This window comes from Phyllostomus hastatus, unplaced genomic scaffold, assembly GCF_019186645.2.
Source record: "Phyllostomus hastatus isolate PE091 unplaced genomic scaffold, TTU_PhHast_1.1 phas_contig_40, whole genome shotgun sequence".
NCBI classification, from domain to species: domain Eukaryota; kingdom Metazoa; phylum Chordata; class Mammalia; order Chiroptera; family Phyllostomidae; genus Phyllostomus; species Phyllostomus hastatus.
The window spans coordinates 1749216-1819697 of record NW_025333872.1 but is presented as its reverse complement, the minus strand read 5'-3'; the positions used below and the strand labels follow the sequence as shown (position 1 = coordinate 1819697).

Here is a 70482-nt window from a genome sequence, read left to right as displayed (position 1 = left end):
CTCCCTCAACCCAAGGAGCTGCCGTTGGGCCTGTTTTTGAACTTTGCATGAATAGAACCATAGGCCACATAGTCTTTTGTGTCTGGCTCCTTTTGGCCGACCGGGTGGGGTCGTGTTACTCCTCCACATGGTCTGTGTAGTCGCAGTTCATTCATTCTCACTGTTGTGGACAGGGGTGTCCAACCTGCAGCCCTTGGACCCTGCATGCGGTTCAGGATGGCTTTGGGTGAGGCCCAACTCAAAATCATAAATTTACTTAAAACTTTATGAGACATTTTTGTGATTATGTGCCATAATGTGTTTACTGTGTGGCCCAGACAACGCTTCTTCCAGTAGGCCAGATGCCCCCGTGAGGGGTGTGGTTGTCTATGTGCCTAGCCCCACCACCCGTCATTGCAGCCTGGGTCTTGCCAGCCCAGCACCCTCAGGGCTCCGGGCCGCCTGTGCGCTGGGGATGTGGCAGGTCCTCACGGCAGCCTGGCCTGGCTGGGCAGGATTCTCTGTGGACAGTGGCACGGTGAGGAGTGCTGGGGGCGAACTGACCCCAAGCTCTCTACCCTCCTGGGTGCCTAAGTGTTGCCTGGTAGATGTTTGCTGAGAGAATGAATGACCACCCTCCTAAGATCCCTTAAACTAGGCGTCTAGGTGGCCTTCTTCCCTTCCTCCCAGCTGCCAAGCGCACCAGCTCCTGGCACATGTGTCTCTTTCTGAGACTGCAGACCACCTCCCAGACTCCTGACCTCCCTCCCGCCTTCCCTCCGGATGGATGAACTGCTCTCCCCTTACTAACCACCTGCCCCGGGGCCCAGGAAGGAAGCATCGGCACTGCTGCTACCTATCACCTGTTGCAGGTGTTCCACCGCCTCCTTCCTGGACGCTCCCCTAAGTCTAACCCCCACCCTCCCACTGGACTTTGCTGCTTTGCTGGTTCTGATAAGGTTGGGGGAGAGGGGAAAGATGGCAAAAATATACATCAACGCCTTTGCAAGGCATTTTTCAATGCAAGAAGCACTTCCTAATATACTAATTGAATGTGGATGGTTATTATCATCCTGTTCTAAATATTTTACACTTTTAACTCATTTAACCCTCAGAACCACCTCTACAGTAGGTACTATTATTATCCCCACTTTATAAAGAGGGAAGTTGGGAAGTTAAGGAGCTTGTCCAAAGTAGAGTTGCCAGATAAAATACAGAATGAGCAGTTAAATTTGAATTTCAGATAAACAATGAATTTTTTAAAGTAAGTCCCAAATGTTGCATCTGAAATTCAAATGGGCATCCTGTATTTTTGATTTGCTAAATCTGGCAACCCTAGTCCAAGGTCACCAAGCAAGTAATGGTGGAGTCAGGATTCAAACCCCCATTTGCCACTGTCCTACACTGCATCCGATCTGCACCAAGGCCCTGGCGGCCAGCCGACAGGAGAAGCAGATGGATTTGAGACTATTTAGTAAATCAAACCAGCAAGGCTGGGAAACAGATTCGATATGGAGGCTAAAAGAAGCCCAGTTTCTGGCTCTGGGAGATAAGATTTAGAGAGGAGGCCTCAGCTGGAAGGAGGCAGAGACTCCAGAGGCCAAGGTCAAGTCCCACGGGGTGTGCAGGGCCCCTGGGGGCCAGTGTCCACACCCTCTAATCCCTATTCTCCACCAAGCCACCCAGGGGCACGGCCCAGCCCTGGCTCAATCCCTGTCACCTCAGTCCTTCCAGCTGCCCAACAGCCCCCACCTCCAGCCTTAAAACCCACAAACCACCTCCTGACTGCCTGGGCCTGGCAGGGTCTGCCCTCTGCCCCCACCCTCCAGCCCCACCCCCTGCCCCACCCGGCGGGCTAATCGTTTTATTTAGATTCGATGTAGCTCAAGACTTCCCAACTGTAAAAATTTCAAAAAGAATATGATGGTGTCTGAGGCAGCAACTGCAGATAGATGCTTTTATTTTGCACCAAATAACACATTTAATTACTTCTTCTTCGGGGGGAAGCCTGTTTGGCAGATAGCAGTGCTAATAATAGCACTTCGCACCGAGAGCCCCACTCAGAGGAGGGGCCATGAAAGGGTCCCGTTTCTGTCCCTGACAACTTGAAAGCTCCCCAAACACGTGGGCCTCCTTCCTCGAGAGCACAGGGAGTTGGGAAGAAAATGCTGTGGCTTTTCGCTTTTAACTCACTGTTTTGATCTTTTCCAGCCATCAGAGTGGAGGACCCCTGGAAACACTGGGGTGGGGGTTGCTGTCACCCCGTCTTCACCCCCTCCCCCCTCTCCCAAGGGGCAGAGCCAGAAGGAGCCCCCCTAGATCATGCCTGCAAGAGCTGAGATGCTGGTTTATTGTGTTTTTTTTAATCTTAGTTTTCAATCACAGGTTATACCCCACACTGTTTTGTATTAGTTTCAGATGTGCAAAGAGCACAGAACAGCAAATCAAGAGAATCTGTTTTGCCAGTTTGGGCAAATTATACTCCACGACTGGGCCTCAGTCTGGCTCTGGGGGTCCGGCCTCGTGTTCCTGGCCCGTAAAACAGGCCCAGGGTACTCACAGCGCTGGGGTGTCGTGAAGGTTCAGTGAGTCCACTCGCACGAAGGGGCTTGGCACGGGGCCAGCATGGACATCCCCAGTAAATTTAGCCACAACCACCACAACAACAGTTAATGCTATTTTCTGAACCGTGAGGGGTTTCCGCCGGCTCACGGGCTGAAGAGGACCGTGTGAGAGGAGACTCAGGGCGAGACCGCAGCCTATTTTGAGACAGCACACCGGGCAAACAAGCTCAAATGTAAATTTACAAAACACTCCGCAAGCTGAGCAAAATGGGCCTGTGGGCCGCACACAGCTCTGCGACCACCTGTTTCAATGTGGCTGAGCTTTAGGGTCCCTCTGCCGTCACAATCCCTGGGATTGAACCCAGCCTCAGCCACTCCGGTGTGGAGCAGGAAGGGGCCGCACAGTCCATCGCGTGTGGCCCACTCCCTCACCCGTTTTACAGATGAAGAAACCGAGGCCCCGAGAGGGGAAGTGCCTTGCGAGTTGTATCTGCTCTGGGACTCTAAACCCAGCTGCCACCTGTGCAGGGCACCTGCCCACACATCTCCTGGCCTGCTGCTGTGTGCTCTTGGGGTGGGGAAGTCGAGGCACCTCTCCAGGCTCCATACGGCTTGGATTGCCTGGCAGAACAGTGTGGGGGAACAAGCCAGAGAGGCCTGGATCTAAATTCTGGTTATATGACCTGGGCCAGTCCTGTCGGGCCCCTGAGCCCCAACCATCGGCACCCTGCCAACCGCCGTCATCACAGCCGACGCTCTCCAGGGCTTGCTTGTGGAGACCCTGTTTGTTTTAAGTAGCTTTCTTGGACCAACTTATTTGGTCCTAACAACAACCCTGGAAGGTGAGTCTCCAATTTCAGATGAGGCAACAGAGGCCCAGGGAGGCCAAGTAGCTTGCCCAAGGCCATTTACCTCTTAGGGCTGTCACTGGGAAGGATTCAAGGCCCATTGTGTACCCCAGGGCCCGGCGTGTAGTGGGCTGGGTGTTCAGTGAGCATGTGTGCTCACCCTCCCCCAATAATTTAGTACCTTCCAGGGGTCTCCACCACAGCCAAGACTCCTAGGAAGCAGGAGACCTTTTACACACCATATGTCTCTAGAATTAATAAAGTGCTGTAACCAAAGATTGGAAAAGAGATTAGGGGACTCAGTTCCTGAAGTAGAACTATTAAAAAGAGAAGGAAGCCACTCAGCTCTGCAGAGGAGGAGTGGGAATGAGGCCCAGGCCTCCTCTTAGCTGCTGGGCAAACACCAGGCGAGGGAGCGTCCCTAACCAGCTCAATGTGTCTGCTGTTGGCCATAAAGACACAGCTTATTGGCGCTATGGCGACGGGAGAACGGAGGAGTAACAAAACAACCTCTCTGGAGGGGGATAAGAAGGCAGGTTTATTTCCTCAGCAAAGAGGGATGCTCACGCAGGAATGCCGATCCCGACGACAGGAGACAAGGCCCACCCCACCGGGCCTCGGGGCTGCGACCCTCTGCCAACTTCCGGTCACAGTTGGGGCGATGAATCAGACTCAGCACGGCTTTTGCTCTTCACCCTTGGCCTTCTGGAGACATGTCTAGCTCCCCCCCGCCAACAGCGCAGGCCTAAACAGGCTTCCTGACCTTTGCTGTTCTCCGTCCCCACCGATCCAGGCGGAACTGTCCCCGCCTTCCTTTGTCTCTCCTGATGTTGGGGTTGACTACCTGGGTTCAAATCTCAGCTCAGCCAGTGCTGGTTGTGTGACCTTGGGCAAGTCACTTTAGCTCTCTGGGCTTCAGTGTCATCACCTGTGAAATGGGTATAATAACAGAAGCCTCCTCATGGGATAGGTGTGGGGATTCAACGAGGCTTGTTAAGTGCTTAGCCCAATGTGTGACACTAAACTAGCCCTCAATAAATGTTCGTTGTTATTATTATCAAGAGCAGTTCAGCCCTTACAACATTGTATTATGATCTCATGATCTTGTCTTTCCAACTAGACCATGGTCTCTGGACTCCTTGTATCCTCGTAATAGCCTCATGATGTAGTTATTATTGTCCCATTTTAAAGATGATGACACTGAAGCTCAGAGCAATTAATCAACCGCTTGCCCCAAAGCCACACAGTTGGGACCAGATGGGGCAGAGGTCAAAATGGACATTGCAGCCCTTTCACTTTGCTCCCAGGACCCCAGCCCAGACGCCCTCCGGGGCCCCCCGGTGTGCTGGCCTATTAGGCAGTAAATAGAGATGCCACTCCAGAGCCCAGGCAGGAAAGAGTTAGGGAAAAGGAGTCTCAGCAACAGGGGCACAGGTGCCAGAAGTGGGTCTGCAGGCCCCTGAACGTGGGTGTCTGAGGCTGAGGTGATCTGAGCTGCAGAGGGTGAGAGGTCAGAGAATCTTAAGGTTAGCAGGTCTGGTTCATCCAAGCAGGTCTATGACCCTCCCCCCACCGCCCTGCCCAGATGCTTCAGATTCCAGTGGACATCTGATGCACCTGGGGAGCTAATTTTAAAATTCAGATCCCTGGACCACCACATCAGAGCTCATCATTCTGTTTACAGGTGTGAAAACTAAGGCCCAGAGGCCAGGTGGTTCGCCCAGGGCCACCTAGTGGAGCCAGAATGTGACTCCAGGGCCCAAGCTCTGAACCTCTGGGCTAGGCCCTGCCTCAGGCATCTGCAGGCGCAGGGGCAGGCATCTGGAGAGGCTACAACCAAGACCTTAGTGGGGCAAGAATGGCAGCAGGTGGCTGAACTGGGCCAGAAGGGGGAGGACAGCAGGCACAGAGGCAGGGGGTCCAGGCAGGGCTCTGTTTCCACTGGGGCCTGGAGACTCAGAAGCCAGGGAGGCAGACGCAACTGTGTGGGCTGGCTGGACCAAGCTGCAAGACAAGTGCCCAGCGGTCAAGGATACTGGCTCTGGGGTTAGGAGGACTGTGACACCGCCTCTCTGATCCTACATTAAAACCAGATGCGAACCCTCCCTATCACACAGTTTTGTTGCAAGGATTGAGCCAGCAAATGCACGCGTCCTAGCATCAGGGAAGGCCTGGCTGCATGGTGGCCTAGCCTTCCGTAGATCCAGCGTGGGGAGGCTAGGACCCTTCTGGTGGGGGCTGGATGCACAGCCCAGACACCTGGCAGTCCACTCCTCCTGCCCCACCCTGGGGCACCTGGAAGCCAGCGTGACTCACCTTCCTCTCTGGGAACAGAGCAGAAAGGAGGCCAATCCTGGCTCCAGTTTCCGGTCCCCGCCCTGGACAGCCATCTGCTCAGGGCTGGATGGACCTGCCAGCCTCAGGGGGCAGGTAATTTATAACCAGCCCTGCTGTGGGTCTATACAAAGCCAGAGGGGCCTCATCCCCCAAAGCCTCAGCCTCTCAGCAGCAGCAGGACTGGGGATCACAAATGGAAATGAGTTCCAGCTGAATTCTTTCCTTCCCAATGGACAGTTAACCAAAGGGATGCGTGGGTGAGGCCTGCTTCTTTTACCTCCATCTGTCAAAGACGGAGTCTCCCATCTACACCCTGTTAATCTGCACACTGTACTGACCGGCAGAAGGGCTCTGCAGCCTGGGCCCAAACTCTGGTGCTCAGCAGCTCTGCAAGCTTGGACAATTTGCTTACCCTCTCTGTGTCTGTCTCCTCATCTATGAACTGGAGATAGTAGTAGAAGCCACCTCCTGGTGCTGTTGTAAGGGTTACAGAATAATACACATAAAGATTCCGGACAATCCCAGGCCCATGTTAAATGCTCAACTGTCATTGTCAGCTTCTCCTAACGGGCCCATCTGGCATCACTGTGGGCACTGGGGGGCCTGGATACAAAAACTGAGGCAGACGGGCCTCAAGGCCTCCCTGGGGGTCGGGGAGGCATTTGCTGAATAACAGGCCAGGATAGTGGGAGAAGGCCTCAAGTGGCAAGGGGGAGGAGAAGAGGGTGTCCCCAAGGAGCAGCAGCAGAAGCCAGGAGGTCCTCTGGGCGAGGGGTGGAGTCTGGGCTGAGGCTGCTTGGACTGACTCCCGCCTTTCCCCCTTCATTCTTCACCTTCTTCCCTCCCTGGTCCACTCCTGAAGGAGAGACAAAGTGGACAAGAGCCTTAGCTGTTGTCGGGCATCCCCATCACAGGACTAGCTTCAAGACACCAGCCATTCCTTCAGGGTCTCTGCCCCTAGATGGGTTGGTCCGGGAGCTCTGTCAGGAGAGCACAGTCCCTGCTGCAGGGGAAGGCCACTGCTGAGCGGGACAGGAAGCTCTGTTGACCAGGAGTAACCCAGATGGGGCCACAACAGGAAGACGTCTTGTCCTAACGGAACGTAAAGCTGAGGTTCCCACACGTGGTATCTCCCGGCGCAGACGTCCAGCTCTCAGAAGAAACGGTCACTGTTCTGCCCCCTCAGTCTGGAGCTCCCTGAGGACAGGGCGTGTCTCCCTAAGATTGGGGCTCCTGGAGGGCAGGGCCGTGTCTTCGTTCTGGGTAGGACTTCATTAATCTTTTGTAACAAGACTTTGGCCTCACGGGTGCTCTAGGGATGGAATGATGAATGTTACATTTACAGTGGCCCCCCCTTATCTGTGGGGGTATGTTCCAGGCCCCCTAGTGAATGTTTTAAACTAAGGATAGACCCAACTTTATACAGATGCTCCTCGACTCATAATAGGGTTACGTCCCGGTAAATCTGTCATTGAGTTGAAAATGCATTTAATACACCTACCCCACCAACCATCACAGATCAGCCTAGCCTACCTCAAACGTGTGCAGGGCAGAACTGCCTCAGAACGCTGCCGACACAGTGCACCACGGGGTGCCACAGGGCTGTCCTGGGGCTGGTGCTGCCCAGCACCGAGAGACAGTGTCCCGCAGCAGGCTGCTGGCCTGGAACAAGGTCAAAATTCAGAATTTGAAGTGTGCTTTCTGCTGAATGCATGTTGCTTTTGCACAGTCATAAAGCTGTAATATTGTTGAGGTGAACCATCATAATTTGGGGACAGTCTCTCTTTCTCCATAGTAATTTTTTCCCTATATATTTATGTATTTATGATGAAGTTTCATTTATAAATTAGGCACAGTAAGAGATTAACAATAAATCTTAATGTAACAGAACAATAAAATAAAATAGAATAATTAAACAAAGTTGTGTGAACATGATCTCTCTCTCTCTGTCCCTGTGATAACCCAGAAGGCTGCTAAGTGACCAGAGAGCCGGTGTCGGGTACACGGCGGATACACGGGACAAAAGGATGGTCCACGTCCCCAGCATGAAATCTCACCCTGCTACTCTGAATGTCACCCAATTTAAAACTTACGGAGTGTGTACTTCTGGAATTTCACATTGAATATTTTCAGACCGTAATGACCGAGGGTAACTGAAACCGCAGAAGGCAAAACTGCCGATGAGCGGGAACTGCTGCACTCACTCAGAAATGCCTTTCACACCCCTGGGTACACGGGCATCAGGCTCGAGAACTGAAGGTCCTGGCAGGAAGTGGGAAGACCCGGTGAGAGACACAGAGTCCATGTACTAATGGTGGGGGCTGATGCAGGTCAGGTCCTGTCCCCAGCACCAGATGGCAGTTTTTACAGACCTGTCCCTGGCCTCAGGGGTGGGGAGGTGTGTGGAAGGCTCCTGGCACCCAGCCCTCTTTGGAGCCCCAGAGGGAAGCTTCTGTGCTGTGGGAGCCAGAAGGACCATCTCTGCTTGAGTCTGAGTTGCTGCCCAACTGGTGTTTGTTGGAACAATCACAGACATGCCAGCCAGTTATCCGCCCAACCTAGACGGCTCACCCCCACCAGCCTCCATCCTTCCAGATCCTCCAAGGTCGGCCCATGTTTCCAACCAGCACAGCTGCAGATTCTCTCAACCTTCTCTGACCCTCTGCTGCACTCACGTGTGGCCCTGACTCCAGTCCTCAACCTTGGCATTGACTGGACTCACCAGGGGAGTTTCCGAAAACACAAAAGCCCAGGCTCCACTAGCAGGGGTTCTGACTTGATTGGTAGGGCGGCAGCACATTGATTCCGTGTAATTCCCCAGGCCATGCTAACAGCCGCCAAGGTTAGGAATGGAGGGACCAAGGGACCAGGCCGTGGTCTCCTCCAGAAGGAGGAGCTATTGTTTTTGCTACATCCCAGTGCCTACCACCACGTCTGCCTCATAGTAGGTGCTCCATAAATGTTTGCTAACACTTGCACATTCAGCGATTGCATGACAGGTGGGCCAATCCTGCAGGTACTTAAAGGTGAAGAGGACCAGAGTCGCTCTTTCTCTCCAGCAGGTGAGGCAATGATTAATAGCTTATCTTTTGCTCAGTTGGGTGTGGTCCTGCAAAAAGAAAGGTTGCTGGTTCGATTCCCAGTCAGGGCATGTGCCTGGGCTATGGGTCCAGACCTGGTCAGGGCATGTGCAAGAGGCAACTGGTCGATGATCCTTTCTCACATCAATGTTTCCCTCTCTCTCTTTCATTCTCTCTCTCCCCCTTCCTCTCTCTCTAAAATAAATTTAAAAACAAAAACAAAAAACAAGAGATGGTGTAGGACCCTGGGGCTGGCAACACTGGGGCACTGTTAGCAACCCAAGCCTGGAGGGGCGTGGCGGGGGACGAGGTCACAGGAGCCTGGAGGCAGAGCTGTGCTGTAGGAGAGACGCCGAGACAGGCCCTGTGAGCACTGGGCAAGCAGCCACTGCATCCCAAAAGACCTGCTTCACCTCCCTCTCCCCTCTCTGTCACCTAGCAGTGCCTTTCCCTGGGCAATGCCAGCCAGGAGAGGTCACGGGAGCCTCCCTGGGGCAGAAGAGGACGGCAGTGGATTTGGAGGAGCAGACGGAAGATATGCAGCACCCTAACACATGGTCAACACTGATGAGCTACTATTACAGTCGGCCCTCCGTATCCTCTGGTTCGACATCTTCAGATTCTACTAACCACAGATTAGTTAATCCCTGAACAGTACAGTATAACTATTTACATAACATTTACATTGTATTAAGCATTATAAGTAATCTAGAGATGGTTCAACTGTAGGGGAGGATGTGTGTAGGTTATATGTAGTACTGTGCCATTGTATATGAGGGACTTGAGCATCCGTGGGGGGCCTGGGTGACTGTGCTATTATCGCTGTTCACGAGTCTCCGGTAAACTACCTGGTGACATCTGACCCTGATACTTCAGTACTATGAGCACACATCGTCGGGTCTCCCCAGTGTAGCAGACGGCCCAGGGAACAGGCCAGGTCCCCGGCTGCCCCATCCACACACGGCGTGTGCCCCGCAAATGACAGCACATTACCATGTTTAGCCACGGGCTGCAGCATGTTAGACAAGCCATCAAAACGGCCTTGTGATAGCAAGCTTCATTAAAATGGAAGTGCAGTGCTCTAGCACGCAGATGGGGCCACTTTATTACTTTTTAATTTGTTTACAGAAAGCCCATGTTTGGCACACACCGTCTTCACAAATAGTAACGAACGGGTCTGCTTGCTGCCTCGGAGGCTGTGGTGTCCCTGGACGAACAGGCCAGAGTGGTGTTTGAACACTGCGCTTCACTACTCTTCATAGACTCCGACGCACTCCTCAAAATGTGCAAGGGGCTGGAGGGAGGGGGACCCGAAGTGTAGTGTGTGCGTGTGCGATGTGTGTTCACATGCGCACCTTTGGGCAACTCGAGCCCTCTCTGGACTGGCTGTCTATGTCTGCACAGCAAGTGACCTGGGCCCGGTGGTCCTCACAGCCTTCGTAGCTTTCCTACCCCTTGGCTTCGTGATTCCCCTGCCGCCCTGGAAGCCCTAACCTCCCTGAACCACCAGCTCCCCAACTCCCAAGGGAAGCCCTGTTTGCTAAAATGAAACAAAACTTAAAATTACCAAATGCCTTTGGAAAATGGGTCAAATTGAATGAAGTCTGCTTGATAGACTGTAACTATTCAAGTGGCTGTTCAAATACTTATATGGTAGCCCCCAAAGTAACAGTGTTCATAAATCCACCAGGACCCTCAAAGGCCACTTCCACTCATTATTAGTTATGTGATGTTGAGGAAACTTCCGTAACCTCTCTGTGCTCAGTTTTCTCACCTGTAAAGGGGTAATAATACAATTGCCATGGGGCTGTTGGGGAGATTAGAGGAATCAATTCCTGCAAACATACCAGCAAGTGCTCAGTAATTGTTAGCTACTGTCATTATTATGTGTGATGGTGGTGTTTCCATTAAACAGAAAGGACTTAGGACAACGTATTACACAAAGTGCCCATTTAGCAGAATCTATCCTGTCCTGACCACGCCCCAGCGGTGCCCTGGCCCCTGAGCCACCCGACGCCGGGCAGCGCAGCACATCCTCGCAGCACTCATCCAGACCCGGACCCCTGTGTTTGGCTCTCCGCTCATCGCCGGTCTCTCCCCGGCTCCGTGCGGGCTCCACGGGGACACAGCCGTTCTCTTCACAGCTCTCTCCCCGGCCCCTAGAGTGACATCGGGCTGTTTTCCATAACTTCCTGTCCAGTGAATGGACATCTGCATCCAAAGAGCATGCGGTGTTGACTGTCCGTGAGGATGAACTCTGGGAACCGTAGGTCAAGGCCGGGCCTGCGTGGACGCCACGTGCAGGCACTGCACGTTTTATGCGCACATCTAGCCTCTGAAGTCGCAGCTCGCATTGACTGTCTGTTACAGTGCTTTGACTTCAGGATAAAGCAAGATCAGACAAGAACATAAAAAGGGAATAAAACGACATCCCATTCCTGGGGGTGACGTCCCAGACTCAGCACCCTTAGGCCAGCTGTCTCCTGGGCCTCCCCTCCAGTGGCCTGGAATGAGCGACTCCTTGTCCTGGAAACGCACTTCCTGGGGCTCCCTGAGGGCGGTGCATGCTTTTGGGTGCTTTTGGGTCCTTGTAAACTGGAAAGCCCTGTAAAGCCAAGGGCTTTCCAGTTTACAAGGTTCACTTGGAGCCCTCATCTCGCCTTGTGAGAGAGAAAACCCCCGGTCCCTTCCGGTATCATGACCCTATTTATAGATGCAGCAGCCAGGGGCAGAGGCAGTTGCAGGCGGCTCACAGCCTAGCCTGGCTCTTTCCAATAATACCTTGAGGCCTTCACAGAAAGGAATATTAATTACCCTGCTGACTAAAGCAAGGAAGGGGGTTTGTGCATTTCAAATACATTTTCAACTACAAAGGGAATGAAACTAAAAGCAATGGATTAACCAGAATATTCTATCAACCAGGAACACACATACACACACATCCCACCCCCAACACTAGCTGGAAGCATACCTTAAACACCATCTTTTGTTAAGTATAATTTATTGTTATGCTATTACAGATGTCCCATTTTCCCCCTTGGTCCCCGTATGACCGGTACCTCAGTTCCCTCCAGCAATCCACCCCTCTTAGTCCATGTCCATGGGTCATGCATATAAGTCTTTGGCTTCTCCATTTCCCATACTATTCTTAACCTCCCCCTGACTATTTTGTACCTACCAATTATGCTTCTTATTTCCTGTATCTCTTCTTCCATTCTCCCCCCCCACTCTACTCCCCACTAATAACCCTCCATGTGATCTCCATTTCTGTGATTCTGCTAGTGTTCTAGTTATTTGCTTAGTTTTTTTTTTTGTTTCTTTAGGTTCAGTTGTTGATAGCTATGTGTTTGTTGTCATTTTACTGTTCATATTTTTATCACCTTTTTTAAAAAGATCTTATTTATTTATGTTTAGAAAGAGGGCAAAGGAGGAAGAAGAAGAAAGAAACATCAATGTGTGGTTGCCTCTTGTGTGCCCCCTAATGGGGACCTAGCCCAAAACCCAGGCATGTGCACTGACTAGGAATCAAACCAGCGATCCTTTGGTTCCCAGGCTGGTACTCAATTCACTGAGCCACACCAGTCAGGGCTGATTATCTTCTTTTTCTTAGATAAGTCCCTTTAACATTTCATATAATAAGGGCTTGGTGATGATGAACTCCTTTAACTTTATCTTATCCAGGAAGCACTTTATCTGCCCTTCCATTCTAAATCATAGCTTTACTAGATAGAGTAATCTTAGATGTAAGTCCTTGCCTTTCAAGACTTGGAATACTTCTTTCCAGTCCCTTCTTGCCTGTAAGGTCTCTTTTGAGAAATCAGCTGATGGTCTAATGGGAACCATTGTAGGTAACTGTCTCATTTTCTCTTGCTGCTTTTTTTTAAAGATTTTATTTATTTATTTTTAGAGAGGGAAGGGAGGTAGAAAGAGAGAGAGAGAGAGACATCAATGTGCGGTTGCTGGGGGCCGTGGCTGGCAACACAGGCATGTGCCCTGACTGGGAATCGAACCTGCAATGCTTTGGTTCACAGCCCGCACTCAATCCACTGAGCTACGCCAGCCAGGGCCCAATATTCAACTTTTATATACAGAAAACCTGAAGCCCAGAGAGGTTAGGTGACTTGTCAGAGATCACACAGCAAGTTAGCAGGAGAATCTAACCCACTCAGTTCAATGAACATCATATCACAGCTGCCACATGACTCCAGTTATATTCTTTCCACTAGAAGCCAGAGAGGAAGCTGGAGGCCAGATCGTGGTGGACCAGCTTGTTAGCTAGTCGGGGGCAGGTAGAGGAGGATTAAAACCAGTTTCTTCTATCACCCCAGCCACAGCCTGGGTCTATTTTCTGCCTAAGTGCAGCTGCTGCTGTGGGGTAGTCACTTAAGGGTTTTAGCCCTTGGTTCTCCTCAGGAGAGGAAAAGGAAAGGACGGACACCTACTGATCCTTTTATTTGAAGGCCAATGATTCACTTTCACCTCTCTGAAACTTCCAAATAAGCCTCTCTCTTCCAGTAATTCTAGGAGAATGAAAATTGACTCCCACCTACCTGCTTCTCCTACCACTGCTTCTTCTACCATTCAAGCTAAATTGATTAGGGAGAGGCCAGAAACAGCTTCTTTGTGTGCCTGTGGCCTCCTCCTCCTCCTTCTCTTTTCCCAGGTCTGGGGGATATTGATAATCCCCATCAGTGATGTCACAGGACCAGGCGGGAAGGAGGCCACTGTCCTGCAGGGGGACATGAAGACAGGTCTGCCGTGAGGTGGCCAGGAAGGGGGAGAGCAGAGGAAGGGGTCCAGGAGCCCCTCTGAGGGTCTGCATTGGAGGCTTTCAGGTGAGGCGACAGCAGCTTATTACGGCTAATTTCCTTCCCTTCCCAGAACTGCAAGTCCACAGGGCTTTCACACAGCGTATTTGTGTATCTGGCACTCTCAACTCACCTCCCCTTGGGGACCATAAGAGACGCTGAGAGAAGCAACAACATGGTCCTCCACAATTTCAAAGACAGTTCCAGAGTTAATAATGAATTAAGAGCTGGGGGCAGGCGGAGGAGGACTCTGCCAGTCAAGACAGACCCCTCCAGGAACATCTGGGTGTCAGGAGAAATCGTGGGAGTGCTGGGGTCTGAGATGCTGAGGTAGCTTCACCAATGTCACATGCCCATTGGACCCTGTATACACTTGTGCTACGGAAGCCAGTGGGTTCCTGTCCCCCGGGATGGCTGTGTGGGGGAGGGGAGACTTGAACAGTATTCTCTCCCACTTGTCCCTCTCTCCCTCCTGGTGGAGGGTGGGGGCACTGGCGCAGGCTCCAGCCCCGCTTGGAGCACCTGATGACCCCACACCCTCAGAGAAAGGACAGGACAGCTGTTGCTGAGAGAACTGGGAAATTCCTCTTCCTGGCTGACTTGACTAAACCCACTCACCTCTGGGAAGGTGTGAGACCCGCAGCCTAGAAACTGACCATTGCCGGCTGGAAACCCAACAGCCCCAAATGCCTGTGTAAGGTATTCAGTGCCCTCGGTCCTAGGAAGACTGTATCCCAGACTGGGAGCTCCCTGAAGGTCGGGGGCTCTGCCACGAGACTAGCAGCTCAAGCAGTTCTTGTCCGAGCTAAGATCATGAGGCAATTTGGAAGCAGCCGTGTGAGGACACTGGGCAGGGTTCACCCCAGGATGACAGTGTGGGGTACGCAAAATGGCTGCCCCAAATACCAGAAGGGCTGTCCTGTGACTCCTGTAGAACTCACTCCTTCTGTGTGATGCCCCAAGAAGAAGAGCTAGAATGAAGAGGAGATAATACGGGGGGGCGAGACCTTTGTTCTAGAAAATTTTCTAAAAGAGTGAACTTTCTAAAAGAGTGAATTAGGTGGAGAGCCTCCCACTATGAGGTTGAGCTACTGAGGAAGAGCCAGAAGCACCAGGTGACAGCTGGGCCCGGTGGCCCTTATGATCCTGTCCAAACCCAAGAGCCAGGAATGATGGTGGATGTTCTTGTCTCATCTGTCCCCACTCCTAGGGCTGTTAACCGGAGGGAGAGGCAGAGGCAAAGGGCAGGAGGACGAAGGGGCGCAGCCAGAGCCAGGGAGGCCACTAAATAAATGAGCCAGGCGAACAGCTACAGCAGAGAAGGGTGAGCGCAGCGGAGGCTGCTGCAGGCCTGGAAGGTGTCCCCACTGTCTGCAGCTGAACAAACAAGTAAATAGGGAAATAAATCTTCCTTGCTGACCGGGGTAGTGTTCCATCCCCAGCGCCTCGGGGGAGCGAGGCTGCAGCTCACTCAGTGCGCTGCAGGGGACCCACTCCTTCTTCACCAGAGAGCTTGTGCGGAGCGGGGAGTGACTCACCCACAGTCACACAGGTGGTGAGGGCAGGGGTGGGGCAGGGCCACGGGGCTCCCCACTTGCAAGCCGGTGCCCTTTCCCTGCCCTTGGCTGCCCCCGCAGCACCATCTGCTCCTGCAGCAGCTGGGGTTCCTTTAAAAAAATGTGTTCATCTCAGACAAGTCCCAAAGTGGACACAAATGATATATATGTTCTTTGCTGACCCAGGAGGAGCAGGCAGAATGAGCTCCTGACCTTTCTGGAATAGCAGGAATGTGTTACCCTCTGGTCTCCATGTTTCTGCCCCTTACAACATCCTCTCCCGTGCAAGCTGGGAAGTGAGGGCATCTGCCATCCTTTGCTTCCTCCCAGGAGCCCCTCAAACCTAGTCTCGCCAGCTGCCTGATGGGCTGATAGAAGGTAGTGGAGATTCACCCCACCCCCACCCCCAGGTGAATTTGCAATTTAAGTCAGGTTCTGCCAGAGCGGAAGGCTCAGTCTAGACTCCAGAGCCTTGACAATAAGGACTTTCAGGATGATATGGAGAGATTTGGGGTGGGAGGAGGCGGGGTGGGGTGGGGTGGTCAAAGATGCCTCCCCGGCTCCTCGGCTACTCCCTGAGGGGAAAGGAGGGCGGGGCTGGAGGGCGGTGCACTATCCTGGAGGGCGGGCAGATACCCAGGAGCCTGGGCACACTCCAGATGTTGGGGACAGGCCCTTGCCAAGCACCAACAGCAGGACCGTCCTCGGCCAGGCATGTCCTACAGGAACCAGTGACCTTTCCCAGTTTGTTGGTAAACCCTGGAGAACAGGAAGGGCAATGTTCACCATAAACCACTGCAGCCCATCTTCCTTCACCCCCATCTCACAGACTTGGGTTTCCTCCTGGGGTCCATTAACCACACCCTGTCTGGTAGCCAGAGACCGGATGCAGACCTCTGGAGGTCCCTGCAGAAGGTTTTGGGCTCCATGGATCTCCGGGAGCTGGAAGGGCACAGCAGAGTTTCTGTCAAGAATCCGAGCATACCAGCCAATACCCACCCAGCAGAGCAAGGTCTGGGACTCTTATCTCCGCCGCCCGCGCACCCCTTCTCCCCAACCCAGGGCAATTTCCCCAGAAGTGTGCTCGTGCTGCGCCCTTCCAGCCTTGATACCAATTAACTGGATTTCAGTCAGAAATCCATCTCCCTTAAGGATGGCTTTGGATAAAAGCAGAAGTAACCTGCAATCTAGATGCTGACGCCAAGCCATAATGGGGGAGCCTGGGGGAGGTCGGCTGCCCAGCTCCGCCCCCGTCCTCAGCGGTGGCGGACTCGGCTTCCAGAGACCGAGGGAAGGGGGAGCCTGATCTCCCTGCATCTTTGCCCCTAGCCAGGACAGGCTGAATCGACGAGCCAGGCCGAGGAGTTAAAGGGTTGCCTGCAGTTGGCCGGGGTCCGGGAGCCAGCTGGGCGACCTGGGCGCGCTCTCCCGCTGGTTCCCAGGACGCAGGCGACAAGAGCTCCTATAGACCAGCTGAAAGGGACCTGGGGTGTTCTTAAGAGCAGAAGGAGCCGCGAGCTCCGCACTTCTCCCCCACACCACCCCCCAACCTCATCGCCAGCTGCCACTTCTGTCCCGCCTTCCTCTCCCGGCCTCTGTTGCAGTCAAGGAAGAATCGCTCGGAGAGGGCGGCTGCGGGAGAGGGCGGCTGCGGGCGCGGGCGGGGCTGCGGGGACCGGAGGGACCCCCGGCGGAGCGCTGGCGGCTGCGGTGCGAAGCGCAGGCAGCCTCCCTGGTAAATAATGTACGCCTCCCAGTCTCGGCTGCAGCAGGTAGTGTATCAAAGTAATATCGCGCCGCGAATTGCAGTGTAATCGCAGTAATTTAGGGCCCCATGGGTGAGCCGGTTTCCGAAAGGCTGCGCGCCCGGACGGGCAAGGTGACTGGAGCGTCTGCGCCGACTTTGACCGCTGGATTTCCTCCAAGCTAAGTGAGGCCATAAAAAATTCAGAAACCCAGGCTGTCTGCTAGCAAAGGGGGTGTGGGCAGAGAGACTGCATTATCTATCTAGATCCTGCGAGACGGATGCCCCGCCGAGAGTAAAGCGCTGTCGCTGGGCGCGCACCACCAGACAGCTGGGTGTCCACGCGCTGAGCCCCTCCTCTCCCAGGTGCCCGAGAGAGAGGCCCTGGCAGGGTGTCGGGGAGCCCTTCCAACAGCGAGGTGATGTTTTCATTAGGACTTGGGCCGACCCGGCAGCAAGCCGAGGATCTACCCTCCCGGGGACTGCTCCGCAACCATCTTCCAGACAGACCCTCCCAGGACCGAGCCGGACCGAGGCCGCTCCCCGCCCTACGCTAGAAAGTCGTCGGGACATTTAATATTCCTGCCCCGGTTCTCCTGAGGGGCAGGCTGCCCGCCTCCGCTCCTCCGGCCCCGCAGACAGATGATAACAGGAAATGTATTTGTAGGCTCCCTTCTAACTTCTTGATGGGAGCCAGCTGGAAGCGCAAGAGCTGTGTGCTGCCCCTCTGGGGCTCCGCTCCTCGTGACCTAGAAGGTGATAATCATGAGCTTCTCTCAGGAAAGAAAGAAATGGAAAAACTTATCGGGCCCTGCAGCCCCGTCACACTGCATTAGCAGAAGGCTTTGTGTCTGTGGCCCCGCCTCGGGGGCCACAGGGCTGTTTTGTGTATGTTCAGAAGCCCCCAACCCCATGTCTGATTGTCAGGACCAGGAGCTCCCATTCCTCTGCACCCCGCTCCAAGTCATTTTCATCACTCAGCGAAGAGGTGTCCCGTACACCACCAGCCTTTTCTGGACAATCTGCTGATATTCCCCAGCCCCATGCCACCCTCTGGGTGTTCATCTTTAGCCGGCCAGCACAGGAGCTTGAGAACCAGAAGGGCCCTCAGACACCAGCAGTTCTGGCTAAACAAGCCATGGTGCATTCTATTTTTAAAAATTATATTTTATTGACTATGCTATTACACTTGCTGTGATTTCCCCCCTTTGTGCCCCCTCCACCCCGTACCCCCCACTCCCTCAGGAAATCCCCCCACACTGTTCATGTCCATGGGTCATGCATATAAGTTCTTTGGCTACTCCATCTCCTATGCTGTACTTTACATCCCCATGGCTATTCTGTGACTACCCATTTGTACTGCTTAGTCCCCTCACCTCTTCACCCACTCTCCCCCACCCTCTTCCCATCTGGCAACCATCAAAACATTCTGTATCCATGATTCTGTCTCTGTTCTTCTTGTTTGCTTAGTATGTTTTTTTAGATTGTTGATAGATATGTATTTTTTGCCATTTTATTGTTCATAGTTTTGATCTTTTCCTTAAAGAAGTTCCTTTAACATTTCATATAATAATGATTTGGTGCTAATGAACTTCTTTCGTTTCTTTCTTCTCTGGGAAGCTCTTTATCTGCTCTTTGATTCTAAATGATATCTTTGCTGGGTAGAGCAATCTTGGCTGTAGGTCCCTGGTTTTCATAACTTTGAATATCTCTTGCCAATCCCTTCTAGCCTGCAAAGTTTCTTTTGAGAAATCAGCTGACAGTATTATGGGAACTCCCCCATAGGTAACTAACTGCTTTTCTCTTGATGCTTTTAGGATTCTCTCTTTATCTTTAGCCTTTGGCATTTTAGTTTATGTGCCTTGGGGTGGGCCTCTTTGCATTCATCTTGTTTGGGTCTCTCTGTGCTTCCTGAACTTGCATGTCTGTTTCCTTCACTGAATTAGGGAAGTTTTCTTTCACTATTTTTTCAAATAAATGTCCAACTTCTTGCTCTTTCTCTTCTTTTTCTGGCACCCCTATGGATGCAAATGTTAGGTCTCTGAAAGTTGTCTCAGAGGCTGCTTATAGTATCCAGATTTTTTTGGATACTTGTTTCTTCTATTTGTTTGTTTCCTTATGTTCCATATCATTGATTTGATTCTCGGCTTTATCCACTCTACTGTTGTTTCCATGTAAATTGTTCTTTATTTCAGTTAGTATATCCTTTGTTTCTGACTGGATCTTTTTTACGTTGCTAAGGTCCTCACTAAGTTCCTTGAGCATCCTTATAACCAGTGTTTTGAACACTGCATCTGATTGTTTGCTTATCTCTATTTTGTTTAACTCTTTTTCTGGAGTTTTGATCTGTTCTTTCATTTGGGCCTTATTTCTTTGCCTCCTCATTTTGGCAGCCTCCTTGTGTTTGTTTCTGTGTATTAGGTAGAGTTGCTATGTCTCCCTGTCTTGGTAGCATGGCCTAATGTAGTAGGTGTCATGTAGGGCCCAGTGACACAGCCTCCCCCATCACCCAAGGTAGGTACTCAAGGTGTGCCCTCTGTGTGGGCTGAGTACACCTTCCTCTTGTACTTAAGCCTTGGTTGCTGTTGGCTGATCAATGGGAGGGATTTACCCAGGCCAGTCAGCTGCCAGGACTGGCTGTGACCACTTACCATTAACCTTGACCCTTCATGGAGGATCAGCTGTGCAGGGGTAGGGTAATGGTGCTCCAAAGTGGTCTGTAGCTGTCCACTGGGTGGCCCTAGGGTTTCCTTGGTGGTACAGGCCAAGGTCAGCTCCGACCTGTGTTTTGTCTTGGAGGAGGGGGAGCCAACCTGCCTGAGCTATAAAGCAATCTGAGATGGCTGCTACTTGTGCTGGGTTTGAAGATTTGCAGGTGAAGCAAAACTGTGAATCTAGGCTAGCTGCTGCTAATGCTGGGCCTAGGGCTCACTGAGACCAGCTATTGCTTGTTTGAGAGGATTTAGGAAATTGTGAAACATCAGCCAAGACCAGCTATTCATATGGAAAAGCAGCTTGGGTGGGCCTGTAAGTTGGGTGGGGTGGAGTCTCTGGGGATCTGCAAGGTGGGTCACAGTGTTAGCCGGGTTGATGGAGCTTCAAATATGGCACCAGCTTGCCTGCTCAGTCTGGGTGGGTGTGGTTTCTTTAATTCTGTAGTTGTCAAACTTCCATTCTGACAGTTCTGAGTGATGGTTGTGCTATATTTTAGTTGTAACTTTGATGTGGCTGTGTGACGAGGCGGGCCATGTCTGCCCACGCTGCCATCTTGACCGGAGGTTTCAGTGCGTTCCTGCAGCAGAACACTCTGCAGCCGGCAGGGATGAGGGAGATTCGCACATGTTTGGAAAGATGTCTGGGATATATTGTTCAACAGAAAAAGCAAGATACAAAATAGCATATAGATAATGATCTTATTGTGTTACCTTTTAAATAAAGGCTACATATACTCACGTGCATATAAATAGAAAATGCCTGGGAAGATAAAAAACTGTTAACAGTGGTTGTCCCATGGGATCAGAGGGATAAAGAGACATTAACCTCTCATGCTTACATTTTTAATATATTTTATTGATTATGCTATTACAGTTGTCCCATTTTCCCCCTTCACTGCCCTGCACCCTGCACACCCTCTCCCACCCACATTCCCCCCCTTTAGTTCATGTCCATGTGTCATAATTTCTTTAACTTCTACATTTCCCATACTATTCTTACCCTCCCCCTGTCTATTTTCTACCTACCATCTATGCTACTTATTCTCTGTACCTTTTCCCCCCTCTCTCCTCCTCCCACTCCCCCTGTTGCTACCCCTCCATGTGATCTCCATTTCTGTGGTTCTGCTCCTGTTCTAGTTGATTGCTTAGTTTGTTTTTGCTTTTGTTTTAGGTGTGGTTGTTCCTAATTGTGAGTTTGCTGTCATTTTACTATACATGTTTGTCATCTTCTTTTTCTTAGATAAGTCCCTTTAACATTTCATAAAATAAGAGCTTGGTGATGATGAACTCCTTTAATTTGACCTTATCTGAGAAGCACTTTATCTGCCCTTCCATTCTAAATGAAAGCTTTGCTGGATAGAGCAATCTGGGATGTAGGTCCTTGCCTTTCATGACTTGGAATACTTCTTTCCAGCCCCTTCTTGCCTGTAAGGTCTCTTTGGAGAAATCAGCTGACAGTCTGATGGGAACTCCTTTGTAGGTTACTGTCCCCTTATCTCTTGCTGCTTCTAGGATTCTCTCCTTCATTTTTACCTTGGCTAATGTAATTATGATGTGCCTTGGTGTGTTCCTTCTTGGGTCCAACTTGTTTGGGACTGACTCTCTGAGCTTCTTGGACTTCCTGGGAGTCTATTTCCTTTGCCAGATTGGGGGAGTTCTCCTTTATTACTTTTTCAAATAAGTTTTCCACTTGTTGCTCTTCCTCTTCCCCTTCTGGTACCCCTATAATTCGGATGTTGGAACGTTTAAAGATGTCCTGGAGGTTCCTAAGCCTCTCCTCATTTTTATTTAAATTTCTATTTCTTCATTCTTTTCTGTTTGATTGTTTCTTTCTTCCTTCTGGTCCACTCTATTGTTTTGAGTCCCAGTTTCCTTCCCATCACTATTGGTTCCCTGTGCATTTTCCTTCATTTCTCTTATCATAGCCTTCATTTTTTTTTTATCTAATTTGCAACCAAATTCAACCAATTCTGTGAGCATCCTGATCACCAATGCTTTGAACTGTGCATCTGATAGGTTGGCTATCTCTTGGTCGCTTAAAAGTATTGGCTCCAGAGCTTTGATTTGTACTTCTGTTTGAGCCTTTTTGGGGGGAGCGGGGGTTCTGGCCGTACCTGTTATGTATGAGGGGTGGAGCCTTAAGTGTTCACCAGGGCAAGGCAACCCAGTTGCTGGGTTGTGACGTTGTATGTGGGGGCGGGGTCCAAGAGGAAACGATGGCATTTGCTCCTCTCTCCATTGGATTTTAGTCCCTTTCACCACTTGGCCCAAGCTAACTGGGCTTTTCTGGTGCTAAGTCCCATGTGAGTGGGTTTGTGTACATTCTAGGACCCCGTGGGTCTCTCCAATGAACTCTTGTGAGGATGGGAGTCTCTCCCTGCGCCTCAACCCCCACAGGTGTTTTGAATCAGTGTCCCGAGGTTCTATTTCCCGGAGCTGGGGCCCTGGGTTGTGTGGTCTGTCTCACTGCCCAATCTTACCTGCTTTATCTGCACGCAAATGTGGCCCAGACAGCCAGGCGCCTTACATGCAGTGCCTCGCTGGGTCTGCCAGCCGCCTGTGTACTCGGGATGGCTTATATACCCGGGGTGCCTTACGCACTCGGTCCCACCGCTCTTTGTGCTGACCCCTCTCCTCCCAGCTGCCCAACTTGCCCCTCCTACTGGTCTGGATAAATGTGTCTATTTTAACTCCCTGGTTGTCTGACCTCCATACAGTTCAATTTTCTGTCAGATCTGGTTGTTATCTTGTTTCTAAATTGTTGCTGACCTTATTTTGGTTGTATGAAGAGGTACAGTGTATCTACCTATGCCTCCATCTTGGCCAGAAGTCCCTCATGCTTACATTTTTATACTGTTAAATTTTTTCAACAAATCATTGCATTACTTTCATAATTTAAATATAAATCTTCCCTCTTCTCCCAAAAAAGAAAAGAAAAAAAGAAATCTTCCAGTCCAACCTCTCATCTGAAACTGGGCCCAGAGATGGAAAGGGACTGCCCCAGGTTGCACATGCTCACAGCCTGTGTCCAGTCTCTGTCCTACGCTGTCCACACATGGGCCCCTTCCCTGCTGGCCAGCCTCCACAGGCCCACGAGGGAATCACGGAACCCCTTCTATTAGTGAAAAGGGCTCCTGACAGAAGGGTGACCTGACTTGAGGGAACAATCGGACAAAGGCGGGGGAGCCAAAGACAAGAATTGGAGATGAATTTGGACAGCCAGCTGGGTGGCCTGCACTTGCCCATGACCCTGCCCTCATCCCTCCCAGACAGACCTAGTTTTCTGATACAGCGGGCTTCTCTTGGTCCAGCTTTAGCACGGGTGGGGACTGCAGGGTCATGCTTAGGGTGTCCGACCGTTTTGATTTGTCCAGAACTGAGAAGGTTCCAAGGATGCAGGACTTTCAGTGCTAAAGTTGGGGCAATCTTAGGCAAAGTGGGACATGGTCACTGTTGCCATGCCAGCCATGTCTGTGGTGCCCCACTGAGAGTCTGGCAGGGACACCCCTTGGCAACTCAAGGGTAAAAATTCCAGAGGCTTGTCTCTGGACAAGGACAGCCAGCCCCTGCTCTGGTTTTTCTGAGAAGTACAAAGCTGCAAGAGTTAATTTATGTCTTGTCAGTTGTGATTTCCTCTTGATCCAAGCAAGCACGCATGTGCACACACACCGCCGCCCCCACCTCCTTGGTCTATCTAGAGGCACGTCAGCCAGGGCTCAGCTACACCACACAGAGCTCCCTGTGTCTCTTTGAGCAACATAATCCTCAAAAAATTCTAGAGCCTTTAATTACACATGGGGTACATCACAATTTCTCATCTCTCCCTCCCCACCTCAGGAGACAAAAGGGAAATTTCACACCCTAGTGAGCCCAGCTCCTCTTCTCCTCTTTGTTGCCAGCCCGGGGTTAAAAAGCAGGGACAGCCAACACGCGTCTCCTCCGGGTCCTGATGCCTTTGCTGATTTTGAGATTCAGAGCATGCATCTTAAAGATCATAATCTGACTTCGCCGTGCCCGCCTTCCCGGCCGATTAATGGCCCCCTGGCTTCCGCACTGCAGCACCCAGTGCGCTGCAGAATGCCGCCTTCTGTATACCCCCGCCCAAGGCCGGTAACTCAGAGGAGAAAGGAAGAAAGGCTGGGGTGGGGGGAGGGTGTCAGTGAAGGAGTGGGAGATCCAAGTTCAAGTTCTGGTTCTGTCACTAGCTAACTATGTGATTTTGGACAAATTGCTTCCCCTCTCTGAACTTTGGTTTTCTCACCACAAAATGAAGGGATTGGCCTAGGTTGTCTCTAAGGTTCCTTTAAACCTAACAAACCAGACTTCCTTGGCTTAAATCCTGGGTTCCCCTTCTAGCTGGGTGAACTTGGCCTAGTTACTTAACCTTTCTGTGCCTCAGCATCTTCATCTACCTTGTTGGGTTGTTGTAAGGATTAAGTGAGTTAATACTTGTAAAGTGCTTAAACAATGCCAAGCATATGCTAAAGCCATTAGGACAGAGACATTGGTGGCCCTGACATATGCCCTCGGCACTCAACAGTCCCACTCGTGGCTCTTGGACTTCCCCCAGTTTCGAGCACCTGTGTTTCTCTGCCTGACAGTGTATTTGATGCCCCACACTCCACCCCCACCCCAGCCTGCTTGCCCTGAGCCCGAGGCAGGCTGCAAGCGCAAGGAGTTTAAGTGCCCAGAACCGCCCTCAGCCAGTGAAGGTTAGGCGTTTAATAAATCTGAGGCTTGTCCCGTGGTCTCCCAGAGGTCCAGCAGGAGAGAGCCCAGGACTCAGGGCTGTAACTGCTCTTCAACATACCCTTTATTGGCTTCCCTCCCTCCCTGTCTCCCTCGCCCAGGGCTTCCCAAGTTCACCCGCCAAGTAAACTCCTCGCACTCACATCCTCGCCTCACTACTCTGTGCCAATGCACTTCACAGACACTCCCTTCACTTGTGAAGTGAGGCACAGAAACTGAGGCCCACAGAGGTTAAGTGCCCTGCCCAAGATCACACAGTAGGAAAGTGGCCCGGCTATGAACTGAACCCAAATGTGTCTGCCTCCCTCTGCTCCCTCTCAGAGGCCGAATCCTGCTTCAGGCACAGGCACCTCGTTCCTTCAGAGCCTCAGCGGCAGCTCCTTCTCTCCAAACAAGGAAAAGGGGCACAGGGCCAGGGCCATCTGTGAAACTTCCTCTCTGGCAGCTGCCCCAAGGATTGAGAGGCCCCCCACCCCAGGGACTCCTTTTCCAATCACACAGACACCCACAGAGCCCTTAGGTGGTATAGTCTCAGCAGAACAATCAGGCTCCTGATATTATAGCACCACCTAAGTGCTAACACGTGGGGACCCTTAGGGGAAGTGGTCTCCCAAGGTGCCAGGGATGGACCCAGCTGCTGCCTGCCCTGAGGGGGCGCCGTGTTTCCTGGCCCCCAGCTGAGCCCCCCTCTCTGCCTCTGGAAGTGTGCACTGACATCAGAGCAACGAATGGGCTATTGCCTGAGACCAGAGGAGCCCAGCCTCACTGTCATCCCCCCAGAGGGGACCTCACTTGAGACCTGGGAGGTCCCCTTATAGTTCCTGGAGTTTTAAGTCAGGCATTAAACTTATCCATAGCTTTTATATGCACATGGTTGCAAGTTCACAAAAGCCTTCCTCCTGCTCCTGCACCCCACTTTCCCCGACTGAACACAACAGCCGCCATTGCTGATTTCCTGGGAGTCCTTCCGGAGAGGTTCTCCAGTGGATGAGCACACAAAGGAGGCGTTACAGCACGCTGTCTTTTCTTTCCTCTCCAGAACAACAGGTCTTGGAGATCTTTCTGTATGAATTCTTTCTTTCATAAAGAACTTCCTTGTTCCTTTTTATAGCTGTCTAGTATTTCAGTGAATTTTGTCCCATAACTGATGTAACCAGTCCCCCATGGATGGATATTTGAGTTATTGCCAAACTTTCACCAATACCAAGCTTGTACATATGTTTTTCTGCACACTTGGAGGTATATCTATAGGAAAAATAGCTAGAGATGGAATTGCTGGCGCAAGAGTCATGTGCCTTTGAAATTTGAAAGATGCTGCCAAACCAACCTCCAAAAACGGCGAATCATTTACACTTTCACCAGTCGCGTGCCCTGCTGAGAACCAACTGTGTATGTATGTGCTTTGCTGACTTGGGACTCACAACAGCCTCAGGAGGGTGGCATATTATTATCCTTGTTTGACGAGAAAATTGAGAGAGATTCAAATTTGCCCAAGATGAGCCCATAAAACTTTCATTGGGCATGTAAACAACATGCCAGTCTCTGTGCTAAGTGCTTCACATTCATTACCTTACTTAACCCTTCCAAGTAATACTCTGGGGTGGTCACTCTTACCATCATCATTCATTTTACAAATGAACCAAGTGTTAGAGCTCACAGAGGTTAAGCAGCTTCCCCAGATCACACAGCCGGTAACTGGCAGAACCAGATTTGAAACTTCTCAGTGTGGCTCCTGGGCTGTGGCTTCTCCCAGGAGGCTCTCACTGACTGCGTGTTTGCTGCTTTGCTGTGTGCCCCTCAGTCCTCCAGTCACGGTGGGGGCTGCACAGGCAGACTCCCCTCAGAGCTTTAGACATGTAATTGAGGAGCCAGAGGCTGAGAGAAGGTAGGAGCTGGAAAGAACCTCACAAACGCTTTTCAGAGGGGGGTCTGTGACTGGAGCAGGGAGGGAGGAGTTGGAAAATTGAGGAGATGGTTCTGGTTGCTTCGATGCCTTGCAGCTCACTGGGATGCTAAACTGTCCCACGCCACATGGGAGGGGCTCACAAAGAATCGTTTCCCTAAAAATGTCCATAGCTCCCCTACTGAGAAATCTGGGACCTCCTATTCTGCAGAGGAGGAAGTAAAGGGAGGGTCCACATGGGGCAGGGGCAGGAATACAGCCAGGCTCACTGAGAGGCAAAGCCAAGACTAGAAATTGGTCTGCTGACCCCCAGGCCATGGCTCAGGGCTCCAAAAGCAGCCGGTGCTGCCTCCTGCACACACGTCAACCAAGAGAACCTGACCACGCTGCTTAGTGTATCAGTGTATGGGGGTGGGAGGAGGCTCCATTATTAAGCACCTACTGCGTACACACAATCACTTACGTTCCATGCTACCCCAGCTGAAGAAGGGGGTTCCTGAGAGGTGGACAGCACAGAGGTGTGTAAGTGGGGAAGGTCTGGGGAGAAGCCTGCAGTGCAAGCAGGGGGCTGTCTGTTGACTATGACAGGGACCCCAGCAAGCTAACCAGGTGGTTGTAGGTTCTTGAGCCAGGACAGGACTTAATCAAATGTGTGTTTTAAGACAGTAACTCTGGTGGCAGTGCTTTTCCCATGCTCCTCCCCTGCCTGGAATGCCTTTCCCGGATTTGTATTCTGGGAAAACTATAGCTGAAGGCTCTCTGTGAAGCATTCCCTGACCCCTGGGAATTTGAGCTGGTGCATCCATACCCCTTTGTTAGATGGGAAACCTCCAAAGGCAGTGGGTGGGTCTTATCTTTGCATCCCAGTGTCAGGCAAAGAATGGAAGCTCCATAAATGCTAATGGAATGGATGAGTGAATGAATGAATGAATGAAGTGTGAAGACCTAACAGACAGTGGCAGTAGGAAGAAAAAAGGAAAGGCGAAACCAAGGTGAAAGAAGATGGACATGGTCTCTTGACTGGAGAGATACAGTAATAACAGCTTGCACTTATACAACCCTCACTGTATACCAGACCCCATAAGGGAGATACTATTATCATCCCCATTTAACAGATGAGAAAACTAAAGCTCCGAGAAATTACACATGCTACACAGCAGTCTCACACAGCTAGTAAGTGGTACAGCCGAGCTTCGAACCAAGATATTCTGGCCTAAGGTCCGTGCTCTTAACCTGTTGTCTATTTCATACAACTTACAAGGGCTGAAAATGGGATAATGACGCTAGAGACTTAGGTCTTCTGACCCCTGATCTGGTGCATTATTCTTGTCCCTCTCCCTTTCTCCCATTCCTCACCTCCTTGAACATTCTTACCAGACTCAAGCTTCAGTCCCCACAAGATGTAAAGCCTGGACAGAAGGGACAGAGGCCTCCCTTTTCAAGGCCCAGGAGAGGGCCCAGGAGAGGGCCCAGGAGAGGGTCCTTGAAAAGGGAGGCTAGGGGCTGGGGAGCAGGCGAGAGCGCTGACAGGAGTCAGAGCCCCGCCCCGCGGCCCTGGGCCCGCCCCAGCAGGCTCCGGGCAGACAGCCAGTGCAGCCGGTGCTGCCCTGCCTCTGCCAAGCCTCCTCCCTCCCCCAAGTCACACGCCACGCGTTCAGGTTCCTTTGTGGTGGGTGTTTTGATTAATTTTATTCTAATTAATTCAGTAATCTCAAGCTGTTTGCAAAATCTGCACCGAGCGCTGCTCTGTGATGGATCTGCAGAAAGGGGCTGCAGACAAACACACGATTCATTTCTCCGTTGATGCTATATATATCTTACGGCTGGGAGAGGGTGGGCTGGGGAGAGGAGCGGAACGCTGCTGCCTGCTGGCTCTCAATGTCATTTCTCAAATGCCCTCTGCTTGCCCAGACCAGGGCTTTCTGACTGGATGGAGGACAGGCGTCCCGAAAGCTTTCTTGCAGGCAGGTGGCCAGGTCTGGTGGCAAGGATGTGAGTCCCACTCCTGCCTCTCCTTTTTTGTGGAGCCTCAGGTGGTTTGCTTAACCTCACCGACTTCAGCACCCTCACCCAGGAAATGGAGATGAGACACCTGCCCTGGCTGCTTCCTGGGCACTCAGAACCCACCGGGGCGCAAGGCAGGCTTGGGAAACGGCACATCAGCTTAGAGCACTGCTGGTGTCGTTGTTGGACAGGCAGTGCAGTGTGACGGTTGAGATTCAGACCAGGTTTCCTCCCGTAACCTCTTACTATCTAGGTACCTTGGACAGGTCACTTAGTGTCTCTAAAGCTCAATTTCCACGTCTGTCAAATGGGGGTGAAAATAGCAACTACCTCATAGGGTTCTTGTAAGAACTCAATGAACGTGATTTTTAGAACAGTGCTTGGTGCGGGTCAAGTACTAAATAGAATAACTATTTTTACAGTTACCTTAGTCATCTTTGTCCCGTTAAGATCCCCCCAATGCAGCACAAACCCCCAGTTACGCAGGAGGCCTTCTCTGACCGTCCATCATGAAACCGGCGCCCCTGGCCCACAGCACCCATGCTTCCCTCATTGCTCTGGGTGTGCTGAGGTCTTCATCCACTGTCTCTACGTCCTCCTGCATGGCCCATTTTTCTTCTTGCAAAACAAAACACCCCAGATTACAGGGTCCATCCTGCCCTAAGCCTGTAGCTGCCAGCAGGTGGGGTTACAGGGGCTTGGTCCATGGCTGTTCCAGAAGGTCCATCCAAAGGGACTTGAAGGCAGCGGGCGGACCAGAAGGGAGCTCATGCTGCAGCTGGGTTCGCTGAGCACACACAGTGATTGAACCGAAAATCAAAATAAATATAAGAAAAGTCTTTTAATTGATGAAATGTCAATTGTCCATATGAATGATAATTTTCTTTTATATGGGAGACATTTGGAGGAACACAGGTGTGGAAATGGTGGAGGATAATCCCTCCCAACACACCCTGGGAATCTGAATAGTGCCGTGAAGAGGAAAACTGACCAACCAATCAACCAAGAAGGTAATGGGATGGGAGGGAGGTGATGCTTTCTTTCTTTTTTTAAAAAGATTTTATTTACTTTTAGAGAGAGGAGAAATGAGGCAGAAAGAGAAGGAGAGAAGCATCGGTCAGAGCTCGGACCTCAGTCTGGGAGTGGCCCTGACCAGGAGTCAAACTGGCAACCCTGCAGTTTGCTGGACAGCACTGAGACCACTAAACTGCACCAGCCAGGGAGGGAGGCAGTGCTGTAGATGTGTACTCAGGGGAGGCCTCTGTGAGAAGGTGCTGTGAGAGCCACGCCCTGATAGGTGAGAGGAAGCCCGTTCTGTGACGGCCTGGGCGATGCACACTCCAGAAAGAGGGCACAGCCCTGCAAAGGCCGTGAGATGGGAGTGAACGTGGGGTGTTTGGAAGGCTGGCTGAGGGGGACAGCAGGATAAATCAGGGTGGCAAGGGCACAGGTCTGGGTTGCTTTAGCTGCCTCTCTAGAATTCACCCATGTGCCCTTCAATCGGTTCATAACAAGATGTACTGCACAACTACTTTCTCCAGCCGTGCCAAGGACTGGTGGCTCAGATTAGAGTAGAACACCACTCTCCCCTCATGGAGCTCAGTGCTGATGAGAAAAGAACATAATGAGGTTTTAAAGGCAGGGTGGAGACTGCCATAGTAGACTGTGCACAGGGTTTGACTGTGGCAGAAAAGAGCAGGGCTAGGGATGGGGACAGGAACAGCTATTGGTTAGAGCGGTGGTCTTCCAGGTTGAATGGCATCTGAAACAATTCACTGCTGTGCATACCCAACGCCCTGCCCCCAATTCTGATTCATTAAATCGGGTGGCCTAGGAATTTGTGTTTCTAGTTAGCTTCCCTGTGGTGCTGACGCTGCCATCCAAGACTGCACTTTGAGAAGCCCTGGGTAGGAAGTTCTCAGCGTCTATGGGCCAAATCCTTCACAGCCCTTTGGGCCCTGCACAGCTCCTGTGTCTCCCACCGCTGTGACCCTTCCAACCAGGCCCGAGGCAGGGGCGCCCTGAGGATGGCCATTTCCCCACCTTCTCCCTCCAGCGGCTACCCCTTGGGTTCCACTCACAGCCCTCTTCCCCACTCCCTCCCCGGGAGGCACATCTCTAAACTCTGTCCTGCAACTGAAGGAGCAGTTTCACTCTCAGCCACCTTCACTGATTCCTTTCAAGATGTAGAAGACCCCAGGTGCCCCTGGACCCGGCTCCCAGCCGGCCGGCTGAGAGCCCTCCTCCCCCTCCTTCCCAAAACCGTGCCCTGGGCTGGGGGATCCCAAGTCCCCTAGTCTTCATCTGCATGTTGCATGTTTTATTTTATTTTTATTGAATTTATTGGGGTGACATTGGTTAATAAAATTATATAGGTTTCAGATATACGAGTATAATTCTATAATACATTATCCATATATTGTATTGTGCGTTCACTACCCAAGTCAAGCATGTTTTAGTGATTTCATGCCCTAGTGCTCAGCCATCTCTGCACCCCTTCGTCTCCCCCTTCCTTCCTCTGTGCCCTGAATGCCCCCCTTTCCCCTGTCATATTTCCCTGAACCCCTCCCCTATTCTTCCCTTTGCCCATCCCCTTTGTGCTAGATTGGGCAAGCTTTCCCATAAAGACCTCAATTACCAAGGTTCCTGGTCACCTTGGCCCTTAGTTGCTGAAAGAGATAGGACTGAGATTTCCAACATCAATCAGAGCCCAAATTTCAAAATTTATAAAAATTCTCCCACCTGGGGTTTTCCCAACTACCCTTCCAGAGCAGAAAGAACTCTCCAAGGATTTTCAGTGGGCAGCTCATCTGCTCCCCTATCTTCCACCAGATGTAAATGGGTCAAAAACGAGGAGCTGCACTACTCACCTTTGAGATAATATGCTCAGCACAGCACCCAGCACCTAGTCAATGCTCAGGGCTGGCACTGTTACCATGATTGCATTGCTGTTGTTACCGTTACCCCCTCTCCTTGCGCCTTGCCCAGTGCGAGGCACAGAAACTCTCCACAAAGTTTCCCAGGTGAGCACACACCGAAGTGCAGCGGCGTCACTTGCACCCTCCTGGTCTCCCCTCCCACTGCCTCATTCGCCTGTGACGGCTGCTCTCTCATTTGCCTTTTCTCTTTCTTTCTTAACTACTGCTGTGTTTCAAGCCAAAGCATTTGAACGATTTTTGTGCAATAACTCCCTGCCCCTGATGCCCAGATTTTGGAGGCCGGGGAGATTAGTGTCAGGAGATTTGGTGGGTAATGGGTTCTGGGCGACGGCAAATGGCCCCTTTCCAGGATACAATTATGCGGGTTACACTTGCCTGGCTTCAGACACAGCCACAGACCTCGGGGAACCCGCCACGTCACAGAGAGCGTTCTCCACTTGCTGTAAAGCTGTGGACAAACATAAGAAAAAGATGGTTTTCTTTTCCTTTTTAAAATCATTTATTTATTTATTTTTAGCCAAACACGGCGGGCCCTTGTGAGTCACAAAAGTTTGAGGTATTACTTAGCTATATAGAAGGAAAACCCCATATTTCACCCTGTCAGTGGTTTGGTTTTCTTATTTATTTGCTGGCAGGCCACTGGGTAAATAGAACCCTGAACAACACTAAAGGGAAATAAACACGCCCCTCAGCCGCTCTGGACCCAGGCGCTCACACACGGCACTGGGCAGAGAGCTGGATTATCAACCGGCCTCTGCTGCTGGGGGTAAACTTGCAGCCTGCGAGTGGGGTGGGGTCCAGGGGCCCGCGCAGGGAACCTGCAGCCCCCACACCAGCTCTGCCGGAGTTCCCTCCCCACCGCCAGCCTCCAAGGCCTGCGGGACGCTGCGCTCAGCATCCATAGCAGCTCTGGGCAGACGGGATAATTTCATTTTTATTTCCACCTTTCTGGTCCCTGTGCTTCTCACAGCCCACCACACACACACACACACACTCCAGCAATGACAAGCGGGCCAGAACCATAGGAGGAATGTCATCTCAGAGTCACATCTGCATGGTTGAAATCAGAGGCTGGGACGCCCGAGAGCATTCTTATGGCCTGCTCATTGTCACAGGGAATCGATACTCACGTTTGGGAAAGAAAACACACACACACACACACACACAGACCTGGGGTGGATGGATGGATTTCTCTCACCCTGAAAACCATGACAGATGAGTTTTGCTCAGACCTGTATGCATTTTAAAGGTGCATTTCAACTCACTAAATTAGAATCTGGGTCGGAGTTGGCACCCACCCAGCCCTGACCTGGCCTCCTCTCTCCCTCCGCAGGTAGGCAGTCAACCAGGGCCTCATTCAGAATTCAATCTCACTTAAATGGTGTGACTGCCTCTCTCTCAGCTCAGTTCCCATGATGAGATAAGATGGGCTCTTCCGCAGAGGGCAGGCCTGGACAAGGTGGGTTTATAGGGATGAAGATAGATGCTCTATTGCCCTGTGGTCTTCAGAGGCCTTGGCCCTGCCACAGTTGTGGCCCAAAGCTCATTGGGATGATGGCAGGCAGTCCACACAGGCTCCAGGAATACAATACCCATTCTAAAACTCTTCTGCTCGGGAACCTGCAGTGGCTCCCAATTATTACCCACAGCAACTAAGTTTCCTCTTAATTGCAAGTGGTAGGCAGGAGCAGCCTGGAGCTGTGGGTTAACAAGGACCCTAAGGCCCCACATGGCTCAGCAGGGAGAGTGTGGTGTTGATTAGCGGTGTCTCCCCAGAACATGAGAGGTGATAGGGGCACCATTGCTGAAGAGCTGTCTTCTCTGGATCTCAGAAATAAGTACAAATACCTTGGCTGTTCTTTCCAACCCCTCGGAGGCCTGGCCCCTCCCCGGCATTATTGCCCACTGCTCTCCCACAAGGCCACCCCACTCACGTCATGCCTGGCACGTGCCACCTCAGGGCAGCCTCTGTGCCTTTACTCAAGGTGGCACCACTTGCCCTCCTGCCAGCTCTCCATCTTTTGTGTATGAGTTTAGTTCCTACTACTTCTTAAGGTCCAGTTCAAATCCTCCTCACCCATCAAGCTTTCTTCATTGCTTTGGTCCACACCGGCCCTCAAAGTGGGCACGCAGGGGTATTGCCACGCCCTGAAATGATGGGGTCGGATGCGTGTCCTGTCTCTAAGAGCCCATCTCCCCAACCCACTGGCACCCCCTCCCCGTCGCCTCCAAATAAGAATCACAACTTCATTCCTTTTGCATCCCCACAATATTTTGCCCAGTTCTTGCCAGGATCAGCTCGGCCACAGACACTTGCAGGTTACCAGGCCTTCCACAGGTCTAACCAGGGGTGCGGAGATCTCTGGGGTCTTAGAAACCAAACTTACAGGGCCAAAGGTGGCATTTGATGGGCCTGCCTCCGACCAGGAGTTCCCAAGTCCCAAGTTCCACCCCCGACTCACTGTGTAGCCCGTGGCCTCGATACAGCTTAACCAAATTTCTGGGCCTTGATGTGCCCACCTGCAGAACAGATGACCACTTTCTGCTGCCTCCCTCCCCCAGTGTAAGCAGCAGAGCTTCAGTCTCCATCCTGCCACTGACCGGCCAGCTACCCAGGGCCACGGAACAGGCCTCCTTGATCCCATTGTCCTCGCAGTAAAATAAAACAAAGCGTTCTCCCTCGGACTAAGTGTCAGGGACATTCACTCCCTCCTCTTTGGTCCCACACCCTGTAGCACAGTGGAGGATCACTGGGGGCGAGGTGAAGTGGGGAGGTGCAGAGATGTGAGTGCCAGCACCTTACCGTGGGCACTGCTTGCCCTCTTACTTTCTCACCCCACCCCTGGGCTAGGGAAGGGTTTGGGAAGACAGATGTGCTCAGAGGAATAAAAAGCAAAGGGGCCCGAGCCAGCAGGCCCCTCCCTGTCAGATGCACACAGATCCTTCCTGCCCCCACACAGGGACCACAGCCACTGCTGTCCCCTCATCCATGGAGACCAGCATCTCCACCCCGTCTACCCGCATGTGGCCACCACAAACGGTGATTACAAAATCAGAAGGAAGTGTCTGGAGCACAGTTAAACGCAGAGAACAGGACAAAGCACAGTGTGCAGCACATGTAACATGGTGTCAGAAGGCTGAGCGGTGGGGTCTGGAGGAGGCTAAGAGGGCAGGCGCTGGAGCTGGCCACCTGGGTTTAGAACGCAGCTCGCTCTCTCCTACCCTGTGCGGCCTTGGCGTGTCACCTGATCTTCCTGTTCTCAGCTTCCTCATCTGTAAAGCAGAGCTGCCGACCATGGGTGTCCATCCCAAGTGAGTTAATCTTCAGAAAGAACTCAGGACAGTGCTTGCTATCACTGTAGAAGCTACTGGGAATACAAGCTCAGAAAGGTGCAGACTTTGGCTCTTTTATTTATTTTTTTAATTAATTTTTTCAGAGGGAGAGAAACATTGATGGTTTGCCTCCCACATGTCCCCGACTGGGGACCGAATCTGCAACCTAGGCACGTGCCCGGACCGGGAGTCGAACCAGCGACATTTTGTTTTGCGGATGACGCCCACCCCACTGAGCCACACTGGTCATTGTGACCTGTCTTTCTTAGTCACTGCTTTATCCCTGTACTTAGAGTAACACTGGCAGGAGGCATCAACAAATATTTCTGAACAAGTAGAAGAGGTGAACACACAGATCCATCACAAGCTGCCACACACCTGTCCCGCCGGCAAGGCGGACTGACACACTCCTTGTGACTGTCCGTAGGAGCCGGTCTCTGTGCCCGGAATGTGCTTTAGTGCGGTCGGGGCACAGCACAGGGACGACGGACAGTGGTCTCTAGTCCACTCTCCTTTTCTTCCCTAGTCCTGGAAATTTTGGTGGGTCACATGGCCAAACAGAATAAAGACTACATTTCCCAGCCTCCCTTGCAGCTGGACATAGCCATGTGACTAAATTCTAATCAATAAAATGTAATGGGAAGTGTCAAATGATAGCTTGTGGAACTCTCCTTAAGAAAGAGCTGGCACTTTCCCCCCAGTTGACAGGAAAGTGGGTGCAATGGCTGGACTCAGAGCAGCTATGTAGAACAGTGAGGGGACCTTGGTCAGGGACGTCCCCCATCACAGAGCAACAAGAAAGTAGAAGCCTCGGCAGACTCCAGACTTTCAAGAGAGAAATAAATAAAGCTTCTAAATGGAATAAAACCATATTTGGGTGTTTGCTATGACCTGTAGCTTGTTTCAGTCCTAACTGGTGCAGACCCTGTTCCTGACAGCTTCAAGTCAGCTGAGGGAGGGGCACACAGGAAAGCAGGCCGACTCTCCGAGCCTGGCAGTAACGGGTATGCATGGGGTACTGTGGGCACAGGCACAGAGCGGGAAGACTCACAGCCCAACGGCGGTTGGGGGTGGGAGTGGGGAGAGGGATCCAAGAAGGCTTCCTGGAGGGAGTGCCACCCACTCCTCACGAATCCCAAAGGATGGGAAGGAGTTTTTCAAGGTGGTGGACGTGAGGCAAGGGGGGGTGAACGTGCTGTGACTGAGACACACGAGGATGCTGGGAGTTTGAGAGGAAGACAGGAATAGGAGGAGGGACAGAGAGAAACTTGGTCCTGAGAGATCAAGGACAGTTTTCCACAATGATGGAGCCAGACTCCACTGAGGACTTCCACAGGCCAAGGCTGAAGGGAAGGGCACTTCTGGCTAAGGAACAGGTGCAAAGGCGAAGAAGCCAAGGCTGACCGAGGGGCAAGGTTTGAGCGCAGCGTGCACAGGAATGTGGTAGGAATGCTGGGAGATGAGTTATGAGTGTTTAGAGCCCCTTGTGGAGTAAGACTGGGAAGCCGGGTACCAGGTGCCTCGTGTTTTAAGGATGTAACCTGTGTCAGGTTCACAACAACCCTCAGAGGCAAGCACTTTGTTGATCTCATTTTGCAGATGCGGAACCTGGTCAGCGGGGTGAAACCCCTTGCTCCAGGCAGCACAGCATCGAGTGGCTGGGCTGGGCTGGGCTGGGAGGTTGGGCAGTGGGACTCCTCAGCCTGTGTGCTCCCGGAGACCCTGTACACCCTCACAGCACCATGGGCTTCTCAGAGGGGGCTTCTCAGCACCCTTCTCAGCCAGAGCAAGGGATGTCTGAAAAGGGGGCTCCCATTTTAGGGGTGAGACTTCCACTAGGAAACACCACCTCTCTAACCTCGTGGATATGATGGGGAGATAACAGCCATCTATGTGTTAGAGCATTTCTTACATGACCCCATTTATGCCCTGACATCAGTTCTATGAGGCTGACGCGCTCACCTTCACTTCAGAAATGAGATAAGGCACAGGCGTGGTGAGTGACTTGGCCGAGGTTGTCCAGCTTATAAACGGTGGAGCCAGGGCCTGCCCCAGGTCTGAGCGACCCCAGGCCCAGACTCACAGTCATCTTGCTCTTACCAGTTCTCTGTCAGAGATCTTTATATCCATGACAGAATTTTATTCAGATGCTACTGCCTCCTCCCTCACGGCCCTCCCTGCCCTTCCCTCCCTCTCCCATCCTGCTACCACAATCTGTAGCCAACATCCTCCCAAAAGCCACAGACGTCCTCAGAAGTTTTCTGAAATGTAGTATTAGTATGCAAGAGCTGAGAAAACCATTGCCAGAAACACCCTCTGCCCTACTCAGTCCTGGCACGTTTGGAAGAGCCGTCCTAAGACTTGACTCTGAGCACCTTCAGCCACCAAGACCACGGACAGTTCTCCATCTCCTGCCTCTGGGAGGGAGGCCCCATAGCACCTCGGAGCAGAAGAACTGCTCCTGAGACGGACTTGTGTGCTTCTCTTGCTCCGGCCGCGGGTCTGTAATAAGCTCTCCACAGGGAGAGGCTCGCAGTAGGAGTGCCACATGGCACAACTCCAGGGGTGCCATTTCCACAGCCCAGGGTGCCTTGGTCCCTGGAGCTGCCGCCGTCAGCTCACTTCCTCACTGACTGGCCACAGGCCCTCAGTGCTCCACTGCCCTGCCCAGCAGCCCCTCTGGGGCTTGCCCTGACTGGAGGCCTGCCCACTCCAGGCCTTGTGGCATCTGAAGTCCAAACTTGAGTCTGACTGACAGCTGGATCCCGGGCAGCCTGCATGTCTGGAATTCTTCCCAGGAAAAGCCCCACGTACAGCCCTGTAAATCAATAAGCAAATTAATAAGCAAATACTGTTGTCTGCTGATCCGAGCTGGGACTCCCGGGCAAACGGCTTTCAAATCCAAACCAACAGCAGACGGCCCCAGGGCGTGCTGGGAACCGGTGCGCCTTTTGGGTGGAATTTTCAAAGCCTGTTTCTCCCACGACTAGAAACAAGATCGGGGGCCGGGCCAGCAGGGAGCAGTGAGGGGACCAGGCTGCCGCAGAGGAACAGGCCTTTCCACCGAGTGTCATCTGTCGTCCTCATCAGCTCCAGCCATCTGTTCCCTGCCGAGAGCAGGGCTTGGTGCACAGCCAGAGGAGCTTTGTTCTGGGTACCACGGGTGACGATGGGGGTGACAAAGCCGCCCCGAATCACCGGAGGCACCAATTAAGGGAGTTGGCCCTTTATTGCTGACTTGCAGTTACATGCAGCTGCTTCTGCGCACTTCTCCGTGGGGCCTGCAAAGAGTGAGGCCAGGTGGATGCAGGTGACCGTGGCAGGGAGCAGACCCCTGTGGATGTCACTGCCATCACCCCATTTGTGAGAAAATAGGCAAGGAGGGTGTCTGGGCCTGGGGAAGACCGTAACTCCAGCTCTGAGCAGCTGACACCACGTCCTCCAGTCCAGGAGGCTCTGGCAGGAATCTCAAGCAGCTCCCTCCGCTCGCCTCCACCCCCCCTCCGCCCACCGGCAAGCAAAGCCCACCCTTCAGTGCCCAGCTGCCAGGGTCGGGATGCAAACAGAAATGCCTGGACGGCTGAAAATAAACTCGAGCTAGACCTCGGGAGACTTCAGCCAGGGGGTCTGCGGAGCCCTTTTCTGAAAGGGCCTCCTGAATGCCTGCATCTTCTCTTTTGTGCTCACAAATGCCACCCAATCGCAGAAGCCGCCACCAAGGCTGAATTACAAGGCAGAGAGTGTCTGCCTGGGGCGCTGGCCTCTGGGCTGTCTGCCAGGGCTGTCAGGCTGCCTAGACTTCAATACCAACAGAGTTAAGGAGCAAGAAAACAGCTCCAGTACAGGCTCAGAAGCTGGGGAGGGAAATGACCTGTCTTGTGAGGCGACAGAGGTCAGCCTTCCCGGGGCACTCTGACACGAGGCCGCCTGCAGGCCCGTTCGGTGGCTCTCTTCGGGGGCTCTCTTCGGCGGGTGGGCACTGATGGGGCCAGTAGTCGGAGAAGCTGCCTTGTAAGCGCTGCCCTGTCTGGCTGCCCGTGGCTCGTGGTGCTAATGAGCCTGGACCCACTCTTTCTTTTGTAGCCTCTGGGAGGGGTCTTGTCAAGCTGCTGTACCTCTCAGCAAACACTCCTCAGAAGGGGGGGAAGACATCAGCCCCAAACACCCTGGGTACTTAGAGCATTCTGATCATGAAATGCATGTGCTGGAAAACCGCCGACGACTCTCTGGGAGCCCACAGAATGACAGGGGCTTAAGACTTGGGAAAATTTAGCTTAAGGTAAATAGTCATAAATCTAGCAAGTAATGTGTATGTTAAGTTTTTGTTTCAGTAACTACAGATAAGGCCTATCTTGGCGCCTAAGAGTAAGCAGATGACTTCTTGGAGACGTGTGTACCAGGAAGAAGCAAGCGACTACCCTTCCCCCTTGGAGGCAACTGTTGAATTTCAAAGGCTTTCGCTGACACCTTGTTTGCCCTCCCCCAACCCTCTTAGAAAAGATCTGGCTGGGAAAGAGAGAGGAAGATGGTTTTGTTAGGGTATGAACCCGTCATCTTCTCAGATCGCCGGGCCATCTGAATAAAGTGCCTATAAAAGATTCAATCACTGTCATTGTTTATTGGATTTGGTAGTGACAGGCAGCCCAAACACCGGTGTCTTTTCCGGTTACAAGAACAATGTCAACACTTTTGAAAGTACCAACATTTGAGAATAGGCCCAAGTCTGCTTCCTGAGGCCAAGGGAGGCCGCACGCTGTGGGTCAGAGCCAGACCCCTGGTCAGATTCTGGTTCCACCCCTAGTTCTAGCTGTGCAGGCCTGGGTGAGTCTCTTCCTTCTCCGTCCTCAGTTTCCTCCTGTGCAACATGAAAGTAAAAACAGCGCCAGTGCTCACAGAGTTGTTGTGGGGATCAGATGAGTTAACCATAGCAAGTGCCCAGAGCGGCTCCCAGCGTGTACGGAGTGTCACTCATTGTTATTCCGAGAGAACTAGGTGGCTGGGCCTCTTCTGGCAGCAGGGCGCCCTGGGCCGTGGGGACAGCAGAGAGCAGAGTGAGAAGGGGGTGAAGGGAGAGAAGCGGCCCTGACACCTCGGGCGGCTCCAGCCTCCTGGGTTGATGACTGAAGAAAAGTGGGAAACTCCTGGGCCCAGGCACTCAGTGATTTACCTACACACAGATGTTCTAATCCTAAGGGTATAGTTTGATCAGATTTTAAATATGTGTCAACTTTATAATCACCGTGCAGTTCAAGATAACATTTCTATCCCCCAAAATGTTCCTTCAGGGACAGTGGCCTTTAATAAAGTCTTCATCAGAACCGAGAGCCCACACCCCAAGAGGGGATGAAATAATCTATTGGGGTACCTTCTGTTCATTATATCCATTTTATCCCTTTCAGTTTTTCTTTTTGTGTGTACTTTATAATATACATATTAGGGCCTCGCTGCTGTGGCTCAGTGCATTGAGTGCCAGGCTTCGAATCAAAGGGTCACCAGTTCTATTCTCAGTCAGGGCACATGCCTGGGTTGCAGGCCAGGTCCCCAGTAGGGGGCGCTCAAGAGGCAACCACACCTTCATGTCTTTCTCCGTCTCTCTCTCCCTTCTCCCCTCTAAAAATAAATAAATAAAATCTTAAAAAATAATAATAATAAACATTAGCACATTTGTGCCTGCTTGATAACCAGTGCCTGCCCAGGCCCCTGAGTGAGGAAGGGGTCACAGGAAACACCTGAGGCAACGAGCCCAGAAGGAGGCCGTGCAGGAAGCATGTGCAAGGCAGGTGAGGATCCCTCCTCCTCCCTTCCGAACGCAGTGGCAAGGGGAGGTGCTGACCTGCCAAATCTAGCCTGGGAAAAGGACAGGATTGGCTGGGGAGCTGAACTTTTCTAGAGAGTGAGGAATTTTGGATTGGTAGATTTAAGTGGAGGGAAGGGAGAAACACACGCCCTTTTCTTTCCCTTGCCCTCCCTGTTGGGGCCGGGGCACCCACAGACCAGCGAGTCCTAGAGGCTGCACGGCCAGGGGGCAGGCCCTGGACCCCCTGCTCTGGAAGGGGCGGCAATGGCCGGCTGCACAGGTTGCACTCGTACAGACTCCAGGAAGGAACCTGAACCAGACTGCTACCAGTAGCAAGCTGAGCCGCCTGGGTGATCGTGGAGTGGCTGCCTGCGGTTCGCAGTGGATGGCAGATTTGTGTGAGAGAAGGAACTCTGGATACAGCCCTGGACTGGTCTGGCAGAGGGTGGCGGGGTTTTTCTCTGGCTGTTCTAGAGGGGATGGACTCCGGGGCAGAAGCCTGCCATTCTTCCAAAACTGTGTAGCTTCTGAATAAAAGACCCTTTTCCTTTTTCACCAAATCTCTGCCTCCAGAATTGCCTATGGGCTGTGGGCAGCAGAACCCCATTCCCGTTCAGTAACATGTTTAGGATTTATTAAAAACTAAACATACTTTTGCTGGAGACAGGAGCTGAATACCTTCTGTTCATCCCTGGGGCCCTTTGCCCGCCTCCCTCACCTGCCCTGGGGGTTCAGGCAGGAACAGGCTAATGGAAGGGCTGCACGGAGGAAAGTGCAACCAGGGAATTTACTCCAGTGGCTCCCTCAGGTGGCTGGGGCCCTCACTGGGAAGCTCCCCACGGTTTGGCTCCTCCCTCCAAATTTTGATGACCACTCCATTCCCACCCTGTGGACTGCGGGCTGGTCACAGCTCTGCTCGCTGCACGGTTCCTTGTGGCTCCTCTATGCCCATCCCTTTATAAGGAGTCCTTTGTAAATAAGCCTCCTTGGCTTCATTTAAATGTGACATCTGTTTCCTGCTGGGACCCTGACTGATACAGAGGTGCATCCTCAAAAATGTTTTATCCACTGGGGTGTGTGATCAAAATATTTGGGGATCATAGTTCACTGCACAGTATGTCCATTTGCATTGTCCATTTGCGGTTCGGTCGGTGCCCTGGAACCTGGGCCCGTCAGGGCGGTCTTTCTCTTCCTGGGAGAAGCGAAGGCAGCAATTTTCAGCGTTTGCTCTCTGCACCCAGCCTGGAAGCAGCAGGCGTTTAGAATGTCTGCTTTATGAGGAGATGAAGTTGACTACATTCCCATCGGTGGCCCACCAGGGGTCCGTCTGTTCCAGGGACCCATGGCCAGGGAGTGGTGTCAGGTCATCCTGCTCACAAAGGCAGCCCCCTCTATCCCTGTTTCCTGTTGGTGATTCAGCTGTTTCTCAAGCAGCCAGTACTCCATTTGTTCAGGGACCTGGGAGCAATGAGATGACAGCCTCACCCTGGATAATGCAAGGAGAGTTTAATAGTTTGTTTACTGAGGTGTAGGCAGGGTTAGGGCAGCTGACAGGGCCCTTGCAGTACTCCGGGGCTAGCGAGAGCGGGGAGCCTGCGGAGAGAGCAGCAGTGTGGACAGGGCTGCCTGCCCAAGGGTAACTGTGGGTGGAGGGAACAGCCAAGCCCTGGTGACCTGGCAAGGAGGGAGCTAAGGTAATAAATTCCCTGTCCTCACTCCTCTCCTTTCCCCCCAAACCAGAGCCCTCAGGGCTCAGGGTGTTGGCAGGCTGGGTCTGGGTCTGGACAGAGGCACAGCGCGGGGAACGACCTGACCGACTGTTTTTGGAAAGGCCTTCCTGTCCCTGGGCCCTCAGAGACAACCTCAGCTCAGCTTCACAAAACCCGAGGTGAGTGGTGAGAAGTTAGCAAGGCTGGAGGAGGGAGCTGGGGAGGGGAGGGATCCAGGCACTCGTGAAATGTCAGAGGAAGAAGTCTGAGCTTTCTCCCAGGCAGACCTGGGTAGGCAGCCCTAGCAGTGATCCAGCTAACTGTAGGCCCGAGCCACCACCGCCACAGAGGGGAATCCGGGAAGGAGCTGGGAAGAGGGCGTGCTGGCTCTCTGATCCCTCGCAAACTCAGAGACGTGAGGGAGACTGAGGCCACAGATGAAAACACCGGTGCCTCCAGCAAACCTGTGAGGAAGAGCTCCCGTGTCTTTGCTCACTGCAAAGTACACACGTCAGGTTCTGGCTTTCTCTCCAGAGCTGGGGGTTCTGGCGTTTATGGCTCTGAATAAGAGAAGGGAAGCCAGCAGAGCAGCAGGGAGGGAGGTTTCTCTCTCTCCTCTCTGGGAAAGCTCAGACGCCCCAGGCCCGTCTCTGCATCTGTCTGCGTAGCTCCAGGCAGCTCCCCACATTTCTCTGGGCCCCAGTGTCCTCATCTGGAAGGTGGTAATAACAGCACCCGCCCAGTGAGGTCCGGGGACGAGTGATTGTGACAGCGCCTGTGACAGCGTATGTTCCTCCCCAGAAGAAATGGGGGATGGTGGGCAAGTGCCATGTTATGGCATACCCAAAAGGAATAATTGTCTCCAAAAGTGTCTCCTTGATAAAACAGGACCTTCTCCTAAGGGTTTACTGAGTGTGTCTCCTCGGGCCCAGCCTTGGGGACTGCCCTGGAGCAGGGACGGGATGGAGACCAAACACACAGGAAACGGCTGAGAACTCTGGGAGGGAAACACTATCAGTGTACAGGAATTCCAGGGAGGGGGAAATTGGGCTGGAGGAGACAGGGTGTGTGGCCAAGGAGCGCTGTTCAATCGGAATTCCAGGGGAGATGAGTCACCGAGGCAGAAGGCAGAGCCTGGAACGGAGGAGCATCGCCCAGGAGGGAGGCAGGGCGGGGGAGATCTCTGTGAGCTGGCAGGAAGGGCCAGACACAGGGCCTGGAGTCCATGCTCTCACACCCCACACCCTGGGTCTCAACAACCACAGACGCGGAGACCCTAGCCCAGAGAAGCCCTTCCAAGCCCCACCTCTCTTGCTGTCTTTCCAAAACCTGCTCTGAGCAAAGCCCCACCCCTGAATCAGTCCAGAAGTTTGCTTTGATTCTTTAAAAAATTTTATTTTGTCCTCATCCAAGGCCATTTTTTTTATTGTTTTGGGGGGAAGGGAGAGAAACACTCATGTGAGAGAGAAATATCAATCAGTTGCCTCTTGTACACGCCCCAACCAGGAGCTGAACCTGCAACTTAGGCATGTGCTCTGGCTGGGAATCGAACCTGTGACCATTGGTGTACAGGATGATACTCCAACCCACGCCAGCCGGGGCTACTTTTATTCTTTAGGCTGCCAAAGTCAGCAGGAGAAAACGACACCTTCCTGTCAGTCCTGGAGTCCCTACAAATTCATTCACTCAACAAATATTTATTGAACGTCTATATTCATTATTGTAGGCCCTGAGGGATACATCAGTGAATAAAATGGAGCTACATTCTGGTGGAGAGAGACCATAAACAAAATAAATTTAAAAATATATATAGTAAACGCTATGCAGAAAAAAAGGAGAATAAGGAAGACTTAGGAGGGACTTCAATCTTAGGAGAAGACTTCAATCTGAAGACAGTTACCAGAGAAGATCTCATTTAAAAGGCGACTTCTGAGTAAAGACCTGAAGGAGGTGAGAGAGGACATCATTTAGGTGCCTGGAGGGAGAGAGTACTCCAGGCAGGGCAACAGCAGGCACAAAGGCCCTGAGGCGGGAAGGCGCCTGGCACGTCTGACCAACAACAGCAAAAGGCCAGTGTAGCTGGGGTAGGGTGAGGAAGTCAAAGTAGAAAGAGGTGACGGCAGAGAGTGAGTGGGGGATCCAGTGTGGAGGACCTTTTAGGCCATTATAAGAGCTTCATTCTCTACTGGACCCTCCACACTGTGCTTAGTTTCCCTCTTTCTAAACATACTAATTATTTCAAAATTTCAAATCCTGTGTGCCAGTTGGGATGTATTTGGATGCAAGTAACAGAAAAACCAAATGGCAGTGGCTCAAATCATAAGTATATACATTGGTTCCAGACAAGTGTCTGAAGGCAGTGGACTCCGAAGCTAGTTTAGCAGTTCACAGATGTCATGAAGGGCCAAGACTCTCCCTGTTCTTTCATTCTCCATCCTCAGTGTGTCTCCTCATGGTGACAAGATTGCTTCTGGAGCTCCAAGCCTCACACTCCCTCCCAAAAGCTTCCCAAGTAGAAATAAAGGTGTCAGGCAGACAAAAATATATGTGTAGAGTGAGAGGACAGGGAGAATTTCTCCTCACACATGTCTCTTATCACGGAGGAAAACAGTTTTCTAGAAGAACTAACAGACTCTGCCTTGTGTCTCATTGGCCATTGGAGTCACATGTCTACTCTTATGCTAATCAGTGGCAGAGGGGTACAGACAGTCATAACTGATTTGTACCGATTATGACATCTTGGGGCTGAGCACATTGACTCCTGGAGGAAACTGGGGCTCTTCTAGCAAGGGAGGGGAAGTGCTGTGGGTTACGTGATAGGCAGTGTCTGCCATGCCCATCCCAATCCCCACTGCACCCCTTTTGTAACACAAAGAAAACAAAGACCTTCAGGCTCCCTCAAGCAGCCGCCTGCCCTCCCACCTCATCTGTAGTCCCCCCAGGGCTACTGCTCCACTGAACTCACCATTGTTCTTCCCAAATCAGCAAATCTGCCTGGCGTTCCTGTCCCAGCAGAGGGCAAACCATCCATTGGTCCGAGGCAGAAAGGTGGGTGGCTTCTTGGATTCTCCCCCTCACTTACTCTCCACATCCCTTTATAAATCACCTTCTTCATAGCTCTTCAGAATGTGACCTCCTTTCCATTCTCCCTGTGACTGCTTTGGCTCAGCCCTGGGCCACTACCACAGCCTCTCACCCTGGTTCCTGCGTGCAGTTTCAACTCTCTTCCAGACCAGGCCTGGGAGTAGAGTGAGGTGAGTGAGGCGCTGGGCAGGCAAAATGTAAGGAGGTGCTGGGGCACAGGGCCGTGTTGCGGCTCTGCTCCTCGCCATCTGCAACCAGGCCGATGCTCCTAAAACACAAGTGTGATCATGATGCCACTCAAGCTCAGAACTGCCCAAGAGCTCCTCTCTGTCTTGGTAAGAAATCAAACTTTTTAGAATAATCTAGAGACTCCATCTGTCCTGCCAGCCTCTTCTCCCTGCTTCCCCCTTCCTCGTGCATTTCATGCCTCATTCATTCTAGTCTCCCTCTGCTGCCAGCTTTGCATCCTGGGGCCTGGGCCTGGAACACTCTTTACCCATTCCCTGTGTTGCCCTAACTCATTTTTTTTCTATTATGAAATATTTAGGACCTAATGAAAGCTACAAATAGTAATGCATTTAATATCCTTGTGCTGCCACCATCATTCAACTTGAGAAATAAAATATTACCAAACAGTAGAAGGCCCCTGGCACCCATCCCCATTCACACGCATCTCCCCATTTACTGGGACGATCACCATCCTTCTTATGACGTGTACAATTTACACAGCATTGGTTTCAAGAGTTAAACAATGTATTGTATTGTTCTGAATATTATGAATGTTTTTTAAGCTTTAGGGAGTCCTGGCTGAGTAGCACAGTTGGTTAGAGTATCATCCCAATAGGCCACAGTGCAAGCTCAATCTCTGGTCAGGGCATATACTAGCAACCAATGACTGCATAAATAAGTGGAACAACAAGTTGATGTCTCTCTCCTCTCTTCTCTCCCTCTCTCCCCCTTCCTCTCTCTCAAAAAATCAATAAATAGAGATTTTTTAAATTAAATAAAATTTAGGTAAATAGTGTCATATGGGTTGCATTCTTCTGCAACTTGCTTTTTCATACATTATATTTGTGAGATTTATTCATGTTGATGTATGTAGCTCTAGATCACAGGTCAGCAAACTGTCCTGGAATGGACAAATAATAAATATTTTAAACTTTATGGGCACAACAGTCTGTTGCAACTACTCAACCCTGCCATTACAGTGTGAAAGCAGCCACAGATGATACGTAAATGAGTAAACGTGACCGTGTTCCAATACCATTTTAATTACAGAAACAGGCAGCAAGCTGGAGAACATATCCCTGCCCCATTAACTTTGGGTCTGGCCTAACAGAATTTGACCAACAGAATGCTAGAGAATGTGATGCATGCAAAGAGAGGTTTTAAATGTACCTGAATGGTTTAGCTTAGCCTGTCGCAGTCTTGCCATTTGCCATGAAAAGAGCATGCACCCAGCAAGTTGTTGTCTCTTTGGCCTGAGTCCCCAAATGAGAGTCACATGGAGCAGAGTGGACCTAAGCAGAATCACCTCAAATAACCTAAAATCTTGTGAGCAAATTAAATGTTTCATGTCACTGAGATTTTTTTATGATTACTTGTTACACAGAGTTATTATTGCAGTAGCTAACTAATACAATGAACATTTCAGTTGTTTCTAATTCTTTGGTATTGTAACAATGTGCATGCTTGCAGTATTTCAACTGGTGCATCAGTGCATCTACAAATTTTCTAGTTAATGCTGATATGTTTTCTGAAGTTTGGTACCAGTCTACACTCCACCAGCAGTGTCTCAGTTTCCATGGTTGCACATCCTTGTCAACACTTGGTTTTGTCAGATGTCTGCTGATCTAATGGGTGTGAAATTGCATTGCCTATCTAACTCGTGCGCATCTTTCCCTTTCTCTGAACCTCCTTCCCTCACTCCCCAGTCTGAACTAGCTCCACATTTTCAGTGTAAGCAGAGCTCCTTATGCTTGCCTCTCTCACAGTACTGGTAACCTGGTTTTGTATCTATCTTTCAGTCCATCACCAAACAGAGAGCCCCTGTCCTCCAGCCCTAGTATAGAGCTCAGCACATAGCGGGCACTTAGTAAATAATTGTTGAACAAAGGTTGGATGAGAAACCTTAATCACACTGGTCGCCTCCTGCCATAGGGGAATGTACAAGCCAAGACAACTAACTCATCACAGGGATGATACAAACACACCAAGGTGGGTGAAAGGTCAGAGACTCGTTGCTTTTCACACAGGCATCTGACTTGGGCTTTGAAATGGTACTTGTTTTTATGCTAAAATGAGATCAGGCCCAGGTGGGTCTCAGGAGACTAGCAGGAGCTAGAGAAGTGAATGAAAACTAAACCCTAAGGATCTGGGGATGTTTTGTGGGCAAATGCAATCTAAAAAAAGCAGGCAGTAGCAAATAGCCAGCATTTGTTGCACACTGTTCTAAGCACTTTACACATATTTAGAGCCTGCCAACAACCCTATGGGGGTAAATATCAGAGGAGGAAAATGAGAAAAGCAACTTGCCTAAGATACACAGCCCGTGAGTGGAGGGCCGGGACTGGTTTGAACTCAGGCAGTCTGGCTGCAGGGCCCGAACTTTTCAATCACCATTCTCTGCTGCTGCTCTGAAAATCATCACACACACCTCAAGGCAATTACTTCAGAGATCAAGGAACTTGGCACCTCCCAGAGATTTCTTCCCTGAGGCACCGAGAACCTCTCTGGATGCTGTGGTTTTGTTTGGTATATCCAAGATCAGATCCAAAGGTCAGAGTTCTGAGAGATCCTTGAGAAGGGCATCTCTGCTGCCAGCAGCGCGATTGAAAGAAAACAGGTCTGGAGCCAGAAGACTTTGGTTTTAACCCAAGCTCAGCCACAGTCTTAGTTTAGGTTATTTTTGTTGAGAGAAAAAAAATTTTTTATAACTTCAAAACTCCTCAAATGAAGAGAAAAGCTGCACTATAGGGGATGGGCGGTATTGGTGGGACACCAAAGGACTGAACCAAGATTCAAACCACCTTCAAAATTTGATAGGACCTTGCATTCATTCTGTGCCTTTCTCTCTAAGACCAGCATCTCACTCCAGGGTCAAATTCTTAGAAGATGAAATCTGATTGGCCTAGCTGCAGTTAGGTGTTTTTCCTCCAGCCCAATCAACTGTGATGAGGGAGGTGCCATCAAACACCTCAGGAAAGTGGGGGCCATGGTGAGCCAGGTGGATATCCCCAGAAGGTATCTAACAACATTACTAATTCACTGTTGACCTTAGCAAAGCCATCTTCCTTCCTGGGATTCAGTTTTCTCCTTCATAAAATGAGAGATTGATCTTTGTCTTGTTCCCCTTTACATCCACTATGCCTGGCATATTAGATGTTTAACATATGTTTGTTGAATTAATGAGTGGACTAGAACAATCACTATATCACATTCTGATAGTCTATCTTTGAGAATTCTCATACGTGAGCAGTGTGGGTGCTGGGAGCTGACAGTGAGGAAGAGGAGGGAGAGAAGGGCAGACAGACACTTGTGCCCCAGGAAGCCAATTTAAGCAGTCATTTCTCTGGGCATCTTTCTAGTGCCGATCCTCTGTCCTCACCAAGAAGCCTTCTGTATGGAATGTGGCTTCTCTAATCTAATGGACTCTGTCCCTAGAGAGACAGTGACCTTTATCAGCTGTTAAGTTGGCTTCCTGAAAATAGCCAGCACAGTGTTAACGTGGTCCAAAGGAGAGGATTTGAATCCAATGTCTAGAATCCAGACTCTTTCACATATTACGTGACCTGGGTGGGTCACTTACCCCTCCAGACATCAGAGTCTTCACTGACCAAACAGATGTGAGCATATTTGTTCGGCCTCATTTGTAGTGGTGCTTGAGGGATATTGATTGCTAAATAAATTGAACTACATTTATGGTGTGCTAAGATTTTTATTTTGTATAATCCACGCAAGAATTTTATCCCCATTTTACAGATGACAAAAAAACGAGGCTCAGATGTTAAGTACTTGCCTAAGGGCACATCGTTGATGAGCAACAGAGTCGGGTGGCACACTCTAAACCCCAAGCCCTACTGCCTTTGGTGATGGCCCAGCCATGAAAAGACGCTTGATGATGAGGCAGTAGTTATTGTTGTTGCTCCCAGCATGTAGGCCCCCTTCGATAAGCTAAACATTAAGGTTCCAGACCCATGGACCTATAAGACCCAAATAGATTCCAGAGAAGCAGAATTTGGGGGTTTATTTCCTCTGGGAAAAAAAATCAGTCTAAAAACTACATGAATTAAGAAATCTTTGGGCTATCAGTGAAAAAAAAAACAGCTCAAACTAGCTTACTCAAAAAAGGGGATTTACTGGCCTTCATCCTGGGAAGGGCAAATGTTAGGCACCTGCCAGCTGAGCTCCAAACACCTGTAGGCACTCTCCCTCTCAGGGGCTCTCAGAGCTGCTGCCCACGCATGCTGCCTGCCTTCTCACACATCTCACAGGGGCTTCTCATGCGAGGAAGTACCGCTGCCGGCTGTTCCAGGGTAGCATCCCAACAGCTTTGCAACCAGAGCTGAGATGGGATTTCATTTCCAGCAAGAAAGTTAAAATCTCAGTGAACTCCTATTGGCCGAGCTCAAGCCATGTGTCCTGGCCTTTGAACGAATTAGAGTATGGTTCTGTGATTGGCCGTCTGGATTGGATCACGTGCCACCTGCCCATGTGAGCAGTGAGAGCAGTTATCAGAACAGAGGGATGGGGGCAGAGATGGCAACACAGATATGGATTCTGGGGGCATCTCTGATGCCAGTGGTCACCCCCAATTTGGGTCCTCTCTAACTGATGACCCCAACCTCGGTTTCCTACTTGTCAACACATATATACTAATAAAAAGTTCCCTAGTGAGCTGTTGGTTTCATATTTTTGTCCCCTCCAGAGGGGTTCAGGTGGTTGTGTCTATAGATGGAGGGGTGGGCCGGTCCTCTTTGGCAAGCCACTTTATTCTTCAATGTACCTCAGCTGCCTTGTCTGCAAAATGGGGAGTAACTGAGCCTGCCTGACTTTCCCTACAGAACTGCATGAGGACCCACAAGCTAACAGATGCAAAAATTGCTCTAAAAAGAACAAAGTGCCATATTTACAAACACGGTATGTACTTACCGATTTATTATGCTCCTGTGTGTCCCAGAAAAGGATTTGAGGTAGTTCACCGAAATGCACGCCATACGCTGGGATAAAAATAAAGTGACAGAGCAAAGGGAAAACAAGAGGAGAAAAGTAAAACGAAGCCAGGGGAAATGCTAGCACAGGGAAACCTACACCCAAAATTCCCGAACAATTTCAGATGGGAGCTTCCTCATGAACAAAAGGGTGGGAAGCATCATCAGTTACAAAAGGCACTGAAGCCATAAGGTAAAAGCATATTGGCAGGCTTTGAAAGACCTCATAGCTTGTCTTGGCACTAATGCTTAATAAAAATGTCTTCTCATCAAGAAGATATTATATATATCAAGATGTTATCAATATGCTTATTCAACAATGTTTCGGTTCCTGTCCTTTTGTTTTCACAATGTCATCTGACATCTACTTCAGGATCTCCTGTGAATTCATCATCTATTTATGATTTGATTTAATTTAGCTAAAAACTGGATACTGATTAAATATCAAACAAAGCCATCCCTTTCTTCTCTTCTGCTTTCTTTTCTTTTTTATGGTAAAATGAGGTTGAGTTCGAGGAGCAGTACAGAAGTTCCCCAGTGAGGGATGGGACAAAAAGTTTGAGCATCCTGGCTAAGCTGAAACATAAAAATCACCAAGACATAAAACTGATCCAAGCAGGCCATAAAAACACTGCCTTTGCCTCAGAACCTGGACTATAATCTGCTGCCCTGGAACAAAATTCAAACATAAATCAGCTTCCACTGCATTTTTAACCACCTACAGAATTCTTCATTTCCTGCCCCAAATGTTTCTGACAGTGAATGATTCCATTCTTCCCCACTCTTGCTCTGAGAAGGTGCCCCTGGGGCAGCGGTGGGGGTCCGGGCCTGGCCCCACAGGTCAGTCAAGCCCAGGATGGGAGAAGGGTGGAAGAATTGACCCAAGGGTCTTCAGGACAGAGGCAGGGCTGTGGCCAGCCTGTGCAGTGCTTTTGTTGAAAAGGGAGCCTCGTAAAGCACAGGGAGCCCCTTGGGTTCCCACCTGGGGTGCTCTCTTCCCCATCTTTACCTAATCCAGTTTCGATCATTCTCCAGGACCCATCGCCTTGACAACACCCACAGCATTATCTTCTCTTCTGAGCTCCTAATTCATCAACAGTAAGTACCAGACAGTTGGCATTTAATTTTATGATGTCTGGTATTTACTTTTTCAGGTTGTCAGTCCGTCTCTCTAACTAGATTGAAGGTAATGATTGGTTCTTATTTTATATGTCTACCTTATAGCCAACAAAAGTGCCTATGTCTTTACAAATAACAAGGTCATTAAAGACAGCATTCAGGGGTGTCTAAGGTGTCTCGTCCTCCCCGCTGTGCCCATTTCACAGACAAGGAAATGGAAAGCCAAAAAGGAGGCTTGACCTGCCCAAGGTCACACAGTGAGAACCTGGCCCACCCAGGTATAAACGCAGCTCTCCAGTCTGTCAATGCATGCTTGATTTGCCTTCAATACTTCGCTCTAAAACTCCCAAATGGAAAGTTCAGAACTACAGCTCACTAAAGAACAAAGACAGATAGACAGACAGCTGGTCCACAGTAATCCGTCTGCATGTGGGCAGAATTTCCAGCACAAAGCCAGGCAAAGCTGCAGCGGGATCAGCAAACAGACCTTCAGGCAATCAAAGCTGGTCTTTGTATATACCAGGGGGATGAAGGACCTCAGCAGGTTACCTGGGGCTCTTGCAGCTTCACCGACACCACGGGGGTCAGCACTATCCATATGTCTGGGCACATGAAACCCGTGATTGATGGTCTCAGCAGGAAGGACAAGTAAAGGTGGAGATGGCATCTACTCTCTAGGAAGAGACACTTGTGTATTTTGGGGGCTGCCTTTTGCAGTGATCTACTTACCCTTGATAGCAGGAAACAACCCAGGTACTAACTCCTAACTCCTAACAACAGAAGCTTTACAATTGTGTCAAAGCTGATAGAAACCAATATCAAAACAATAATCAAAATACAAATGGCAACAGTTGTTAAGTGAAACCCAATCATGAAAAACTGGCAGCGGGAGCATCCATCCTGCTGACCCTCTCCTGGTTGCTAACAAGCCACAGCACTGACCACTTAATAATTCTCACAGTGGCCCTACAAGCCTGGCACCACCAGCTTCTTCTACAGATATGGAAACCTAGGCTCAGCTAACTTAAGTACCTTGACCCAAAACTACAGCTGCTAAGTGCCCAAGGTGAGGTTGGAATCCAGATCAATCTCATTCCAAAAGCCTCCCTCTCACATAACCCACTTAGGCTCTCATTCCAGTCCCATTTCAAGTGTTGGTCCCGTTATGAGAACCAGGAGACAGGTCTGGTTTGGAAAACCTGACCTTGGGGGAAGAAAGATGACAGCTTGCCCATTACTTCACAGGGAAATAAGGGAGAAAGTCCAGGCACCGACATGAAGCTCACCCAGTCTCCGTGGCTTTTTCATGGTGCCAAACGAATGCAAAAGGAGCCACTTCTAAAAGCACAGAGTGTTTTTCCTCCTCTTCTCACCTCGTCTGGGCCTGTGCCTGTGATAATTGGGAGGCACAAAGTCTGGTTTTTCTGGGATTGGAACCAATACTGTGAAGTGTTCCGACAATAAATGTTGCTGATTGACAGTTGCTGGACAACGTTCTTGAGTAAGTTTCTTCTGTGCTGGGTGTTAGGCTGAGACCTGCACTAAGGAACTGCTCAACAGCCTGCAGACTGTTCAGACAGAATTTGCTACACTTTTCCCCTGCTGGCCTCTGTCAGGTGGCCAGGGAGCTGATGTCTGAGGTCTCCTCCAGCTCCACCATTCAATGACTCTATCAAGACAAGAACAGGGATCTGAAAACATCTTTTCCCCAAACACTGAGTAGGGGTCATTATTCACACAAAGAAACAACAGGCTCCAATGGAGAGATAACTGGTCAGAAAACAAGGAGCTTCAATTTTGTTCTCATATTCTTTGACCCAATAATTCCGCTTACACAAATTTATCACAAAGAATTTAGAAAGACGGAGCTATATGTATGCAAAGATATATACTTTACCATTATTTGGAGATAACGTTCAATCCAAGATGGATGTTTCACATGGTGGCATATACCACCATCACAAATGATGATTGCAAAAACAGGGAAGTGTCTATGACGGTGTTTTACAAATTGCAGTTCAATATCCATTAATGGGTCATGAAATAAACTTAACACGTCTCCTGACACCAACTTTAAAAAAAAATAGGCTAGAATAGGAAATATCACAGTGCATCACAAGTGGTAAAGGTGTTTATCGGGAAATTTTAGTTTCAGTTATATGGGTAACTGGGCCGTGATACAGAACAACATTTTTTATCATGGGGTCACAGTGAAAACATTCCAAGTACCTGGGTCTACAGTGTATTGCACAATAGGATGACAACAGTATAAAATACTACGTATGAAAGGAAGCCTGGAGGGGAATATGCAGAAACACAGACGAGGAACTGGTGTTAAAACTGGTAGAATATAAAGGATGCTGCTTTAGATTTCCTGTGATGTTGGTGGACTGTTCTTACAATAAAACAAGTAAAATGAGTAAGAACACAAGGCAGAAAGAAGGAATAACATAAGCTCATTATCAGATCCCCAAAGGCTAAGGGACTCAGAGCAGGGTTTCCCGGAGCAGGAGCAGTGGCGCTTCAGGATGGGCTTTGAAGGCTGGGCAGGGTTTGAATGGGGGTCGGGTGGGGGGTGCAGGTTGGCCTCCAAGTGTGCAGGGTGGTCACTAAAGAGATGAAGGGCAATGAAGAAGAACACGGGGTGGGGGAAAAGGTTCTCAGTGCTGTAAAGTGGCTTTGAGTAAATAAGGAAAGGGGCCGCTCTCCTCCCAGGCGGGGCGTTATTTCTCCCAGGGCGTCTAGTGATCTATCCCGCCCCCCGCCCCAGGCTGAGGCTGCCCCTCAGAAACAAGGCCGCGCCACGCTGGCCCCGCCCGCAACGAGACGGCGACCACCAGTAACCCCGCCTCTCGCCGCCTTGTGGCCAATAAAGGAGAAGCACGACTGTTTGCACATGCGTGATGCCACCAATGGGAGCGTCCAATAACGACTGGGGGATCCGGCAAGTAACATGGCTAAAAAGAAGCGGGAGAATCTGGGCGTCGCTCTAGAGGTGAGAGGAGAAGTTGGAGTGGGCCACGTCGTTAGTGGCCTGCTTCCCGCGGCGGGGTCGTGGGTCAGCCCGGCTGCAGGCTGGGGGAGGGGCCTGAGGGAGGCAGTAAGAGGACGTGGGTTTGGAAGAGGGAAGCCAGGGTCGTGAGGGGCCCCGTGTACGTACCTGCAGGGGTACGAAGGTTGGAGAGCGCGAGGGGGCACCAGAGGTGGGAACCGGAGGTGAGGGGACCTCCAGAAGGGAAGAGACCTGGAAGTGAACGGGAGCCCCGAAAGAGGGCGGGACAAAGAAATAAGGAGGCCTGAAGGGAGACGTTAAATGAAGACTCTAAAAGGACGGGTAGTCGGAGGTTGAGGGGTTCCCCAGAGGTGTACAGACCTGTAGATGAAGGACCCCCAAAGGTTAGGAAGCCCATATTGTTTAGTGTATTAATAGTGGCTTAACTTTCCTTTGAGATGGGAAATTTTTCCTCTAGGGTGCTGCAGCTTGTAGCTTGAAAATTACTTTGGGAACCTGTGGGAATTTGTAGAGAATTGTGGAATGGTGATGTTCCCAAATTGCTTAAAAATAATTTACTGCCTATGGAAAGGAAAGAAAATTGATGCATATTGAGCAGGGACTATATGCTACTTTGTTTGCATTCTCAGTTAATCCTTAGTATAAACCCGTGAGATTTGTACAGGTGAGGAAACTGAGATCGCAAGTAGAGCGCAGATTGAAGCAGTGAAAGAGCTGAGAATCAAGCCAGGTGATTTGTCATCTAGTGCAGCTTTTTGGTCAGGGACCCATTTCCTGGGAGAAGGGGTGGGGTGGGGGGGGCGAGGGTGACAGGAGGCAGAGCTCTGGTGAGCTTCACTCCCCGCTGTGGATGGATGGGGCGGGGGTGTTAGGGGGGCTGGGTGACCGGAGGCTCTCACCGTGGTTCCTAAGAGCCCTGTTCTAGTGCATCTTGTTTCTGATGTGTTACAACCTCCTTAGATCACTTCCCAGAGGTTGCAAGAAACAGGGTAATAGTCTTGAGTTTACTGTCAGTTTAGTGCTTCTCAAATGTAAGGCTGCACTAAGAATCATTTGGAGAGCTTGTTACAATGGAGAGTTGTTGAATTCTCCCCCACCTGGAGTAATTTCATTAAGACTTGGGTGCGTATTTGGGGGTGGGGAGGGTGTATTTTTAACAAAGAATTTGTTGGGGGGATTCATTGATTTGAGAAAGAAAGGTAGCTACATCGATTAATGTTCCACTTATTTATGTTTTCATTGGTTGATTCTTCTTTGAGCTCTGACCATGTATCGAACCTGCAACCTTGGCATATTAGAACAATGCCCTAACCAAGCTACCTGGCCAGAGCCAAAGGATGTTTTTAAAAAATTGTATTGATTCATTTTAGAGAAAAAAAACATCAATTTGTTCCACTTATATACACATTCACTGGTTGATTCTTGTATCCTGTGCCCTGACTGGAGATGGAATCCATGACCTTGGCACATTGGGGCTATGCCCTAACTCACGGAGCTACCCGGCCATGGCGAGAGTTTGTGTTTTTAACAAGCTACACACATCATGCTGAAGCAGGAGGTTTTAGTAACACCCTCGAGAAATATCAGCCTACTTGGTAGGAAAAAAAGTTGATGGAAATAATAAATTTTCTGAAAGAATATAGATGGTAAAATGAGAAGGCACTATGTAGTGGGAAGAGCATAGACTTTATAGTCTGTGTTAGGACACAATAAGCTGCTGTAACAAACCTCAAAAGTCAGTGGCGTCAAGAACAAGAAAGTTGTGGGGGAGTTTCTAACATGCTAGAGCAGGGATGGGCAGGTGTCTGTAAAGGGTCAGATAGTAAATATTTAGTCTTTGTGGACCATATAGTCTCTTGTAACTACAGTTGATCCTCGTTATTCATGGAGTCTGTATTTGTGAACTTGTCCACTTGTCAAAATGTATTTGTAAAATCAATACCTGCGATGCTTTTGCAGTCATTCACAGACAAACCCAAAGCAGTAAAAAATTTGAGTCATCTGAGGCCCATGTATCCCGCTAAGGTTGAACAAGGCAGTCCTCTGCCTCCTAGTTTCACTTCTTATATGGAAAGCAAGTGTTCTTTTTGTGGTCTCTTTAGTACCACACTTTTTTGTAATTTTGAGCTTTTTGCTGGGGATTTTGCTGTTTAAAATGGCTCTCAAATGCAGTGCTGAAGTGCCGTCTAGTTTTCCAAGTACAGGGAAGCTTCCTGTGCCTTGCAGAGCGATTGCGTGTGTGCCTTTGTTCCGGTCTGAGTTATAGGGCTATTTGGCTGTGAGTTCAGTGTTAGTGAATCGAGAATATGTATTATATTAGGTCTTGTTAAACGCACAAAACAAGGTTTTGTATTGATCAGTTGATAATAATTTTGTGACCAGAGACTCACAGGAGCTTAACCTGGTTCAGTATTTGCTAATTCATTTTTGGTGGCAACTTTACAGAACATAACTACCACAAATAACACGAATCAACTATATTCAAGATAGGCTGTCTCAGCACAAAAGCAGCCATAGACAGTATGTAAATTAATGGGTGTGGCTGTGTTCCAGTAACACTTTATTTACAAAACAGATGATGGGCTGTATTTGGCCCACAGGCTAGAGTTTGCCAACCCCTGGTCTAGAGTCCTGGGACAGTAGTGGTTCTGCTGTATTTCTTCCATCATGTGGTTCTGCCTTCCCTTAGGATGTTATTGTCACCTCATGAATGAAACCAGGCTGAACCCCACCGATGTACCCACTGGCAGGGAAACAGAGAGTGGAGGGAGCACACCTAGTGTCTTAAGAGTCCTGGACCTAAAGTACCCACTTTTCATTGGCAAAGATGTGAGGTAAGAAGCAAGGCCTCACCTGTCTGCAGGGGGAGGCTGGAAAATGCATTCAGCTAGGAGGCCACATGCCCAAATGCAGCTTGATTGCAGGGAAGAAGGGGCTAGTGTGTCTTAGTGGACAGCCCACAGTCTGCACAGATTGCAGTTTACCTCGCAGTGTGGTTTTGAGGATTAAATGAGAATATTTAAAAAGCTTAACAGTGGCCTGGCGGTGTTATGATCAACAAACAGTGCTCTTATCAGCAGCCTTTGTGGTTCTTTTGCATCATTTTATCATGGCTAAGTCAACCCCCTTGTTTGGACTTCAGTTTCCTCATCTGGAACACAAAGGACTTTAACTTCACCATGGGCTATAGGCTCACATGGTCCCAATACAGATCACAGTTGTCTTTTGTTTGGCTGACACAGGCTTGAAAAGTGTTTTGAACTTGCTGGGACATATGTTCTAATACCGCTTTACACCAGTCACATTTGCCAATATACTTTTTACATATCAATACCAATATAGATATTTACATTTTCCATCTTGATCTCTAAGGTTACTTTTTGCTTGGGTATTCTAAAATTTGAGATCTGTAACTGTGCACTTTAGAAAAAGTTTGGCATCTGGCTGTCTCCTCACCTTGCTCCTCCGTTGCCCCAGAGGGTCTGAGTGTTGAACATGTACTGATGCTCAGTAGCAGTAGATACTGTCCTCATTGACAGTCGTGTGCTTAGAGCCAATGAAGTGATGATTTAATCAACAATGTTTGTTAATCTGAGAGACCAATAAAATCCCCACAGGTGAGTGAGCTCAGCACCTGCAAACCGTCTCCACATGTTGTAATGCAGCAATGGCCAAGCAGGCAGCACTCACCCCCGAGGGCTGGTGCGGGCCGGCAGTACTGGGCAGTTCCCTCCCAGGATGGCCACGACATCTCCTAGCCTCCCTGACTTGTGGCTTCTCTTAACACCTTTTTATCCAACTCATTTGCCACCTCATGAGATCTCAGAGTTGGAAAAAACTGGCTGTGAGTTTTAGCTTCTGAGAGTTAATTCTGAACAGCAAGAAAGAATTTCAACTCAGATGAGAAATCACCAGCGCTGGTACTGATTTTAATGTTGTGTGGGAAGAGGGAGAAGGTGTATTTCATTCTAAACTGATAGGTGGGTTCTGGCTGAGGGAAAGGTTGCATTTCAGTCTAAAGTGATAGGATTTTGGCTGGTGTAAAACCTGTTTATGTTTTGTTGTTTTTTTTTAAAGATTTTATTTATTTATTTTTAGGGAGGGAAGGGAGGGAGAGAGAGAGAGAGAGAGAGAGAGGGAGAGAGAGAGAAACATCAATGTGTGGTTGCTGGGGTTATGGCCTGCAACCCAGGAATGTACCCTGGCTGGGAATCGAACCTGGGACACTTTGGTTCCCAGCCCGCGCTCAATCCACTGAGCTACGCCAGCCAGGGCAAACCTGTTTATGTTTTTAAATCTCTGATAGTAACGAGCTGTTACTTGGTCATTGCGCTTTACTTTCAAAGCGGGACTGTTCAACTTGGTATCTTTAGATGTTTCAATAGCCTGATGTCTTAACAGATGTGCAGTGTCTTAGCTGCCATTTTAAAGGAGATATTTGGTTTGATCTATTTCCCAGTACAAAAATCTATCAGTTTGGAAAGCTTTTGGCTACATGTTACAGAAAACTGACCTTAGTTATCTAAACAAATAGAAGTATATTTTTTCCCATAACAGGAAATTTGGAGGTTGGTGGCTTTGGTTCAAAAGCTCAGCAATGTCAGGGCTGGTATTTCTGCGTTCTCTGAATTGTTTCCTCATAGTCACAATATAGCTGCCCAAGTTCCAGTCATCATATCTGATTTTAAGGATTTTATTTATTTATTTTTAGAAAGGGGGAGGGAGGGAGAAAGCGAGGGAAAGAAACATCTATGTGTGGTTGCCTCTCACAGACCCTGCAACCCAGGCATGTGCCCTGACTGGGAATTGAACTGGCAACCCTTTGGTTCTCAGGCTGGCACTCAGTCCACTAAGCCACACCAGCCAGGGCTCATATCCAACTTTAAATGAGGAAGAAGGAGAAAGGAACTATAACACTCTATGTTCCTTTTATAAGCAAAGCATAAGCCCTCCCAGGAATCTCCCAGCTGACTTCTGCACATCTCGTTGGCCAGAACTGGTTCATGACCATGCCCAGCTGCATTGAGGCTGGCAAAGCATTGGATGAGCTGTTCTCACTTCTGTAAGGGAGTTAGAGAGGGGCTTGGGAATTAGTGCTGTGCTGGCCAACTAATAGTGTCTGCTACAGGGAATACAATTTAATGGGAGTCATTTAAAATTTACTGGAATCCTCAGAAAAAGAGGCCACAATCAGTGATGACGAGGTTGAGGTGGTAGGTTGAGAGGAGAAATGGCCTAGACATGATGAGTGCCAGAGGGAAGGAGTCTGGACACTGGTAGTTATTTGTCTAACATCAGCCACTGCTGTAAGCTGCCTGAGGGCAGGGAGGGGCAGGAGCACCAAGCCTGGACGGAGACAGCCTCCCTTCTGGAGCCGCCTGTGCACAGAGCTGACAGGAGCCTACCAATTTGCTGAGATAAGGACTTGAAGCAGCTTAGTGGACTGTCAATAAACATTACCAAATTGGCTTGAGTAGCTGGAGGAGGCACTTGAACCCTTGCCTCTGACATCTGAGCCCAGTAGGGTGATTTGCTGGTCAGAGGTTAGGAGGCCTCAGTGGAGCAGGCAGTTGGATGCTGCTTTGCTGGGGTGCTGCCCAGCCAGGGGCTGGGAGAAAGGCTTGCAACATGCGGAGATCATTCAAGGAACGCTGACCATTAAATGAGCCTCACCTGCTGCCAGACACAAGGGACAGGTCGCCACTGGGCAGGTGATTTCTCTTGGCAGCCTGTGTCTGGCTCCACTCCACTTGATGGGGGTCAGGAGACTAAAACCTCATTACCTAACACGGCTGGATGTCAGCATGTGTGGAGTGGCTGTTTGCCAGCATCTTAATTAATGAATTCATAAGGTGCGGAGTGGATGCCAGTTCTTGAAAAATGCTTTGAGCCTTTCAGCGATGAAGAAGCTTTTGCTAATTTACCAAAAAATGTATTTGGGGAAAGAAGAGAAAACAAACTCCAAACAACATTCTGGTCAGGGACAGATGAAGGCTGCAGGCAGAGGGTGATGTGTCTCTGCTCGCAGCTGCTCTGCAGGCGGGAAGGCCTCAAAACGTTTTAGCTGGCTGACTTCGGAGAGCCCCTCTCCCTGACGCAGGGTGAGGGTCTCTCCAGAGAGCGGACAAGCCCTGAGTCCTCTGCTTTTCCTGACAGTTGTCCACTGATTAAAACGGGAAAGGTTGCCCGTCTCCATCTGCACTGCCAGGAGAGGAACGTCTCACGAGGCCTGATGATTTGGGGAGCCTGATGAAGTTGTGGAGGTTTTTCTGCCCCCACAGAGTCCTGTGACCCTGCTCCACAGAAAAACACCCCTTAATTAGTGTCGGAGTAATCAGCCCTCTGGGGTTTGAAGCCAGTCACCTGAGAAATTGAAGCCCGTGACCCCCATGTGACTTGACTGTGTGGCCTAAGGGGCCCAGATGGAAAGCCCGGCACTCTTGCCAAAGACCATCTGGGCAGGCGGTCTGGCTTCTTTATCCATTATTATAAACATCCCGGGGCCGCCCTGACATGTGCAAATGAGTGGGTTTCCAGAAATCCAGTTCCCAGGCTGCTGGGGCTGGACGTGAAACAGCTGACACCACTCAGGCTGTGGATTAACAAGTGAAAAGAAAGGCTTCCGTCCCCACGGGGAAAAGAAGGGCTTGTCAGGCCCACTAAACCCACCCTTTTCCTTCTCCAAACTGAGTCCATTTTTCAAAAATTTAATTTATTGGGGCAACATTGGTTAATAAAACCATACAGGTTTCAAGCGTACAACTCAAGACATCACCTGCATACTGGACAGTGAGGCGGGGGAGGTGGCCGTGGGCAAACTGGGTCTGTTTCGTAGGCATCTGGGAAGGTGCCTCGGCGGTTCAGGTGATTCTGGGGAGGCTGCCTGGGACGTTCGTGAAGCCAGGGTTGGAGGGTGGTCGCCTCCGGTGTGAGGACGGATACTCGGCTCCGTGTCTTACCGTCCCCAGGCAAACGGATTTCAGCCAGGCCCTTCCTTCACAGAGAGTGTCTGTTATGTGGACAGAGACTGAGAAACGCTCCCGTACAAGATTGTTCCGAGTAGAGAGTCTCTCGAAGCCAGATCAGCAAGCTTAGACAGACTTGGACCGGGATGTGGAATAGCTGTTCCACACAATCCTTCTTTGTCGTGAATGTTTTCATGAGGGATTTTAAAGGAAGACCATGAGCTCTGGCGGAGAAAAACCCAGATTCAGAACCCACTTCTGCCACTTCCCAGTTCCATGACTTTGGGCAGTTGCTTAAAATCTCTGTGCCGGGCGTTTGCTCCTCTGTAAAATGGGGACAGCCCCTTCCTTGTAGAGTGGATGTCGTAGACCTCCCCGCAGATGGCCTCGCCCAGGGTGTAAGGAGTGGAGGTGGGTCCCAGGAGCCAAGAGTGGCTCAGGGCCGGTGGCTCTCTGCTTTGTCGATGTGGGGTGGCAGACTCACTGTGTCACCGAGGACAACTGCTTCTCTGTGGCATGAGTTTCCTCATCTGCGAAGTGTGGACGCTAATAGTGCTACTCACCCAGAAGGTGGCTGTGAGCGCTGCGTGAGGGAACGCAAGACAAGCCCAGAGCAGTACCTGGTACACGGCACGCGCTACCTAAGAGGTGGCTGCTCCTGGGGTGGTTTCGTTTTGCGTGGACTCTTGGCTTCCATGAGGCTGCCTTGACCCATCGTGTGCCGTCCACACATGCGAACCCCGTGGTTTGAGTTGGGCTCAGATACCCTACACTATGCTCTTTATCAGTTCTCGGCGCCCAGCAAGGACCTGGCCAGGCAGGTGCAGGATATGCCCTGTGACCATGGCCTGACTCCTGAGGTTAACTCATCGCCAGTCACTCGCTGGTCCAAAGCTCCCAAGAGCAAGGCCAGCAAGACCAAAACAACTTCCCAACCTAGAAAGCAGTGGCCGAGTGCCAAGCCCTGAGGGCGCGTTCTGCCCTTTCCCAGAAGAAAGTCTGGCCCTAGACAGTGGCCCCTTAGGCAGTGTGGGCAGGGAGCCATCTCCCAGGCTGTCAGGATGCTCATGGGAGTACGACTTAGCCACCCTCAGTAGGGGAACCTTTGATAGGGGACCGACCGCCTGTGGCTTGTTGTCAGCAGAACAAAAGCTGCAGGTGAGGCCCTGGCAGCAGCCAGACCCAGGGAGCCCGGCTTGACCTGACCGGTGTGCTGGTCAGTCTGCATGTAAGCTAGTGCTCATGTTTCTTGCCCCCAAAGAGGTCTCACTGGGGACTTTGCCAGGAGGCTCCATACTCCTGAAAAGATGCCTCACGGGGATTCGAGATGAATTTTACAGTTTCTCTTAACACAGTGGTTTTATGGCATATAGGACCTCAGGGAGAGTTCCCTAAAGCTCCAAGGTGTTATTCCCCAAGTCAGGTGGCAGAGGGGATTTTGCTTAGCTGGCTCGGGGTGACTGAGCTGCCAGCAGAGCGCCATGGAACACACAGCACTCAGAGCTGCCTCTGACGGGGGAGGCCTGGAAGACCACCAGGAGAAGCTCTGCCCTTGATGACTGAAAATGAAGAAGTCCTTTCTTCCCTTAGTACCTGCCAGCAGAAGCCACAGCCCCGCTTGGCTGGGGTTGCAACCCATGCTGACCTTGACTGCCAGGCTGATTTCGGACCTTGACATTCTTCTGCAGGGAACATCCCTGCCTCTGTGGAGAATCCTTGGTCTTATACTTCTCACTGCACCGGCTCCTCGGCTCACTCCCAAAGCTGCCCTCCAGGCACCGATCCCCCAGTCTGTGCTTGGATAAGAGAGGCAGTGTTCGGCGGCAGTACCACTCGTGAGCCTTTCCTGTTACAGTACCTGTTACGTCCTGGCTCCTGCCCCAGGCCTCTCTGGGACCTTTGGCTCCCTCCCACTTGAGGGAAGCTCCTTCCCACTCCCTACCTCATGGAACTCTTTCCCCCGCCTTTCTCTTCCTGTCGTGGCTCTGTGTCTTCCCCGTCTAGGCTCAGGCCAGGCTTTAGCCACTGCTGGGCTTGGGGTCAAATCAGACTGACCCACCAGGACCCCCTGCACACTCACCACCTACTTCTTGGTTCTTTGAACTGCTTACACACAAGTTACATGACACCTACCAGGTCCTCAGCTCTGAGGTGGAAGAAGGCACAGGGTGCTAACTTGTAGGGAGCTCACACCACACATCACTGCCTTCTTGACCCCTTGGGTTCCTTTGCAGCCATGCCGCACCTGCTGTCATCTCAGTGCCTTAAGTGTTCATTTTCCCTGTATAAAAACGGGCTCTTGGTCTTCTGAGTATAAACACATTGTATGGACACTTCTTAATGCTACTGTACATCTACTCTCTGCCCCTGTACTGTCTGAATGAGTTCCCTATCTCAGTCCTCACCTTGGCTGTAACCACTTGGACTATGACAGTCACAGCTAGCGTTGCTACCACAGCTCCAGGCAAATCTCAAAACTGGAGCCGGTCTTGGGCCTGGCATGCTCTTCCTGCTAATTGACCCGCTCTCCAGCTGGTTGAGCAGGGGTCCTGGGACCCTCCGTGGCCTCCAGAGTGTAACTCTCCCCACCAGTGTTGTCTGGATCTCTCTGCCAGGGCCTCTTTCTACTTTAACCCTCGGGCTTCGCATTCCTGCTCCCAGCTTAGCTGCGTGCCAGGTCCCGTAGAGCCACGGTGTGGCTGAACTTGGGCTCCACCTGCCGTTCCATGTCTCCCCAGAGTGCCCAGATCACACCTGAGTCTGTTCTGCCCTTCGACACTGCTCTAGGCTTGCATCCTCGGGTTGCACCAGGCCCAGCCTCAGGAACTCGGTGCTGTCTCCTGAGCCCCAGGCCAGCTTCATCCACAGCCATTCACAAGGCTCCTGACATGCATGTCCTGAGCCAGCTGGATGCTGCTCTGACGGTCTACCCTGCAGGCCACACCCCTGCCGAAACCATCCCGTGACTCAGAGGATGGCTACAAGTGACCAGGGGAATTTCTGTCCACCACACACTCCTACTTCTAGTTCCCTCTCTTACTCTTGCCACAAATTAACTGTTTTCTTCTTACTCCCCAAAGGTCCAGTGAAAGCTATTCTCTGATGATAATGGCCACACTCACTCACTGAACTACGCTGTGTGCTAGGTACTCTTCGAGCACGTTATGTATATTGGCCACATCCTCCTCACAGGTCTTTGAAATACCAAACATTATCTTTGCTTTACACACGAATAAACCGAGACACAGGATTAAGGGGCATGGCGAGTGAGCGGCAAGCTGAGGATGTGGTTGCCACCCCTCCCTGTGCGACCATGCTCTTCGGGAGCCACAATTCCAGGCGTCTAGGCACTTAGGTTTCCAACTATTTCCCCAGCTCTGACCTTTAGGTTTCTAGAATTTTCTTGACATTTGTCCTTATTCTGGTCCAAATCCCCTTGTCTTCTCTCCTGGTCCAGACTATTGTGTTCTCTGTTGCCATCAGCCTGCTGGCAGAGAGTAAACTAAGGACTCCAGGTTTCCACTGGGGAGTCAGCAAAGTAAATAATCCATGTGCATGTCGTTGAGAGTTGACTGAAAACCCAACTAGAGGCTCCCTTTAAGGCCCACTTTCAGGGTCTTCTCCCTCATTTCTGGGCCTATCATGTCAGCTCTGCTCTCCTGAACACTCCTGACCCCAGTCACAAATAAAAGATGAATCCTGACCCTCCACCCTGCCTTTCCTGCAGCCAGGAGGTCACCTAGAATCTTTGCACCATTATAGCTGCTCGGGAGTCCGCTTCTGCTTCAGCATATGCTTCAGGGTGTTTGCTGGCATGGTCTCCTTCTGAGGACAGGTTTCTGGCCCTCTGAAGGGCCAGCCAGCCGCCTGACAGTCTCAGCTCCCCTCACTCAGCCCACTTCAAGCAGCTGGGTTATTAGGGGAACTTAGAAGAGTCTTAGAAGGTGTTTAGAAGGGTCTCAGAGCTGTCAGCAGGACATAAATGTTCACATAGGAATTCTAGAACTTGAGTCCCTAAAACCTTGGTTTGTGTATGTCTATTGAAGCCTCATTAACAAGTGGTAAATGAGAGTGGGGATATTCAGTGGAACTGCAGATAAATTGGGCTTGTTCAGAGAGAGGCCTCTGGCTGCCAGCTCCACAGGCCCTGCCCGGAGCACCGCCGCTGGTTGGCTCAGCTACTTGGGGTCTGCCAACCTCGATTTAAAGATTTTGCTTAGCATGAATTCCTGGTCTTGCTCCGGGTGAGTTAGTACTTGTCCGGTCTAGCCTTCTAGAGGTGTTTAGGGATGGAAATCCCCAAACTTTTTCCTTCCCAGAATGACGTGCAAACCAGGGCCTGGCCCAAGGGCGGCAGGGAGAAACCTAACCTAGGACTAATACATGCACTGGGCGACCCACAAAGTCCATGTCTGTGGGCTCGTATAGTTGCTTCCCTTCCTCCTCCCAGCTTCTGTAGGTACAAGTGGAGGGTTTCAGAGGCCACTGTCACACGAGGCCTAAACCCGTCTCCATCTCCTCCACCCCAGCCGTGCCCGACCTACCCCAGGGCTACAAAGACTGCAGGGGGCCAGGCCTTGCTACAAAGAGGAGACAAATGGCCAACATCCTTTCTCAGACGGGAGCTACAAGGTCAGGCATCCCTAGGGGCCAGGAAGGCACATTCCGAACTGGAGTGGCCCGATCTGGGCTAGAGTTGAACCCCAGGTTGCAAGTTTACTCCATCTGCCCTCAGGGCTCCCAGAGTTTGGGAAGATGAGTGTGGACACACAAGCTGGAATGACATAATGACATCAGGCTCATGAGACAAGGACTGACTGATTTGCTGTGGGCAAGAGGCAGTACCCCTCTGGCAGAGAGGTCTCATAGAGGAGATAGAGCAGCTTCAAGAATTAAGCTTTGCTTGGGATGCAGCATGGAATTTGGTGCCCTGATTGGAGTTTCTACATCATGAAATGGAAACAGTCTTGGGGTTCTGAGGGGCTGGGCTCTGTGTTGGGGTGCTGCTGTGAAGGGTGGGCCGCATGGCAGCCTGAAGCACCTGCTGCTCTCAGCTCTGGCTCCCTGGTTCCACCAGCCGTGGCAGCAGGCTGCAGATGTTCTCAGAATCTGGCTCCCCAGAGCTCATTTCCCTACGGCTCCTATTCTAGGATGGCCTTTGACCTCAGGCACAGGCCCCATCTCCTAGCTGGGGCTGTTTCCTTTGGTGCCCATTTGCACAGAAATGACAAATAACCAGGCAATTAACTCAACCCCGTGCAGTTATTCCCTCCCACAGGGCCCTGCTTCTGGAGGTAGAGCTGGCAGCGTGCTGGGCTGCAGGGAAGAGGATACATGGTGCACCGTCTGTGCCGGGCACTGGGATGAGGGAAAGTGGCCCCCCCGGGGTGGGTGCTGACCAGGGAGAGGGGCAGATGGCCCAGACACTGACACTGGCCCCAGAACACCTGCCTGGGACTCCAGGATGTGTGCTTGTGAGCATTGATTACTGTCTCTTCAGGGGTCACTCTGGAAGGGACTGGAGCAGGGAACTGGCTGAGAGCGATATGGAGAGAGGGGTGCTCCACTTTGACTCCTCAGAGAAGTGATTCTGTTTGGGGGACCTTTTCTTCCGTTTATCAAATAGAAGTCATATTTGCTATCCCTCCCGGGGACGTGGTGAGAATGAGTTAAGTCAGATGGAAAACTGAGCATTTCGGGGCCCTGTGGGCCTCCCGCCCACGGAGATCAAGGCTCCTGCCAGCAGGGCGGTGGTCTGAGAAAAGCGGGCCCCAGCCCAGCATGGTGGTCAGTTAGATGCCTGGGGACAGATGGACACAAATGAACTTTCAAGGTCAAATGCATGATACCAGGACCCAGGCTTGGATGATCCAGTCCAGTGTTTTATGTACATTTTCCCACAACTCATTATTTTATCAAGTGCACATCACTGAAATTATAATCAAAACAAATAGGAAAACAGATACCTTTGGCAACCACCCTTTCAGACATTATTTTGCTCACAAGTTACAGCCACCTTGATGATAGGCTATGTTTTTGCTCAAGAATCTGGTCAGAAAGAAATGGAAGTGTTTTGCATGTTTTTCCACAGCAATTTCTGGTGACTCTCATGGAAAGACGTATTGTCTTACAACTGAGATTCCTCAGAGATGAAGTTCGATCAGTGGGATAAACACCTGCGTTTTTGCCCCTGGATGTGCGATTGCCCATCCCTCCTGTGTTGGGTACATTGGAAGGGCAGAGCCTTCCCGAAGCATCTCACTTCACTCCAGGACACACCTGTGTGGCAGGTGTCTGCCGTGTTCAAAGCTCTGGTTAGTCCTGCTGTGGGGCCCTACTGGGGCCTATGCCGGGGAGACAGTGACTAAGGGGCTCTCCCTATCTGTCCCCAGCCCACGACTTGGCCCACGGGGTCAGCACAGCTGTGAGACCCTGAGCAACACCCCCACCTATTTCCAGTGGGGCTCGGGCTGTACCACGTGGAGGTAGAGGACAGCAAACCAGAAATGTTAGGGATGTTGGGGGTGGGGTGGAGTGGGGAGCTGTGCTGGAAGACTCCTAGAGGCTTCCTCCTCCCCATCATAAAGTCCTGACTATTTTGAAAGTTGAAAGGCTCTGCTGCCCATTTCTAGCTGCTAGTGTGCTGTATGTTTCAGATTGATGGGCTGGAGGAGAAGCTGTCACAATGTCAGAGGGACCTGGAGGCTGTGAACTCCAGGCTCTGTGGGGCAGAGCTGAGCCCAGACACCAGGTAATGTTCCTGGCCACGCCCTCTGCCCGCCCTCCTTCAGCCCTCCCTGTCTAACCTAGGCCCCAGGCTTTTAGTCCCCCCTTCCACTGCCACCAGAGACCTGGGCCCTTGTCCAACCTGCCTGGTATGCCGGCTGCCCCTCTGGTGAGAAGGAAGAGGGCTGGAGCCATAAAACTCCTTCCCCCTCACAGGAAGTCTCTGGAGAAGGAGAAAAACAGCCTGATGAACAAAGCCTCCAACTATGGTAAGAAAGTTCCCTTCTGTTAGCAGCCCCACGCTCCAGTCCCAGGCTCCAGTCCCAGGGTCCGGAGGGGCAGGCAGCCCAGAGAGCCAGCCCACAAGGCAGCAGGGGTCCAGGAGGCTGCAGGAACCCACCACAGGCCCAGCAGCCTGGAAGAGCAGTTTGTTCCTTTGTTCCTAGGGAGACAGAGTGGCCTGCGGGTCCGTCTTCCTGGAATGAAGGGGTGCGATGGTAGCCAGGTCCAGAAAAGGGTCTCACAGCCACTCAGACTTGGGAGGTCTGCTTTCTCTGCCCACTCCTCCCAGACCTCCACTCCACCCTGAGGAAAACCTCGTGATGGGAGTGAGGGCCTTGGTGAAGGAGGGTGAACCTGCCCCTTAGCTGCTGCGAAGGGCTGCTGGGGTGGAGCAATGCTGCCACCTTCTGGGTGCTGGGGGCAGAGCCAGGTAGAGCCAAGACCCCCTTTCTCCCCAGGCTTGGCACCGAGTGCTGTGGCTAGGCCCACTACCACCCCTTCCGCCATTCCGCCCCTGCTGGCCTGGGGGAAAGATGGTCCACAGAGGCTCCTTGATTTGTTTGTCCTATTCTCAGGGGCCAGATGTGGCCAAGAACCAGCCCAGAACAGTCCACATGGCAAGAAACCTCCCAGGGGGGCCATTTTGAAAAAACACTAAGCACAGCCCATGTGCACACCCACAGCCCTACCTGGGCCGTGGGCTCTGTCTGCTCTGCAGGTATCTCCCTGCTCCCTCACACGGGTAGAGATCGGACATCAGTTACCCCTCCAGCCTGGCAGTTGTCACACACCTGCGTGTCGCACGAGGAGATGAATGACGACTGCATGGCTGTCGAGTTGCACTGGCTTCCTCTAGAGCAGAGCCTGACTACTCACAGCACAAACTGCCTCCTCTTAGCTCCCCCCATTCGTTGGCTAGGCACACAGCAGACTGGGAGCATGGTGGTGCGGTTACCCCGTTACCTACCCCAGCGTCAGCCCGCAGGTCCCAGGTGCCCTCAGAGTTTCTAGTTGAGGCACCCTGAAGGGATGAGCACCACAGAGCCACTCAGCAACAGGCCGAGGACTCACCTGGTGATGCCATGCCACCACGTAGCTTGGCTTTCACATGTGGCCTTTTTGGTGACCCATCACAAATCCCATTCTCAGCTTCAGCTGCATTTGAAGAGAGATGGTTGAGCAGCATTGAGTGCTGGGACTTTTGTGGGAAAAGGGGAGTCATTTTTACAGATAAGGAAGCAGCTGGTAGGGAACACCTCTGCCCTTAGCAGTGTGTGCGCCCATCTGTGGGAGAGGCAGAGGCAGATGACAGCAGCAGATGGACCCAAACTACCTGTTCAACACCCTGTATCCTCCCAGAAAAGGAGCTGAAGTTGCTTCGGCAGGAGAACCGGAAGAACATGCTGCTATCTGTGGCCATCTTCATCCTCCTGAGCCTCATCTATGCCTGCTGGACCATGTGAGCCTGAGATTTCTCCAGTCTGCAACCTGGTCACAACCAAGCAGGCCCTTCAGGCCTCAAGAGGACCAACGTACAGGGACATACCTGCTCCACCCGGACACCAGAGCAGGGCTTCCTGTTGGTTCAGCCCCTCCTGCCACCCTGCCCTGCCAGGGCCCTGGGTCTCCAGGACTGCGTGCCGGCTCCTCCCTGAGCCCACGGGAGAGGCAATAAAGAACACCCGGGCTGCACCTGTCTGCTGAGTCAGTGTCATGGTCCCACTGCAGCTAGGGGCAGGCAGTGGGGGGCAGGGTGCACGGTGCACACTCAGGAATCAAGGAAGAGATGTTCAGGGAAAGTTCTGGACTTAGAACTCAGAAAGAAGGGAGGCTGCAAAGGTGAGCCCCTGGCTTAAGTAGAGGTTAAGGAGACAGCAGGAAGTGCTCTCCAAGCCAGAACTACACTGGGAGCCACTTCCAGGGCTTGGGAAATGCACCGTGTCCACACCCCTTCCCCCAAAAACACATTGCCTTGCTCTCTAATCAGTGCCACTGCCTGTAGTTGTGGCAGAAAAAATG

General features: G+C 51.0%; 1 protein-coding gene across 6 annotated transcripts; it reads left to right on the top strand.

Moving 5' to 3' along the window:
• The first annotated feature begins 41933 nt into the window (after nt 1-41933).
• CCDC167 (coiled-coil domain containing 167) lies at nt 41934-70155 on the top strand. 6 transcript variants are annotated; one of them, XM_045842841.1, is made up of 10 exons: nt 41934-41991; nt 42096-42243; nt 45050-45112; nt 50212-50287; nt 51394-51456; nt 54248-54472; nt 67547-67769; nt 68112-68206; nt 68398-68450; nt 69823-70155. In XM_045842841.1, exons 7-10 carry the CDS (start codon nt 67605-67607, stop codon nt 69924-69926), a joined length of 417 nt encoding a protein of 138 aa, XP_045698797.1. In that variant the 5' UTR covers nt 41934-41991; nt 42096-42243; nt 45050-45112; nt 50212-50287; nt 51394-51456; nt 54248-54472; nt 67547-67604; the 3' UTR covers nt 69927-70155. The 6 variants fall into 6 exon arrangements, with proteins under 6 accessions (XP_045698797.1, XP_045698799.1, XP_045698798.1 ...); XM_045842843.1 differs by lacking the exon at nt 45050-45112; XM_045842842.1 differs by lacking the exon at nt 50212-50287.
• Nucleotides 70156-70482: the final 327 nt, after the last annotated feature.

What these genes read in the sequence shown, in the direction of transcription:
- CCDC167 (XM_045842843.1), top strand. Translation starts at nt 67,605, where the DNA reads ATGAAGTTCGATCAGTGGGATAAACACCTGCGTTTTTGCCCCTGGATG. An exon ending in CTGCCGTGTTCAAAGCTCTG is followed by an intron (nt 67,770 to 68,111) that starts GTTAGTCCTGCT and finishes TGTATGTTTCAG; the next exon opens with ATTGATGGGCTGGAGGAGAA. An exon ending in GAACAAAGCCTCCAACTATG is followed by an intron (nt 68,451 to 69,822) that starts GTAAGAAAGTTC and finishes GTATCCTCCCAG; the next exon opens with AAAAGGAGCTGAAGTTGCTT.